Source organism: Amblyomma maculatum, chromosome 1, assembly GCF_055883805.1.
Source record: "Amblyomma maculatum isolate TAMU_Amacu chromosome 1, ASM5588380v1, whole genome shotgun sequence".
Classification (NCBI taxonomy): Eukaryota; Metazoa; Arthropoda; class Arachnida; order Ixodida; family Ixodidae; genus Amblyomma; species Amblyomma maculatum.
In genome coordinates this window covers 159,912,016-159,984,104 of record NC_139344.1, presented here as the reverse complement: position 1 = coordinate 159,984,104, position 72,089 = coordinate 159,912,016, and the positions used below count along the sequence as shown (strand labels likewise).

The window sequence follows — 72,089 nt, the reverse complement described above, 5'->3', positions numbered from 1 at the left end:
CTATCTGCCACTAACTACCACTAACTAGCGGCGGCAGTCTCCATGGCAATCGCGTTAGCATGACGTTAGACAAGGAGAACTAAGATACGTTTCGCATGTGCCCGGCGTGGCTAAGTCAGGATGATTGAACGCTATAGTGTGACCGAACGAATGACGACTGTATGAGCCATTAAAGGCTTTCTCCTTAAAAAAACGAAGCCTCGTGCTTAAAGATAATAGCCTTCGTCAAGGCCACTTGGTCTAAAGACACTGCTCTGCTCAGTGAGTGAGTGATTGAGTCTAAATAACTTGAGCAGAAATTAGTGGGTCAAAATCACTCAGTGAGTCCGGATTAGTCGTGATCCTAAATAAGTGCGAATGAGCCCAAGTGACTCATGAGCTGAGATGGGCCATGAGTCGAAGTGAGTCGTCAGTGGCATTGAGTGGCTGATTCTGGATGAGTCATAAGCGGAAGTGATTCAGAATGAGTTGTGAGCCTGTATGAGCTTGAGTTTATGAGTTCGGTCAGACCGGACATGCGTTAGGCATGAGTTTGAGTTCGCCTTCGGGTAGCACTCGTAAGTTTGTTGATGTTTGCTGGCAGCAGCAGCCTGTATGGAACACCCGAAAGTGACCCTAGGAATTCCAGCAGAGTAGGCACTCGATGCCACAGCCGCAACACAACTCTTGTGTTTTTCCGGCTCATGCCTGTACCAAGGGTGTCATAAGTGACGTTGTGCATTACTGACGTTTGGTCCGCCAGGATCTGACACTCGACTGTTGATGCCAGCTTATCCGTATTTGAAGCTGAGGATCACGCTGCATAGAAGTAAGGTCAGCACACACTGGTATTTCCTCACGTGGCCGTCTGAAGTCTGCGCCAGAAAGCCTGGTCGCTTTTGGGAAGAGATTTATACAGTCATGACCCCTTTTCTTCTCTCTATTATAAACCGTGGCGAAACCTCGCCTCACTGCCATATGCCCAACCCTGTGGCGACGTGGACACAAGGGTGGGCTTCCAGGAACTAAAAATACGCACTGAAGACCGAAAACTGTCGAAAGATGGGGCGCGTCTTTGAAAGTGACGCCACCAGCAAGACTCGGGGAAATATTTCTGCTCAACTTCCCCATCCTTTTCGAGACACTCCGGTGCTCCACTGTGATGGAGGCCACTTTTTCGCATGCACGAAATGATCCAGATATGTAAAATTAAATTATGGATGTTTGGCGGCCAAAGAAGCTGAATCTTGATTTTTTTTTTGCGAAGTTTATTGCCTCAGGGCATAAAAGGAATGTTATCATGGATGAAGGGTGTGGTCAAATAAATGAAAAAAGGTTGGCTGATGCAATGAAATCGAGGAGTGAACGATGATGCGGTCCCAGTGTCCAAACAGCATATGACTGCGGATTATGGGAGGAGAGGCCAGCTGCCCCCAGGTGCCGGATCCGCGTTGGCTTCAACGCTGGACAATCCCACAGTAGGTGATGGATGTCAGCTTCTATATTTCTAGACTTGCAGATGGGGCACCCAGGGTGTGGATATAAATACCGAAATTGTGGCCACTTTCGGATCACTGCTGGTGTTAGGGCCACCCCAACTCTAATCCTCCGAAGCGCCACCTCCTCTGCACGGGTTAGACCGCGGGGGAGGCTTACCGTACACGGAGGTATAAGAGCACGTGTACGGCGCCGGAGGTGCTCCTTTCTTGTTAAAAGCAGGATGGCATTGTCAAATTTTATGAGGTTTGGCGATGTCGAGGTTGAGTTTGAAAGGCGGGTCGCAGCATCCACTTGGCTTTGAGCACTTAAAAGGTCACACGGGGTCCATTCAATACGAATTGGATTTGGTATGCGAGATCTACACCCAAGCGAACATAACTAAAAGAAAACCTGTTCGATTCATTTATAGTTCTTATAGGTGAAAAACATCACCGAGCGTTATTTTAGGCAGAACGAACCTAGAAACACTGCATCAGAAATGTCCTGAAATATTAAACTCATCATCATCATCATCAGCCTGATTATACCCACTGCAGGGCGAAGGCCTCTCCCATATTTCTCCACTTAACCCGGTTCTGTGCTAGCTGCATCCACTTGACCCCTGCGAACTTCTTAATCTGCGAACTTCTTCTTAAGCTGCTAGTCATAATCTGCGAGTGCTTACCAAATGCGTTCCATCCCAATCGTATTCTTCTTGTTATTTCCTTTTCGTGGCCCGGATCTGCGGTTACTACCTGTCCTAAGTAGACATATTCGCCTACTACTTCCAGTATTTCGCTACCTAATGTAAACTGCTGTTCCTTCCCGAGGCTGTTAAACATTACCTTAGTCTTCTGCATATTGATTTTCAAGCCTACCTTTCTACTTTTCCTGTCTAGGTCATCAATCATTATTTGCAGTTCATCCCCCGAGTTGCTTAGTAGGGCAATGTCATCAGCAAATCGCAGATTACTGAGGTATTCTCCATCTACCAATATTAAACTACATGTACCTAATCTCACACCTTGAGCTGAAACTAAACATATATACCTCCATAAAAACGTCTGTAGACTCCCGACGCGATCGCATCATTATAAAAAAAAACTAAAATACTTTATTTGTAAGACTGATGGTTTTAATAAATTCTTTCTTCACAAACCGTTCGAGAATGGAATGGCCTGATCCGCGATGCTATGGAGTGTCTAATACTAGAATCTTTTATGAAGATGCTCCAAGACTATTTTAGTTACAAATGTGGTTCTTATTGATCTGTGCATTTTAATTTATTTTCGCTTTTAGACTCGTGCTATCTACAATTATTTACCTTGTGTTGGCAATCCAACTGATTTCTGCATTTACTTCTTGCGCACACGACCGCATTAATGGTTCTTGGAATATCGCTCCACATGGTGACACTAGCTATTCATCAATACACTCCTTTCCGTGCTGTGTTGTATGATTGCAATGTCATTATTAATGTGCACTTCGGCGTGTCTGACTCTGTAATACGCGCCACACACTTTGTATTGTTGCTCGCAGATTTTTTGCTTCACGCGGTGCTATTTGTAGGCGTCATGTTATTGATTTTCCTTCTATATTATTGCCTTGTAAGTTTTTCTATTCAACGTGCATTTTATGTAATACCCACTCCTGCCAAGGACTGGCAGTATTACTGAAATAAATAAATAAATAAATAAATAAATAAATAAATAAATAAATAAATAAATAAATAAATAAATAAATAAATAAATAAATAAATAAATAAATAAATAAATAAATAAATAAATAAATAAATAAATAAATAAATAAATAAATAAATAAATAAATAAATAAATAAATAAATAAATAAATAAATAAAATTTTATTGTTAGGAGGAGGTCTGATTCGGCTTTTCGTGCAACTTTGTAGCTAACATCATTTTACATGTTCAGTTCTTTAACGTTTTCAACTACAAACATGTCAGAGCCAAGAACGCATTTTTACTTCGGCGGACTTCGAACATATACAACTTCCTTGGGTTTACGGTTGCAGCTCAAGGCAATACGGGTCTCCAGTGCGCTTGCACTGCAGAATTAGTGTTCTGAATACTTATTTGTGCCGTTCCGCGTCCACACAGCCAAATGTTTAAGCATCATGCAATGACGTTGAAGCTATAGAACGTAACATCATTTCCTGCCGGAGGTGCCTTCTCTAAAGAAGAAATTATTTAGAAATGCCTCTCTCTCTCGATGAGGATTTATTTTTACAATTCCCGTCCTCGTCTGCTTTGGTGCTACCGTCAAAGGGCATGCTCTAACGCCAGTGTGTGAGTTCCATTACATACATAATATAACAATTGAAAGATTTTCTTATTAGTGTTTTATTGCTTTGTGTATATTTTCATATTTTGTTTACCTGTTATTATTATTCTTCTCACCATTGTTATTTCCTAAAACATTTTCCGCTGACATTAATAAAAATGTAAATATAAATTGGTTTACTGGAAACGGCAAGCGCACTTTCTGTCACTTCTCGGCGGACACCTGAACTGCGTGGTAAGGGAAGAGATAAATGTGGAAGTAAAAGAAGAGTAAGAGAAAGAGACGTCTTACTGGAGGGCTACGGAATAACTTCGGCCTCCTGAGGATTTTGATTTTGCACTCACATCGCACAGCACAAGGAAGCCTTTACGTTTCACCTCCATCGCAACGCGGCCGCCGCGGTCGGCTTGGAACCCGGACACTTCGGTTCAGAAAGCCGATCGCATCAACGACTGAGCTAAAGCTTTGACGAGAGAAACTGATTCCAAATTCACAATTTATGTAAGGTACAGCATAAACAGGGGTGAATAATTCGATGTTTGCATCTCCATAAAACCCTGGCTAATCCTCCACCGTGGCTATGTGTTACGTCATCAGTGAGCAAGGAGAAGAGGAACAGGAGGAAGAAGCAGAGGAAAAAGAGGAACAAGAAGGAGAAGCGCAAGAAGAAAAGGAAAGAAAGAGCGGCAGTTTTTTAGATGAATAGCCGAAGAAACCAGCTAGCGAAAAAAAAAAAAAAAGGGACGAAGGCAGCATTCCTCGCGGTCGTGTTTCTGATATTTCCGCTTAAATGAATATTCAACTCTAGAGACACTGTTGCGGTGTCTTTATGCCGCTAGCATTTACCGTGCTGTTCTTCTACGTCTGCCTGTCGATAAATCGGCCTAAAGCCGAGGTGCTGCTGCGGCGTCTGCATGCTGCCAGTAAGTACTCTTCACTCTTATCTGTCTGCTGGAAAACTGGTTTAAAGCTCCGTTTTTCTGCGTGCAGACCTTGCTGGCCGACCCTAACCTGCCCAGTGCTTCGATCTAAATGACACCAGCTTCATACTTCCCATGGTTGGACAGAAACACGCAAGCCAATGTTAGAAAAATGTAAGCTTGTGTGCGCCAGAGTTATGTACGAGAAACCATTACTGCCTTGTCACTGACCCTGAACCGAGACCTGTCAACCTTAATATTATGTGGCTCTCAGAATAGATGCCAGTAGAACACAGCGGCAGTGAAGACATCCTTGATGTGCTTGCCTGCGCTGTGCGTTGGTAGATTTAAGGAGAGAGTGGTGGTGCGGCGACTGCTCGGAGCTCGAGTGCCATAGAGACATCTAGTTGCCAATCTGACATATCACTCTATGACGACAACTGTGGTGTGGACATGCGACTCCAAGTATGGCCTCGGAGCATGGCGAATCGCCGAGCTCAAAAGAAGTCAAAGAGAAAGAAATCTCGGCGCTCCAGATCATGGAGAAAGCGTGCCACCTCTAGGTGGTGTCACTTTATATACTGGCACCAGACATTGTGTGTGTTTGAGATTAGGACATGGTGATGACCATGGAGAACGTCCATGAGCTGATCGCCGCAGCATTTAATGCATGAAGTATCCGGTCTAGGCAGAAACATATGCTGCGGTTGCGTCAATGGTTTAGAGCCTTCGGCTAACATTGTTGCTATTCAGGAGGCTAAGACAGAAAGTGAACAAAACACAGATGTAGCCTTGCACGTCGACTTTAACAGAGTACAATGTCTGAGTGTCGCACACAGATGGGCGTTTTGACGGGTTGAGTTTTTGACTTTATGCGCCAGGCTGACGCAGAAGGGAGCCGTTTATGTTTTGAAATTCTGCTGCATGGTGATTCTTGGACGTTCATCAGCATGTTATGCACCCAATATTTGGTTTATGAAAATGTTTTTTTTTCTATAGTGCGATCGGTATGTGGTTTCATGGGTGACTAATTGCGTATGTGCGCCACACAACCGTATGGGGCCTAGCCGAAATGCTGATAAGAGCCCTGGCATTTTATCAGATATGACTGAGAATGCAGGTTTACTTACAACTGCTGAGTGTCATCCACCTTCAAGTATATTAGAGGAGTCTCACAGTCCCCTCGTGATCGAATATACATGTCTCCAGATCTCCTTAAGCGGTACATTTTAAGCACTGTAAACCCTTTTTCTTTCTCTGGCCCTTCTATCCCCCTCAGGCGAGAAAAGAAATGTTTGCAATACAAAATGTATCTGAGGGCCATATTCAGTTCTCCACGCTTCAAATGACGTGTCCTGAAGAAACTGCAAGAAAAATTGTATTTTTTCATTGCCTTTTGCAATGTCCCCATTCGGGGACAGTGCGCCTCAATACAGAAAAAGTAATGAATGTTACTAGCACAAAGTGCGATAATGTCCTTAGCAAGATATCAGGCACATGTTGGTTAAGAGATTATTGCTTGATTTCTTAATTAAATGAATCACTTTAGAGTATACTTATTGTGGAAAAGGTAAAAGCAATTGCTCTAAGCAGGCATGCACAAAAAGGTGTGACACTTTTGGCAGCGAATCCCACACTTCACTGTGCATCCTCCACGGCGGCCGCGCTGTGAGTTCAGTGTATTGACATGCTCCGGCCACTGGTTCTAGCCGTCATACCTAATGGTAGCTGTCAGTCGTAAATGCGGTATAGCCTCGATCGCAACAGTCTCTGGGTGCTCCCGATGTGGCCGACCGCGCTATTTTGAGGTGTTCTGCTGCACGCGAATAGGCTGTTTGCAACGTCAGTTGGGAAGGCCGTCCTGTGCAAAATACTTTTCTGTGCAAGCTTCTCAGCGCTTGCGCGTCACAGGTACTCTATTTAGTTGTCACATGGCGCAAAAGGAAGAAAGTGCGAAATTACCCTCCCCGACCACTTTCTGATTTTGAGCTAAGAGGGTGCAGCGGCATAAGGAAGTCGTGTTTGTCGACTTGTCGAGTTTTGCGTGTTTTGAACCATCCAAAACAGCGCTTTTATTGCCTTCTTTGCACAGCAGGTTACACAAAGTAAGAAAGTGACGCCGAACACTCAGAAAAGGAGTGTGCCTGCCGAGGCGGCTTTTAAGCGCCCTGCCTCCGAACAGAGACGCTAACATACGGACTTGGATGCAAGCCTGCATACGCTCGTAACAATGATGATAACCATTATTTCACACTTACGGGGCCCTCCTCCGGTATATAAATGCTGATATTTTGGTCAGCGCGGATTCTTAATTGTTAAAAATTACAAAAACAAGAAGCAATTACTGTTAGCTCTGTAGAATGTAGCCGTGTCCATTTTTGCCGCGCTTTTCACGCAGGATTTCTTTTACTTCGCGTAAGATGGTTCCAGTTTTCCAATACAGTCGCTGAGGGCGCGAGTTTTGAAACAATCAAAACGGCGCTGTCATTGCATTTTTGCCCAGCAGGCCGTATAAAGTTCGCGTCCCCATACAGGGAAACGGAGGTCGAAAGGGCTACGGTCTTAGTGTAAATTGCAGAATGTTCTTGTTCCAAGTTTCCGTCGCAGCGAGTGGTATGGAAACCTAATGCTACGCTGGAAAGCGAGGAGGAATTCAAGCAGAGAGTGAAGAGAGCTCTGGCATCTTGCTTCCCCTTGAGTGTCTCATTGTTTGCAGCTTGGGGATATTTTAACGCAAGAGGTTCTTCGCATACGTCTTAGACAGGTTCCACAATGTTTTGCCTTAAACGTGGCGAGGAAAAGCAATTAATTAACTGTCTATATGATTGTTAGGAGCTTGAATGCGAGGTAACAGGTTTGTACTCCGAAAGAATCTCTGGCGTAAAGGGTCATGTTAAAAAGTTTGATGCTGAACGCTATTGAAAAGGTTGATGCAGAACACAGCAATCGTGTTATGCACTCTGGGGAGCCAACTCGCCACTCCTTGCTTGATGAGGGCCCCTACAGGGCTGACAAGAGATTCTCCGGGCTCTACTGTAGTGTCCTGATTAAGGGTGTAGATGCAAAAATTACTGAGTTTACAAAGCTCTACACTTCCATTTTTGTCGCAACTCCAAGCACTGCTCATGCTGCCAATGACGTGCGTTTGTTAACATTCTGAAGATGAGTGCACGGCATGAAGTTGCTCAGGAGAATCGGGCACATGTCATAATCACGGAATACAAGTGGCCTCGTCCGTCTTCTGAACCAAGGAGCGGGGGGAGGGGTCGTGGAAGCTAATCATTAATGGATCTTACCAGTGATGCATGTCTGGCCACCCCTGCAGAAAAACAGCCTCCTTAGGTTACAACAATTTCCACAAAGTAGACTGGCCAAAACTTTGGTTCAGTGACGTCGCGAACTGTGATGTTATAATAGAATGTAATCGGGGTATTCCGTTGTGAACCCAGGGTTCGCAAGGAATGTGCGCTCAAGTATATCGCATTAAAATAATTTTCAAATAAAGCCGCTGCAACCCCCCCCCCCCCCATTTCTCCCCTCCAGATCTGTGCCATAAATCCGCCCCTGACTTAGCAATACCTGATTTTAGATGGGGTACAGCACTAATAGGAATCAGCGACAACTGCATAGCCTTCCTATCCAAAGAGCACATGGGCATTTTAATTCTGGCATGTCCAAAAGCTGGAGAACAGTAATCGCTGCAACCATTTCAAATTGAACATACAACTCCCGGCCAGTATAGAGCCTCCGGCCAGAAAGAGTTGCCAGGTTGTAGAAAACCCAAATATCTAACTATATATGTTAAATCAGCAAAGAGTTGTAGTTTGACATTTAGAGGCCAGACTCATTATTGACTAAATAACTCTATATTGCATGGACTACGCGAGGTCAATCAGTTAGTTTCGCCATTGTATACGTTAGAGAAAATAAAGATTACAAATAGAATTACTCTAATTCAAGTGTAATTGATTACAACGGTCAATCACAGCCTCCGAAAAGTACTGATAATTGCTGAACAGTAATCATTTATACCTGCGTCACTTTTCTTCGAACTTTATTGCCATAACACGAACTCTTTCAAACTGCAATAAACTTGTTCTGCTTGCTAGAACACTTTTTACACGCACTTAATTTTCAACAAGACCAGTTTTTCAAAGTTGTCGTCACTGCTTTTCAACGTTTCCTAGTGATGAGATCATCCGAGTACACTGAACACTCTTTGCATGCAAGCCCTGGAGGGTAGGACAGTGTCATATTGTAAGAACGCATTGGTCACCCACTAGTCGTTGCACAATACTAAAATGTCAGTCTGTACATCCTCTACGACCCACTGCGGTGGATCAGTGGTTAGAGCTCTCGACTGCTGAACCCAGGGAGAAAGAATCGAATCCCGGTTGATGCGGCAGCTATTCGCAGAAGGCAGAAAGCAAAGGCCCCGTGTACTGTGCGGCGGCAGAGCCCTTAAAAGAACCTCAGACAGTGGAAATTTCTGGAGCTCTCAACTACGACGTCTCTCGTAATCTGAGTCTCTATGAGACGTTAAACTCTACGAACCAACCAAACATCCTCTACGAAGCGTAGCTCAGGTGTGAACACGGTGTAGACAAGGTCGCTAAAGAGCTGAAAAAGTGGTGTCGGCTTTTCTTTGTAACATCAGAGGTGGCTTCTCATGTGGAAACGTAGCAAAGTCGGATGAATTCTCCGGCGAAAAGCTACTTTAGCATTCCTGACATTTTCCTTCACTAGACACCGATTTGACCTTAAACCGATGAATTGCAGCAGATGCCAGCAGAAGGCACACCGAAAACGCAGATCGCGGAGACCACACGATTGCCATGCAGCCCTGCGCACCTTCATGCGACCGAACAGCCTGATCATCACAGACGCTTCGCCCCAGCAGTGTAGCCTTTTCCCCACAGAATTAATTGGTAACTCGTAATGAGTCACGGAAAAATGATTTACTCGCGACGTTACTATTTTGGTAAAAGCAGCCAATTGATTACAAAATTACTCAGAAAAATTATTTTAAGTGAAAATAACGTAAACCTATATGGTTAGTTTGCACCCTTTGAACTAACTGGCACTTATTCGAATGGCGATACGGTGCTGTTTACATCTCCTCTTTGGTGCGAACGTTTCCAAAACGAATTTATGCTATCTGTTTTGTTTTTCATTTTTCCTTTGCTGTCGTTTAACTGACTCGTCTCCAGTGTGCTTGCGGCCCCGTAGTCACCGCATATGCGGCGTAGAGTGGCCAAAATTTCGGCCAATGAAGAAACTTACTAGCTCAAGATGGAAGAGTTTTGGCAGGTTCACTGCAACAAAATTTTTCTGTTTCACGACTGGTTTGGTACCTTTTAATTGCTTAATTTCAATTTCGGCTAGTGAATAAGATCCAATCTTTCATATTCACATTATATCACATTGTGTCATAATACATGGGCCGGCCTAAGCTCTGTCACTCGTGCCACTCGTTTTCCCTCGCCAGTCAAGTTGGCCTGATTCAGAAAACTCAGGAAACCATGACATTGGGTTTCCTGATGTCGGCCTCTTATTGCGGCGCCAAAAGAGCGACGAAGCGCACATGGTGCATGGATATATCGGTAAATAGGAAAAGCTGTTCTACACACTGAAGCGTCACCGTGAACCCACATTTTTGCCTACAATACCTAGTTTTTATTTCTATTTTTTTCATGCAGTGCAAGCTTGTCTTCTTCTCTGTACGTTGCTTCCTTCACCAGTCGCAAAGGATATTGAGAAGGCCGCGGCCATGCAGCTTGAAAGAAATTATGGCCGGAAATCCAGCTCCCGCGTGTCCTACCGCTACCATCTGGGCTAAAAAAAAATAATAAAAAATGAAAGGCTCAAATATTATGGCACAGGAATAAAAATAGCCCTCTACAAGGATTCTATGTGTCTTATGCAATTCGAAATGGTCTGAAGTTTGGTTTCCTACGATTGCGCCTAAGCTAACTCATCTTCTCATTCCTATAGGGAGCTTGCATGAAGCGGTGCAAGCTGGGTAATCTGCCGGGATGTTGTCGCTGGAAGCAGACGGCGGGCAACGCAGCCAGGCTGAATTGAGCAAGTGCCTTGTCGTTCTCTACGATCCACCGAGCAAACAAATGGCTGTTCATGCGCTGCCATTATTTTCCTGCAATTGTCGGCAGATTCCTGAGGAACGTACACGTCGACGCTCTGCCTGAAAAATCGGGCCCGCATGAAGAAATGCAAAACAGTGCGACGCGGACCTGTTCAAGCTACGCGCAGACGAGCAACGTTGCAGACGACTAACTGCACTTTTCGTCTGGACCTCTGGCCATTCGTCGACATCGCCGACATTCATGATTTCTAGTTCTGGCGAGTAGTTTGATACTTGCCCGAATTGACGTCGATCTCGCGTGTGTTGGCCCGTGCGAACCATTCGCGTCGGCGTCGCTAGATGAACGCTTTGCCTTCTCGCCCTCGTGCAGACGTAAGTTTGTTTTTGGAACCGTGAAGAACCAGCAGTCGGCCTGTCCGATCGCGCCAGCATCGTCTGCGCGCACTACACGACCATGTAGACCAGGCTGTGTGGCCGTGCCGGCTGCGTCGTTGCTGTCAGCGACATCATAATGGCGGATTACCCAGCATGCATCGCTTCATGCAAGCTCCCTATAGCGGCCGCCACTAACGTCCGCTACTGTTGATTTTCGGCATGTGCAATGTAAACCTTGATGCCATCGACGCGTTCGGAGGAATGCCTCGCGAAGAAACGGGGTTTCGCAATCGTCTAAGAGTTCGAAAGACCGTCACTCGCGGTGCAGGCAACAAGAGATGATAGCATTCAAAGAAGCTCTTTAGTCTAAGTGAGTAACCTTTAATGGAAGGAAACCTTAGGTCATCTTCAGTTTTTTCACAAAGTCACCATGCTCTGTGACTGCCCGTCGCTTGCGACTGGGAAGTCCGGATGTCGCGGTGGCGTTGACGAATGGAGAAGTCACTTGACCTGGCATAGCATCGGAGAGGCCTTGCCCTTCACGGGTTACTCCAAGGTTGGCGGCCGCTCCCGTCACAAAAGGGGCAGGCACCATATTGATGCCCACTTGTGAAGCGTTTACAGATGATGTTGAGGATGCGGGTCCCTGGTCTGTGAGCGCACCGGCCGGGTACCGCCGGTCAGACGTTGTCGCCTGCCACTCATGCCGCTCATGCCGCTCATGCCACTCATGCCACCTTTGCATGATGTTGTCTATTGTTGGTTCAATTGAACGGTACAAAACTGGGTCCATACCAGTGACGAAGTCATACCATGACGACAGGAATCCGTATTCCTCGCACGTATCGCAATTGGGCCAGTCTCTCCCAGTAGCCATTGTGACTAGCAGTGGCTGGGACAGCTCTCGATTTCGATTTTGATTTGGATCTGAGGTTTTCTTCTTTTTCTTCGACGGGAGAACAAGTCCGGAATCCTTTTTTACGTTGATTATTAGGTTACGTTACCTAGCCAAACTTCAAGGGTATTTAGTTAAGGATGCAATAAATTTTATATTGAATCATTTTAGATGCAAAAAGAAGGCAATGTGATATGGATGTGCACGGCTCTCCCATTTCAGTGGGAAGCTCATCTGTGGCGTTGTTATTCAAATTATTTGGCGCTGGAAGCTTCATTCTTTAATTCAGCGTAATTCTGTGTCATTGCGGAGGCACGCGACAGACCTTGCTGTCTAGAAATCGAATGCCTCATGATTCCACTGGCCCTGGCTCGGTGCGGTTACTTTCCGCATGGCAAGAAAAAAAAAACGCTTTTTGTGGCGAAGTTAGTCGGTAGCAAACTTTTATTGCGCTAGCAATATTCCGCCAGGTTTCGAGCCGTCGGGTGGCGGGGCCACGCTTGACCTTAAACAGCCACGGATGAGGAGCAGAAGAAGAATAAGAAGAAGAAGAAGACTGGTAACTAACGCTCTCGCGTCATATTCTTAAAGGGTGGGCTTTAGTGTCCCCAATAATGTAGCACCTTACACTGATAGGGCGTGATAGGGGAATTATGTAGCAGGCAAAAAAAGCTTCAGCCGTTGCTATCGCAATTCAACAAGGTTTAACCAGAGTTAAACCACAACTAATTTTTTTTTCCCTGGGTGTCTTTGCGCATGACATGGCCTGCCTCAGCAGTGTTGTTCCGCCGCCGTGAACAGCTTCTGGACGTCCTGCGTCCTCATATCGAGCTATTTCTTGCGCTTCGGTGGGATCGTATAGCTGCAACATCTGCAACAACTTCCTCATCCGTGAGATGCTCAATTTTCAATAACGAAAGGGCTGCACGCCAAATGCTTGTTATAAACTGAATGATAGCACCGTGTACCGTGATTCACCAAGACAATAATGACATCACACGACCAGAAAACCACCAGTCCAGAGAGATGCAGCCCCGCAACTGGAAGGTCGTCCTGCATGATCGCTGCCCACACTATACCTGAAACGAAACGTAACCTACGTAACGGCGCCAGCAACAGGGAACAAGTATATGAGAAACTTTCTTCGTAATCGTTCGCCCGCATCGACATCTGCGGCGGAACGGCGGATGTATACCTACACGCAAGACAATTAGCATGAAAGTATCATGCTGAATCCCATTTTGTCGACTAGAAGGCCTAAGAAGTGGTCGGTTCAGCAGCCGATTGGCTTAACCAGAGAGCTACAGCGGCGGGCGACAGACATTGATTCCAAATTCGTATTTTATGGAATGTACGACATACACCAGAGTGAATAATTCAATGTTTGCATCTATACCAAACACTCGCCAATCCTCCACTGTGGATATGTGCTGCGTCATCAGTAAGCAAGAAGAAGTGGAGCAGAATGAAGAGGCGCAAGAAGGAGATGCGTAAGAAGACAAAAAAAAAAAAAGGCGAACGGCAGCTATAGTAGTCGAAGAAACCAGGTGAAGAAAAAAAGAAAAAAGGACGAAGACACCATTTTAAGCGGCCGTGTTTTTAAAAGTTCCGCGGAAATAGGTATTCAACTCTAGGCCCAGGCACAGTTTTGGCGTCTGTAAGCCGCCAGTATTTAGTTACCGCGCGGTCTTCCACGTCTGCTGGCATATGAAGCGGTTTAAGCCGAGCTACTGTTACGGCTTCTGCACGCTGCCAGGATACAGCACTCTTATTTGCTATCTGTCTGCTTGGCAAACTGGTTTCAAAATCCGTTTTCCTGCATGTTGACATTATTGGCCGTCCATATTGTGGCCAATGCTTCGATCTAAATGAGTTTCACACGCCTCATGTGTGAATAGTATAACACACAAGACAATGCCAGCAAAATCTAAGCTTGTGTGCGCCAGAGAGTTATATACGAGTAACCACCGCTGTCGTGTCACTGACCCGGAACCGAAGACTGTCAAGCTTTAGATTATTGAGCACTCAGAACAAATTGCAGTAGTTGCAGTGAAGACAGCTTTGATGCAGCACATGCCTGCGCCTTGCTTGTATCGATGGTAGAGTGCTGGTGCGGCAGCCACACCAGGAGCGTGTGCCATAGAGGCATTTAGACGCCAATCTGACAGATCGCTCTCTGACGACAATTTTGGGGTGTATATGCCGACTCCAAGTGTGGAAGTCAAAGAGCAGGAAATATCGGCGCTCCAGATCAAGGTAGAGTGTGCTACCTCCAGGGCAGTGTTACTGTATATACTGGCAGCAGATATCGTGTGTGTTTGACATTAGGGCATGGTTGTCACAATGGAGAATGTCCATCAGCTTATCGCTGCAGCATTCAGTGTATGCAGTCTCCGGTCGAGGCTGAAACATGTCTACAGTTCGTCAATGGTGCCGAGCCTTCGGATAAATTTGTTGCTGGTCAGGAGGCTGAGACAGAAAGTCAAAAATTAAAGAGCACTGCAGAATCTGCATTGGAGTAATGCGAAAGCACGGATGCTGCTGATGGTTGCTTCTGGTTACTTCTATTTGTTTAATTCACTTCTTGTTTACCCATTTTAGTCCTTGGTACTTTTAAATTACGCGCCAATCCCTACATATGCCCTTTTTCGCCTCTATTTCCGTTTGCGTGCGTCACATTCTTGACGTCACATAAAACACTTTTTGTTTACTCATTTTAGTCTTCGGTACTTTCAAATTGCGCGCCAATTCCTTCCTACGCCCTTTTTTGGTTCGACTTCAGGTTGCCGACGTCACATCCTTGACGTTACCTAAATTGACTGATTTAATTACCTGTTTTATGATTTAAAAAATTCAAATGCGGCGCAAGCCATTGGCTAATGAGACCATTTTCGCATTTTCTTTTACATTTTGTGCCTCTAAATAATTACCTAATAATTTATTGGCCTAAATATTTTTTGGACACAACATTACGTCACCCTCTATCGATTGACACCACCCATTAACCTTTAACGCTTCTCAATTACAACTGCTACGGACACGAATTTGCTTACGCGGTCTGCGCAGGCGGCCCGCGGCTTGGGGATGCGGCCTGCGGACGTGGCCTGCGGACAAAAATCTGTGAACATAGCGAAGTAATGCTTTCGCATTAAAAAGACACAGATCTAGCCCTGCAGACCTTCATTAACTGAGTACAATGTCTGTGTGTCTGACACAGCTAAGCCTTTTTGCGGGTTCCTTTTTGTTCGTTAAGAAGGGGCTCATTTCCGAGTTTATGTACCAGGCTGACGCAGATCATCATCATCATCATCATCATCATCATCATCATCATCATCAGCCTGATTATACCCACTGCAGGGCGAAGGCCTCTCCCATATCTCTCCACTTAACCCGGTTCTGTGCTAGCTGCATCCACTTGACCCCTGCGAACTTCTTAATCTCATCCGCCCACCTAACTTTCTGTCGCCCCCTGCTACGCTTTCCTTCCCTTGGAATCCAGTTTGTTACCCTCAGCGACCATCGGTTATCCTCTCTTCGCACTACATGTCCTGCCCATGTCCATTTCTTCTTCTTAATTTCCACTAGAATGTCGTTAACTTGAGTTATTTCTCTGACCCACTCTGCACGCTTTCTATCTCTTAATGTTACCCCTACCATTTTTCGTTCCATAGCCCTCTGGGTTGTCCTCAACTTAAGTAGAACTCTCTTGGTTAGCCTCCACGTTTCAGCCCCATAGGTGAGTGCAGGCAAGATGCAACTGTTGTATACTTTCCTCTTGAGCGATACCGGTAAGCTGCTAGTCATAATCTGCGAGTGCTTGCCAAATGCGCTCCATCCCAATCTTATTCTTCTTGTTATTTCCTTTTCATGGTCCGGATCTGCGGTTACTACCTGTCCTAAGTAGATATATTCGCCTACTACTTCCAGTATTTCGCTACCTAATGTAAACTCCTGTTCCTTCCCGAGGCTGTTGAACATTACCTTAGTCTTCTGCATATTGATTTTCAAGCCTACCTTTCTACTTTTCCTGTCTAGGTCATCAATCATTATTTGCAGTTCATCTCCCGAGTTGCTTAGCAAGGCAATGTCATCAGCAAATCGCAGATTACTGAGGTATTCTCCATCTAGCCTTATCCCTAACTGCTCCCATTCCAAGTCTCTGAACACTTCCTCTAAACAAGCTGTGAATAGTACTGGGGAGATTGTGTCTCCTTGCCTAACACCTTTCTTTATTGGAATTTTGTTACTTTATTTATGCAGAACTATGGTTGCTGGGCAGCCACTATATATATCTTCCAGCACTTTCACGTACGGCTCGTCTACCCCCTGATTTCGCAATGCGTGCATCACCGCCGAGGTTTCAACTGAGTCAAATGCTTTTTCGTAATCAATGAATGCTATGTATAAGGGCTGGTTATATTCCGCGCATTTTTCTATGACCTGATTGATGGTATGGATATGATCGATAGTAGAGTACCGTTTCCGAAACCCTGCTTGATCCTTTGCTTGATTGCAGTCTAAGGTTGTCCTGATTCTATTAGTGATTACCTTAGTAAATACCTTATACGTAACAGACAGTAAGCTGATTGGTCTGTAATTTTTAAGGTCCTTAGAGTCCCCTTTCTTGTGAATGAGGATAATGTTTGCATTCTTCCATGCTTCCGGTACCGTCGATGACACCAGGCACTGCGTATACAGGGTGGCCAGTTTTTCTAGCACGATATCCCCCCCGTCCTTCAGCAAATCTGTAGTTATCTGATCCTCTCCAGCTGATTTCCCCCTTTTCATAGTTTCTAGTGCTTTCTTGACCTCGTCCTTCGTCACTGGTGGAACGTCTGACTGTTTTTCCCTACCGCCAATCTCATTACGGTCCTGACTACTTTGGCTACTGTAGAGATCTGTATAGAACTCCTCGGCTACTTTGACTATCTTGTCCATATTAGTGATGACGTTGCCCGCCTTGTCCCTTATCGCATACATCTGGTTTTTGCCTATGCCCAATTTCTTCTTTACCGCTTTACCGCTGACGCAGATAGGAGCCTTAAATGTTTTGAAACTCTACTGCATGGTGATTCGTGGACATTCATAAGCGTGTAATGCATGCAATAGTTGGTTAATGAAATGATTTTTTCTATAATGTGATCGAGAAGGGGTATTCACGAGTGAGAAAGAACCACACATGTCTAGCTAAAACGCTGATAAGAGGTTTGCTATTTTATCAGAGCTGAAAAGGGCAGGTTTATTTATAACACCGAACTGTCACCCGCCTTAAGTATATTAGCAGAATCTTGCATTAATGTCTTGATCGGATTTATATGTCTGCAGAATGCTCCTTAAGCAACGCATATTAAGCTCTGTTAAACCTTTTTCTTCCCCCAGCCATCCTGTTCATAGTGAGGATTGGAGAATGCTCCGATTCCAAGTTTCTGTCGCAGTAAGTGCTATGGAGCCCTAATGCTTCGCTGGCAAGCAAGGAGGACTTGAAGGAGAGAGGGAATATAGTTCTGGCACCTTGCTTCACCATGAGCGTCCCATTATTTGCTGCTTGCCCCAAAGGCACATGGCGACCACCAGCTCCCGTGATATTGACATTGACAGTGGTGACGGGCTACTCGGTGTCCCAAAGTCACATGGCGACCATCAGGCTTAACACAGAAGTTTCTCCTCTAAATCTCCCTCAAGTTTTTCATGAAAAGCGTGCATAACCGACGGTTCGAACTGCCTGGCGTAGTGAATCTTTCGCTTCAAATGCCACATATTTTATTACAGAGCGTACCAACTGGGCTGTTCCGTTGTGAACCCAGAGTCCGCAGCAAATGTGCGCTCTACCGTATAGCGTTAATATATTTTATAAATGAAGTCGCTGCACCTCTCCGGCCCCTCCAGACACGCGCCATAAATCCGCCTTTGACGTAGCAATACTTGATTTTAGACGGGGACAGCATTAAGGGGAAGAAGCGACAACTGCATAGCCTTCCTATCAAATCGGTACATGCGTCTTTTAGCACTTGCATGTTCAAAAGCTGCAGAACTAGAATCGATGCAAGCATTTCAATGTGAACAAATTTTGCTACCTCCTAGTAGAGGCTCCCGGCCAGAAAGAACTCCTGGGCAGTAGAAAACCTTAATATTGCCGCGAAACCTTCAAAACAGTATTTGTTGTTTTTTAACAGCCGCCGGCATACAGGCTTATCACTCTGATTCTGGACCGCGTATCAGTTCCGTAATCTTTGTTAATGCTCGATGTCGCGAGTCACACCTTTATCAGTTTTATTGTAGCGCAAGATGCACCGAGATCTGTTTCGAAGGTTCCGGCCACTCGGGTGTCTTTCCACAATGTTCCAGCCCGTGCTGGTAGCTGTTTGCGACGTTATCTAGATTGTTCTGTGCAGCCTTTAAATTGAGCGTTGACGAGTGTGACGAGCATTCTTCGTTCGACGATCGACGAGCACGTTTGTTTCTATCGCCGCCGCCGAGTTGCTTAGTTATTTTGCGGGCGCAAGTCAGCCCAAATAAAGAGTTTCTTTAGTGCAATCATCGACCCCTTCATTTGTGTCGTCGACCTTGTCACCACTACGTGACATCTGGTGGAGGTGCTGCCTTTGATCCTTCAAGCGAAGACCCAAGCTGTGTTCCTGTCGCCCTGGAAGACCAGCCTACAGGTCACAGAGCCAGCCGCCGACTTCAAGGCCTACAAACCGAACACGGTCCGCTGCCTGACCCCATTCGATCTCGGAAGGCATCGACGCTGACAATGGCCCAGCCTACTACAGCACCGGTTGTCTTCGTCCAACCCCGTGAGCCCCCCTGCTTCCACGGACGACCGGATGAAGATGCCGGAGACTGGATGGACCTTTTCGACCGTGTGGCAGAATTCAACGGCTGAAACGACGCTGCGAAACTCAGGCAGGTCTACTTTGCTCTTCAAGCAATTACAGCCCCAGGAAGGTAACTGGTAATTACTAAACAGTAATCATTTACAATTACCTTGCTTTTCTTCGAACTTCATTATCATAACACTAACTCGCTCGAACAGCATTAAATAGTGAGGCTTGCTTCAATTTTCGTTTAGATGCAGTTAATTTTCAACGCGACCAGTTTTTCAAAGTTGTCACTGCGTTTCTACGTAAATCGAGGAGACATCAGCCGAGTACACTGAACCCACTTTGCATGCAAGCCCTAGACTGTAGGACGGTGTTATACGGTACGAACTCATTTCTCACCCGCTAGCAGTTGTACAATACTAAAATGGCAGTTTCGACATACTCTATGATCAAATGCAGGGGCTCAGTGGTTAGAGGACTGGACCACTGAACCCAAGGACACGGTATCGAATCCCGTCCGCTGCGGCAGCTATTCGACGGAGGCAAACAGCAAGAGTCCCGCGTACTGTGCGATGGCAGTGCTAATTAAAGAACTGAAGAGGTTCGAAATTTACAGAGCCTACTACTGCGGCGTCTCTCGTCATCTGGTTCGCCGTATCGCTCCATTAGGAAGCGCCGCGCAGGTACGTAGACGTAGCAGCCAAGGTCGCTAAATAGCTGAGAAATTTGTGTCGTTTTCTTTGGAACTTCATAGGTGGCTTCTCACCTGAAAGCATAGCAAAAAAGAGGTGTATTCTGTCAAAAGCAAGTGGTGGTCCTGACGTCGTCTTTTTCTATGCACACATTCGGCCTTAAACCGAGGAATTGCAACATATGCAGGCGGCAGGTACACCAAGCACGCAGATCGCGGAGCACACAATAGCCATGCGCACCGTCACGCGATCAAACAATCTGACGCAATTCCATCGTCACAGGCGATTCGCCCATGTACCCTATAAGCACAGAAGTAATACATTACTGGTTCAATTACCGAAAAAAATGATTGAATTATTGGCGACGTTACTGTTTGGAAAAATCAATCGATTACAAAATTATTAAAAAATGTAATGAAATACAAGTGGTCTATTACGTTGAACTATAGTTAGTTTCCACCATTTCAACTAGCTGGCACTTAACTGTAGAGCGGTACGGTGTGGTTTATATTGCAGATTTGGTGCCAACTTTTCTAAAGAGTTTTAGTAATAGTCTATTTTGTAGTTATTTTTCTTTTGCTGTCGCTTAACAGAGACGTCTTGAAAGTGCTTGCGGCCTCGTAGCTGCCGCATCTGCTGGGCAGACTAGCCATAATTTCGGCATCTGAGGTAACTTTTGTGCTCAACGAGGAACAGCTTTGACAGATTCACTGCAACCAAATTCTATCGTTTCACATTTTATTTCACCGCTTTAAGCTGTATAATTGCAAAATTTTTGTGGCGCGCAGTGAGTCAGAATCTTCCAACTGAAGATCGTATCGCGTTGTGTAAGAAATGTGGCGGCCTAAGCTGCGGTACTCGTGGCACTCGCCACAAGGTGAGGCCTCTTATCGTTTTCCCTCTCCAGTCGGGCTAGCCTCGTCTATATAACTGAGTACGAAATAAAGGTTGATGTATTGGCCTTCCAGATGTATAGGGCCGTCGTTACGACGCCAAAAAGCGCCACATTGCGCACATAACGCGTGGATATACCGGTAACTAGGAAAAGTTGTTCTATACACTGAAGCGTCCCCATAAACCCACGTTTTTACCTGAAATGCCGAGTTTTTATTCTTATTCTTTCGTGCAGCATAAACTTGTTCTCTTAACCACGTTGCTTCCTTCACGAGTCTCAAAGCATATTGAGAAGGCTGCGGCTTTGCAGCTTTAAATAGAGCATGGAGGTAACTGCACCTCCCGCGCGCCCTACCGCCCTCATCACAGCTAAAAAATATAGGCTCAAAGTATACGGCGTAGGAATAGAAAGGAGACCACTAAAAGGATGCTATGGGTCTTATGCAGTTGGAAGGAGTCTCAAGTTTGATTTCCTACCTGTACGCATAAAGTAACTCCTCTCCACGTACTTACCGAGAATCGCACCGCGGCTTCCACTAACGCCTACTACTGTTAGGTTTCGGCATGTGCAATGCAATCTTTGCACTCGCCGCGTTCAGAGGAAGACGACGCGAAGAAATATGCCTTCTATTTTCTAAGAGTCCGCGAGACCTTCACTCACGGTGCAGACTTGAGAAATAAAAAACGATATTTCAAGCAAGTGGAAACCTTTAATGGAGTTCGGTCGGCGGCAGAAACCTAAGGTCTTTATGAACGTTTTCACATAGTCACCGCGATCAGTGGTCGGTGGGCTCTTGCGACTGGAGAGTCCGGTTGTCGCTGCAGCGATCAGAAACCAGAAATTTCTAGCCATGGCATGACCTTCGGGACGCCCTGTCTCTCTGGGAAGGAGCCTATGGCTTCCGCCAGTGATGCCGGCAGCTTCCGTCACGAAGCTCGTCGCCCCCATAATCTCGCCCTTCAGCGGAGCGCCGACAGGGGTGCTGGAGGAAGTATTTTTGTTCGAACGCCGGCGCAACAGAGGGGTACCAGAGGGGGTATGTTGCAGTCAGGTAAGCATGCAACTCGTACAAAAGCTTGTCGACTGTCGGCGCAGTCGGCTGATACAACAGGAAATATGTAGAAGTGAGGTAGTCGCACCATTCCTGCAGAAGTCACGAGCGAATCAGCTCAGTGCGTACTCTCACACGTACTCGATGGGTCGCCTGTCCATCGCGACGCGCAGTTTCTGGAACTACTCTCGTTGTAAACTTGGATTTCAATCAAAGCCTTTCAGCCTTTTTTGTTTTTTCTTGTTCTTCTTGTTCTTGTTCTTCCTCTTCTTCTTCTAGAAAACGTCACATACCTGCAGCAGGGTATTGATCAGGGTTTGTTGCTAGTGCAGATACAAGCACTGATTTATTCTTCCTGACTTAGGTTGTACGAATATTAATTATGAATTTCGAATTAATGTCGATGGAGAATGCTTCGACAAAAAAAATTGAGGCTATAGGGATATTATGGGTGGATAATTTTAGGTAAAACAAAAGAAAATCTTCCAGTTGACATATTATACCTATGAAGCAACTCCCACACTGGCGTTAAAGCATGCTCTTTAACGGTTGCACCAAAGATGAAGAGGAGAGAAATTGTAAAATGGAACCGTAATCGAGCAAGTGAATTTCGAAATAGTTTCTAGATCTCTGAAGTGCATAAGTGCAACAGGAAAGTGTAATGCTGTATATTTTCCCTACGCACACAGAAATGTAGCTCTGCTGCACTTCTTTAATAGAGTTCAATATGTCAGTGTGTCAGACACAGGTGGAATTTTTGACGCGTTCCTTTCTGTTCCTTCAGAGTCTCGTAGTTTCTGATTTGTGTACCGCTCTGATGCAAAGGGAAGCCTTATATGTTTTTAAATTCTGCTGCATGATGGTTCTTTGCCGTTCACAAGCGTGTTGTGGATCCAATATTTGGTTATTGAAAATGTTTTTTATTGTATCATGGGTATGTGGTATTCGTGAGCGACTTTAACTATGTGTATGGCCAATACAGTCGTACAGGGCCTAGCCAGAACGCTAAGAGCCCTGGTGTTTTATCAGATATGACTGAGAATTCAGGTTTAATTATAACATCAGACTGTCATTCACCCTCACGTATATCAGAAGAGTCTAACATTGAAGTCTTGATTAAATTTGCATGTCTGCAGAGATCCTTAAGCGACACATTTTAAGGCGAAATTCTTTTTAGGCTCATGGAACGAAATTCACTGCGCGAGAGTTGCGCGCGAAATCTTTCAACGCCTCCTATTAGGAGGTGATGGATCGGTGCGCGAGATTCTTCGAGATGTGTTCTCCTGTCTAGCGTTTATGCTATCTGCAATCACACACCTGAAGACGCGCTAAGGAACGTAACGCGACAGGAGAGATGGTGTACTGTCCAAACTCACACTTGCCGAAGAAAGTGCGACAGATACTTCGCCTTTATGTTATTGTAAACCTATTATAATAGGTGCGGCTGTAGTAGGCCAGCAGGAGGAGAAGTCGACCGTTTGCGGCGCTGGAATGGCAGACAAGAGCGACGTATTTTGCCATGCTTGAGGCGAGGCCAGGCCAGAAGAAACGGGTTTTCACGCGGTGGTAAGTTTTATGAAAGCCTGAGTGACCGGCTGTAGCATCATCGTGGAAAGTCGCCAGGATACGGGTACGAAGCTCTCTCGGAATAACGGGGACCCAACGGTATGTGCCTTCAGAGCAATAAATATAACGAGAGAGCACGCCGTTGTCAACTCTGAACTTTTGGAGTTGCCTGCGCATTCTAGCGGTAGGAGGGTGAGAAGCACCGGTGAGAAGGTCGATTAGGAAAAGACAGTAGGGATATGCTCGCTGGTGTGAAATAATGGCGTAGCGATCTGGAGCAGCGGCAGGAGTAGCACAGGTGATGTTTGGAGCTCTGGACGACATTGGGATGTCAAGGGTGCACGCAGGAAGGCGCGAAGAAGCACTAGGTGGTGATTCTGGGAGCGCGCAACGGGAAAGAGCATCGACATCTCGATATTTGCGACCCGATTTGTATGTGACATCGAAGCGGTATTCCGGCAAGCGCAGAATCCAACGGCCCAGGTGTCCAGTCAAATTTTTGAGGGTTGATATCCAACACAGAGCGTGGTGATCGGTAGCGATCGTGAAGTGGCGGCCGTAGAGGTAGGGGCGGAATTTCTGAACTACCCAAACGACGGCGAGGCATGCTCTGTATTATTTGCAAGTGCAATAAATAGCATTGGAGTATTAACGATGTGTCTTCCCCATCCTTTGTCCCTTTGTTCATCCCGCGGGCCGCTAGCGAGAATGCTGCATCCGCGGAGTGGCGGCGGGACTGCCCACAATGGCGCCTCAACGTGGTTCTCTCGTGCAAAAGCACTTGAGCTACTTGCCCCTCCATAGAGACAAAGGACGATAGTCAGTTCGCGGCGTGGAGTGCCTGCCTGGACTTTACCATTAGGCCTGACCCGACATCGCTATGCTAGCAAGGCTAATATGCTTTCCTGACGGCGAGATGAGAGGAGTTGCAGCGAGAACAAATGGTCTTGCTTATGCGTGTGTTTATATGGAGAATTTTTACTTTTGTGTGTGTGGGCGTGTGTGTGTGCCGAGACCTTTGAGAGGTGCAGCCTAGAGGTCCGCACATGAAGCGCGAGACCAAGCGGTCCACGGAGAACAGCAAGCCGGAAGCGAGTGAGTGCCTCAGCCGGTGGCCCTAGTTTTCTTGTATATAGTTGTAAATATTTTCCTCCTCTGTCTCTTTGGCTCTGGGTGCCAGGTGCCGCAATCGGCTGACTGGTATTGCAGCCATGATTGCCGGACGCGGTGGGCGCCGTTCGCTCAGAAGTTTCTTTTGGATGGCAGCGAGCGATTAGGGCCACCCTGGGTTCCTTGGCGGAGATGCACATCCTCGCGGCGTTGTGTTCTAGCTATTGTCCTTAACGCTAGAGCGAGTAGGCTAAGGTCTTTTTGAAAGCTGCCTGTCACACTCGGAGGACAGGCTAACCTTGGCATACAGGATGAGCAAATGTGTTTTGCTTGTTTCTTTTATTGACCTCGCTGTAGCCGAACATCTCGTCCAACTAGAGAAAGCTAACGTCGTTCAAATGAACTTGGTATGCTTGCGCTGAGAAGGCGAATTGGAATTTTCGCGGAACCAGATTTTATGCAGGCAAACGAACCGCGGCCGCCCGTGCTTCGTTCGGATAAAGAGAACGCAGTGCGGTGCCGGATAAAATTGTTTGGCACTCGCATTGGCCCGCATTTTACCACATGGTCATTTTGCGGAATTTATTCAACCTTTTTGGAGATTCGGAGGGTTGTGCAGAGATCAGGTGAAGCCGCCTGGGCCTGCTGCCATTGTCTATGTTCCTGCCCTCTGCCCAGTCCGGCTTAACGGGAGAGGAGGCCAACCCTCGCCTCCCAACAAAGGCGCGCCAGCGGGAACACCGTCCCTCCCGTCACACTGGCTACTTGGGCCTGCCGATGGACATTGGGGGCCCGTTCACCCTACTGCTCGTCGGATGGCACCAACGTTGGAATCACAATGGCGCCTAGCCTGTGCGAGCTGCCCTGCGGGCGTCATTGCAAGCCTGGTGTGTACCTCGCGGATGGTGTCCAAGGAGGAGCTCTCGACAACCATAGGTGAATATTTAAGGAGGGAGGGATGTGGAAAACCAGTTGCCTCCCCCTTCGCCTCGACCGATCAACTCCACCCCAACGAGCTTCGTGGCAGCGCCGGCTGGGAGATGAGGTAAATACCTCCCCTTGAGGGAAGTAGACGAGTGATGGGTGCGCCACCAAGACGTCTAAGCGGGTTCCCGCGAGAAGACGAGAGGGAGCTTCTGGATCCAGCCGGCAACGAGAGCGGTCGTCTCTCGCCGCCTCTCCCGGCAAATGCCGGGGGATAGCGGGCTCGCAGTACGCTACGTCGTGCCGTAATGCTTATTTTCAACAGCACAAGAGGCGCCTGTACACATGGACTTCACCGGACGGTCTGTACAGGAATCAGATTGATTATATTTTTTGCCGGCAGAGGTGGAGAAGTGCTATACAAGCAGTAAAAGCAAGGCTTGGGGCTGATTGGGGCACCGATCGTTAGCTTCTTGTTGCCAAATTTAAGCTTCGATTGAGGAAAACGCAGAAAACTAGAAGGCCTTTCAGGTATGATCTGTATCAAATTACATCAGAATATGCTGTGGAAGTGGAAGTGAGGAACGATTTCAAGAATTAGATCTAGAAGACAGAGAGCCTGAAGAGATGTGGACTGATATTCGTGATATAACACAAGAAGTTGCTACTAAGATAGTTCCAAAGCAAACGAAATACAAGAAAGCAAACTGGTTATCTGAAGGGGCTTTGCAAATGGCTGAGGAAAGGAGGATGGCAAAAGTTATGGGGGAAAGAGAAAGATACAAGGTTCTCAATGCGGATTTTCAGAAAATAGCAAGGAGAAATAAGAATGCCTTCCTGAACATACAGTGTCAAGCAGTTGTGGAAAACAGCCAATTAAGGAACACAAGAGCTCTGTATAAGACAATAAAAGGAAGCTTCTGTGCTAAGCTGGGCGTGATAAAGGACAAACGAGGCAAGGACTTCACTGAAGCCTCAGAGATGAAGAAGAGGTGGCAGGAATACACAGAACTGTACAAGAAGAACCCGGATGTGCAAACCCAACATAAGACGGTTGTGATTACTGATCTCTAGCCGGACATCCTGAAGATTGAAGTTGAATGGGCCTGAGCCAGCCTTGCTAAGAACAAAGCTAGCGGAATTGATGGCATTCCAGCTGAGTTGCTTCAAAACCTCAACCATGACGCTGTTAACATTCTGTATAGATTATCTCAGAAGATTTGGACAACCCTGCAGTGGCCACAGGATTGGAGGAGGTCAGTTTACATCCCCGTTCTAAAGAAAGGCAGTGCCAAAGATTGTTCCAACTACCGTACGATCGCGCTTATTTCGCATGCTAGCAAGGTGATGTTGAAAATCCTCCAAGGTAGGCTGCAGCAGTATTTGGATCGGAAGCTTCCGGACGTGCAAGCTGGGTTTCGCAAGGACAAAGGAACTAGAGAGCAGATTGCCAACATTCGCTGGATCATGGAAAAAGCAAGATAGTTCCAGAAACCCATCTACTTCTGCTTTATTGATTATGCGAAAGCTTTTGACTGCGTAGATCACAGAAGATTGTGGCAAGCTCTCCAAGCGATGAGAGTTCCAATTCACCTCATCTGTTTCCTCAGGTACCTGTATGAAGGGCAAAAGGCCACAGTCAGATCTGGGCATGGTCTTACTGATTGGTCTCCGATTGAGAAAGGAGTGAGATAAGGCTGCATACTGTCGCCCTGCCTATTTAACCTATATGCTGAGTGCATCATGAGGAAGGCCGGTCTGGACGAGTCTTCAGCTGGAGTGAAGATTGCTGGAAAACATATCAACAACCTTAGATATGCGGATGATATCACTTTAATGGCAGAAAGTGAAGTGGAACTCAAGAAACTTCTGATGCGCGTACAAGAAGAGAGTGAGAAGTTTAGGCTTAAACTGCCGCTAGTTATTGTAAGAGAAACGGAGGGTGCGAGAATGGCCACGATGTTAGGTCAAGACTGGCTTTCAAAAATTAAGCGAACTGGCACGAGATCACTGTGCAGGCAGCGGAGGGTGACAAGTCCCTCACAAAAAAATATCGCAATGTGTTTGAATCGGGGTATTGTTGTTATCATTGGTTTCAAATCTTGCATTGTCTTGAAAGAAAATGCGTGCCCTGTGTTTGCTAAAGCAAGACCAGTTCCGTACGCTTTACGCGAGCAAGTGGAGTATGAATTGGCGAATTTAGAGAAAGCTGGTGCCGTCTATTGGGTCAGGCATAGTAGTTAGGCACGTCCTTGCATAGTTCCTTAAAAAGAACAGCAAAGAGCTGCGTGTTTGCGGTGATTACCGGGTCACAGTAAACCTGGTAATTGAGGTTGAGCATTATTCCTTACCGCTACCCGAAAACATTTTTGCAACCTTGCAAGGCGCAACAGTGTTTTCCGTTCTTGACCTGTGGAAGGCGTGTCTGCAGCTCGATTTAGAGGCGCAAGCTCAAGAACTGCTGACTATTAACACGCACGTGGGCCTTTTTAGGTTTCTTCGCTTGCCGTATGACATATCTTGTGCACCGGCAGAGTTCCAAGCTGTCATGGACCAAATACTTCATGGCATACCGCGTATGGCTTGCTACTTGGATGACGTAGTCATCACAGGCGAGAACTACAGGCAGGCTTACGAAAGAGTGGAACGGATCCTACAGCGTCTGAGCGAACACGGTGTAGTACGTGTGAATGAGAAAGAGTGTGCTTTGTTTCAGCAGCGCATACCGTCCTTGGGACATGAAATTGATAAGGGTGGCCTGTATCCGACGCCGGAAAAGGTGGTGGCCATAAAAAAAGCACCCCTGCCGACCAACGTGATCCAGTTGAAGGCTTCTTTGGGCATGATAAACATTTATGCCAAAATTGGCAGTTGTCCTCGAACCCACTTCACGACTTGCTCCGCAAAGAAAGCAAATGGCACTGGTCGCGTCAGTGTGACGAGGATTTCACATTAGCCAAATACATCATCATCATCACCAGCCTGACTATACCTACTGCAGGGCGAAGGCCTCTCCCATATTTCTCCACTTAACCCGGTTCTGTGCTAGCTGCATCCACTTGACTCCTGCGAACGTCTTTACCTCATCCGCCCACCTACCTTTCTGCCGCCCCCTGCTACGCTTTCCTTCCCTTGGAATCCAGTTTGTTACCCTAAGCGACCATCGGTTATCCTTTCTTCGCACTACATGTCCTGCCCATGCCCATTTCGTCTTCTTAATTTCCACTAGAATGTCGGTAACCTGAGTTATTTCTCTGACCCACTCTGCACGATTCCTATCTCTTAATGTTACCCCTACCATTTTTCGTTCCATAGCCCTCTGGGTTGTCCTCAACTTAAGTAGAACTCTCTTGGTTAGCCTCCACGTTTCAGCCCCATAGGTGAGTACAGGTAAGATGCAACTGTTATATACTTTCCTCTTGAGTGATACCGGCAAGCTGCTAATCCTAATGCGCGAGTGCCTTCGAAATGTTCTTTATCCTGATCTTATTCCCCTAGGTATTTCTCGTTCGTGGTCGGATCTGCGGATACTACCTGTCCTAAGAAAATATATTTGCCTACCACTTCCAGTACTTCGCTACCTAATGTAAACTGCTGTTCCTTTCCGAGGCTGTTGAACATTACCTTAGTCTTCTGCATATTGATTTTCAAGCCTACCTTTCTACTTTTCCTGTCTAGGTCACCAATCATTATTTTTAGTTCATCCCCCGAGTTACTTAGCAAGGCAATGTCATCAGCAAATCGCAGATTACTGAGGTATTCTCCATCTACCCTTATCCCTAACTGCTCCCATTCCAAGTCTCTGAATACTTCCTCAAGCAAGCTGTGAATAGTACTGGGGAGATTGTGTCTCCTTGCCTAACACCTTTCTTTATGGGAATTTTGTTACTTTCTTTATGCAGAACTATGGTTGCTTTGCAGCCACTATATATATCTTCCAGCACTTTCACGTACGGCTCGTCTACCCCCTGATTTTGCAATGACTGCATCACCGCCGAGGTTTCAACTGAGTCGAATGCTTTTTCGTAATCAATGAATGCTATGTATAAGGGCTGGTGATATTCCGAGCATTTTTCTATCACCTGATTGATGGTAAGGATATGATCGATAGTAGAGTACCGTTTCCGAAAACCTGCTTGATCTTTTGCTTGATTGCAGTCTAAGGTTGTCCTGATTCTATTAGCGGCTACCTTAGTAAATACCTTATGCGTAACAGACAGTAAGCTGATTGGTCTGTAATTTTTAAGGTTCTTAGAGTCCCCTTTCTTAAGAATGAGGATAGTGTTTGCATTCTCCCATGGTTCCGGTACCGTCGATGACACCGGGCACTGCGTATACAGGGTGGCCAGCTTTTCAAACACGATATTCCCCCCGTCCTTCAGCAAATCTGTAGTTATCTGATCCTCTCCAGCTGATTTCCCCCTTTTCATAGTTTCTAATGCTTTCTTGACCTCGTTCTTCGTAACTGGTGGAACGTCTGACTTTTTCCCTACCGCCAATCTTCTTACGGTCCCGACTACTTTGGATATTGTAGAGATTTGTATAGAACTCCTGGGCTACTTTGACTATCTTGTCCATATTCGTGATTACGTTGCCCTCCTTGTCTCTTATCGCATACATCTGGTTTTTGCCTATGCCCAACTTCTTCTTTACCGCTTTAAGGCTTCCCTCGTTCTTTACAGCATGCTCAATTTTCTCCATGTTATACTTCCTTATATCGGCCACGTTGCGCTTATTGATTAGCTTTGATATCTCGGCCAATTCAATCTGGTCTGTTGGATTGGAAGCTTTCATGCTCTGGCACTTCTTAATCAAATTTTTCGTCTTCTTAGACAGCTTACCGGTATCCTCTCTATCTTACCGCCTACTTCTAACGCACATTTAGTAATGATATCTAATGTCGCCATCCTCGTTTAGAGCTGAATATCTATTCTGTAGCGAGATCCTGAACTCTTCTGCCCTCCCACTCACCGCTAATTCGTTGATGGGTTTCTTTCTTACTAATTTGTTGCGTTCCTTCTTCAGATGTAGGCAAATTCGGGACCTCACCATCTTGTGGTCACTGCATCGCACTTTCCCGATTACCGCTACATCTTGCATAATGGCGGGGGTTGAACACATTATGAAGTCAATTTCATTTTTAGTCTCCTCGTTAGGCCTTTTCTATGTCCATTTCCGGTTCTTCCGTTTGCTGAAGAAGGTATTCATGATTCTTAAGTTATTGCGCTCTGCAAACTCAACTAGTAACTCTCCCCTGCTGTTCCTAGAACCAATGCCATAGTCACCTACTGCCTGGTCTCCTGCCTGCTTTTTCCCTACCTTGGCACTGAAGTCGCCAATTAGTACAGTATACTGCGTCTTTACTTTTCGCATTGCCGATTCTACATCTTCGTGGAAGCTTTCAACTGCCTGGTCATCATAACTATATGTAGGTGCATAGGCCTGTACAACCTTCAGTTTATATCGCTTATTAAGCCTAATAACGATGCCTGCCACCCTCTCATTAATAATATAGAATTCATCTATATTGCCCGCTATATACTTATTGACAAGGAAACCTACTCCTAGTCGTCGCCTCTCTGGTAAACCTCGATAACACAGTACATGCCCATTCTTCAGTACAGTATATGCCTCATTCGGCCTCCTAACCTCACTAAGCGCTATCATATGCCATTTCATACCCTCTAGTTCCTCTAACAGCACTGCTAAACTAGCTTCACTAGCTAGGGTTCTAGCGTTAAACGTTGCCAGGGTCAGTTTCCAATGGCGGCCTGTCCAGCGGAGCCAGGTATTCTTAGCACCCCCTGCTGCGTTACAGGTCTGACCGCCGCCGTGGTCAGTTCCGCAGCCGCTGGTGACTGAGGGCCGGGGTTTTATGGAGGTTATCATAGGAGGTTGTGGCCAATTACTGCACCAGGGTGGCCAACTCCTGTTCTGGTGAGGGAGTGCGTTGCCGGAGGTGTTCACCGGCATCAGGTCACGCCCCAAACCTGTTTATGCAATTCCATCGACACGCGGATTTTTTTTTTCTTTTTTCTGTTTTTTAAATCCAGTGGAGAACTGTGTGGCACCGGAATTTGAGCCCCGGTCCTGTTGCATGCGAGGCGGATGTTCTACCGCTACGCCATCGCTGCACCAAATACATACAAATACATGTTGTCTAATAAAAGTGTCTTGGCGCTTTATAATGTAAAAACAAAATTCAGATCACATGTGATGCCTCCGAGTACGGACTCGGCGCAGTATTGTCGCACGTCGAAAACGGCAATGAAAAACCCATAGCCTTTGTATCTCGGACATTATCATCCGAAAGGAGCTACGGACAAATAGAAAAAGAAGCCCTGAGCATTGTGATTGCTGTGAAAAAATGTCACAAGTAGTTGTACGGACGAGTGTTTAACATTGTGACTGACCATCAGCCACTCATTATTCTGTATGACCCGAAAAGGCAGGGCAGCGCGGTAGCACTGCAAAAGTGCATCGGTGGCTCGCATCTTTGGCTAACTATCGTTACCAGATAAAGCATAAGCCGGGATCTGCTATCAGTCATGTGGATGCATTGTCTCGCTTGCCACTACCCTACTCGAGGGACCAGTGTGAGGAAATCTTTTATTTTTCGTCTCTGAATGAGTTGCGTGTGACAGCAAAGGATGTGGAACGCGAAACTGGGCAAGATAAACTGCTGACCGCGGTTCGGGACAGGATATGGCATTGCTGGCCGAGAACTGTGTCCGATCAGTTAAAAGCATTTTTCATTCGGCGTTTTGAGCTCAGTATAGACAATTGATGCCTGGTATGGACAAACAGAGTGGTCATTACTGATGCGGCTGGGGTTTGGGGGCCTAGGCTTCACTGCAGTCGAACCATGAGGAGCCGGGATGTAGGAGCAGGAGCAGTCAGGGACGAGAGGCAAAGAAGAGCGTTTTATACAACTTTTTACATGGCGGGATATTTACAGGTCATGGGAGGAAAACGGAGCTCTCTGTGGAGACAATTTCCATCGCTTAAATACAGTCTGTTGTCCCCACTTCCCTAGCTGGGGAAACAAGGTTCAGTCGAAGTCCAATTACTGGGGAACAAGAGATCACTGGAGGTGTCGCCCACTGTCGAGGGTGGTGCTCGAACCTCCTCTCACATAATTTGGTGGCGAGGGCAAACTTCTCCGACGTCGATGAAGATCTTGTGCTGGTGGTGGATATTCTGCACCAAGCCAAAAACATCCCGCGAAGTCGCCCACTCGCGGCGGTCATTTCCCCCGCGTAATTCCAAGGAGGTCACCCGCTTACCTCGAGAATTCGGCGAGTGGGGCGACGCACCTCTGCTGGGCGACGCGCCTCTTGCCCATTCAGCACAAGGATAGGTTTCCTGTTGTCGCCGCCGTGGCGCCAAGGGGATTAAGGCCCGAAAGGCAACTTGTATCTGTCCCGAGGGAGGAGAGGCGGGAAGGGTTGGCCGCCGCAGCCGGAAACAGAGCGTCACTCCGCTGGCGTCGCCACGGCTTCGCACCTTTGGTGGCGGTCGCTCGCCGGCGTCCGCTAGGTACGCCTCTGTTTCCAGCTGCTGGAGTCTGCGCATACCTCGGCCGGAACCCCGGTCACAACATTACTGAGTAGCTCCGGAATCAGGTGCTGGATGTATTGCAGGAACAACATCTAGGCATAACCAGGATGAAAGCTGTAGCAAGATCCATGGTGTGGTGGCCTGGCATTGATCATGCCCTCGAGCAATGTGGGCGGAATTGTGAGATATGCCAGTCTGTTCTTCCCTTCGCACAGCCTGTACCTTTGGCCCCCTGTGCAACTGTGCCAAAACTCATGGCAGCGTTTATTGTGGAAGAAAAAGGAAAATTGTTCCATGTCGCGATTGATGCATACTGCAAATGGTTTGTAATCAAATCTATGACAGTGACAACCGCTGCCAAAATGGTTGAATGTGTTCATTCTTGGTTTGCTTCATATGGGTTGCTGGTAGAAGTAGTAATCGATAACGGTCCGCAGTTTCGAGCAGCTGAATTTCAAGAATTTTTTAAAGCAGACGGAGTTGAGCATATGGTCACTCCACCCTACCACCCACAATCTATTGGAGTGTAAGAGAGTGCATTGCACAATCAAGAAGGCATTACTTAAGCAGCTGCTCGAAGATGAAGGAAGAGGCACTTCTAGGTCGCTGCAGCACAGAATTGACAACTTCGTCTTCTCTTATAGAACTACACCGCATACTTTCACGGCAAGCACAGCCGCCGAATTATTTCTGCGAAGGAAACTGCGGACTCGCTTGTCGTTACTAAAACCGAGCACTATAGATAAAATGAGTACGAAGGCTGACAAAGTAGAAACGTCTGCTGATAAACGCAGAGGTGTGCAGAGGTTGTTTACTATTGGTGATCGTGTGTGGGTTCGCTCGGTGCGTTATGACGTGTGTGCAATGGTGGCCTAGACAAATTACGCGTGTGAAATCGTCGACAACCTATTTGGTGTGTGTGAGAAACAAGTGCGGTTTGTGCACGCTGACCACCTGCGACGATCCTGCATCACGTCGAGTGCAGGATCAGTTACTGAGGTGGAACTGCTTCATACATCAGACGTATGGCTTCCTTCACCGGCCATAGGAAAATCCGCTGAATCAACCTCGTCACAGTTGCCAGCTCAGCAAACAAGCAGCGACCAACCGGTGCCACTGCGAATGAGCACCAGACAGCGACGGCCGCCGGATCGTTTAGAAATGCAAAAGGAAGGAGTGTTATAGGGTCGTGTTGTATCTCGAGAAGGACGCTCGCTATGTCATGGTTTATCGCGTTCGTCACGTCTGTCTGCTCATGCGCCGGCAGCTGACAGCGCGCATTCTCCATGTACGGTGGTTGTTGGTTTGAGGCTGCGAGCATGCACCTCGTAATAAAGCTTCCTGTTCCTTTACCTGGCATCCGGATATAACAGTCATCATCACAAGTCATCCTGGCCCGGAGCATCGGTGCCCTGTGTCCTGCGCCGTCGGTCGCGGGTTTCTGGGGCAACGTGGGGCCTGACGGTTCCCCAGACTGCTGGGGCCAGACGTGACATCGCCGTTCTCCGTCCCCTGCCAAGTCCACCGCCTTGACCAAAGAAAGACACAAAGAAAGACAAGTGGCCCGACGTTAAGACCCCACCGACACGAATCGGCACGAGAACGAGAGGACACAGAACAAGACAGCGCATGAAAGACCTGACCAAAGGATCTGACCGACCCGTAACGCCGACCAGACGAACCCACGACCCCATACAACACTACACGTGAAGACATCGCCCCCACCTGTGTCGTTTGATGCGTGCCTGGGACCCAGCCGTCAAATCCTGGCGACCGGTGCAGCGAATGTGTCCTGGGCCAGGCTTCATCGGTCATCATCGTGACAAGCCGTTGCCTTCTTTCTCTTCTGTCTTCACCGATCCGCACAAGATCATCGTCATGTCATAAACAAATCGCGGCGATCGCTCGGTGATCCTGTGTAGTGTTACGGGCGAGAAAGAAGCGGACACTGCCGTGGGCAGGTGCGCTCGCGCTAGGTCCGCCATCTTTCATTAAACATCATCTACAATCACCATAGGCCATGTTCTGTCTACTTTCTTCATCGGCTTGCTGGCTCGTAATGTTTTCCGGCTTGTACCAATATTACAAAGTTATTCAAAATGTTAATCGCTACAAGAAATCAGCTTTGAAAACTGTGATTAGTTTCCACTCTTTGAACTAGCTGGCACTTATTATAGCTGGCTTACATGTCAGCTTTGGTGCCGACGTTTCTTAAACGGTTTTGTGCTATCTGCTTTTTTTATTTACTTTAATTTTCCTGTCGCATAACAGTCGTTTTGAATGAGCTTGCGGCCCCGTATCCGCCGCATCTGCTGCGTTGACTAGACAAAATTTCGGCATCCTGACAAACTTGATTGCTCAACTTAGAACAGATTTGGCAGATTCACTGGAACAAAATTCCAGCGTTTGACGGCTGGATTGACAGCTTAAAGCTTTGAATTGCATAGTTTAAATTCTGGCTGGAAAATATCCACATTGTATCGCATTGTGCCATACGACATGGGCCGGCCTAAGCAGCGTAGCTCGTGGCACTCTCCACAAGGCGATCCCTCTTATCGTTTTCCCTCTCCAGACGGGCTACCCTGGTTGATATAACTGAGCACGAAATAAAGACTGATGCACTCGCCTCCGTGATATTGGCTTGTTATTACGGCGCGCGCCAAATGAGTGACGATACAAGCATAGTGAGTGGATATATCAGTAACAAGGCAAAACTGTTCTATACACCGAAGCGCCACCATGGACCCATATTTTTTTTTGCCTGAAATGCCTAGTTATTTTATTTTTTCGTGCAGCGTAAACTTGTTTTCTTCCCCAACCACGGTGGTGCAGTGCTAAGACGCCCGACTACTGTACCGGAGTACCCGGGTTCGATCCCGACTACCGGCGGCTGCGTTTCGATGGAGGCGTAACGAAGTGGTGTCCGTGTGCTGTGCGATGTTAGTGCGCGTTAAATGTCCCCAGGTGATCGAAATTACTCCGGAGTCCTCCACTACGGCACCCCTTTCTCTCTTTGTGCTTTCATTCCCACCTTCCTTCCCTTACGGCGTGGTCCATGTGTTCACACAAGTGACAGATATTGTGCCTTTTCTTCCCTCTGAACCAATTACAATGATTATCCCCGTGTTCCTTCCTACACCGCTACGGCTATGCGGCTTCAAATAAATTTTGGTAGTAACTGCGCCTCCCGCGCGCCCTTCAGCCCTCTTCATAACCCAAAAGAGAAAACATAAGGCTAAAGGTTCACGGCATATGAATACAAAGGAGAGCTCTACAAGGACGTTATGCGTCTTATGCGCTTGGAAGCAGTCGCAAGCTTGATTTTCCACCAGTGCGCATAAAGTAACTCGTCTTCACGTTCCTACCCGGTACCGCCATCACGGCTGCCATAACGCCCGCTACTGTTAATTCTAGGCATGTGAAATGTAATCCTTGCTTTCGGCGCGGTTCAGAGAAGACCGCGCGAAGAAATGTGCCTTCTATTTTCTAATAGTCAGAGAGGTTTTCACTCACGGGGAAGCGAACCAGACATATTGCAATCAAGGAAGCTATTTAGTGCAAGGGAAGGAGTTTTATTGGTTCGAACGGTGACGAAAGTTCAGGTTTTTTTTAACTTCTTTGCAGACGTACAGCCCTCAGTGACCGCCGGCGGCCTCTTGCGCCTCGAGACTACAGTTGCAACTGCGGCGTTGAAGCCCCCGGGAAATCCTTGTCCTGACATGCCATCGGGTAGGCATTGTTCTGCTGGCATGGATCCAAGGATGCCCTCAGCTTGCGGGACGGCGGAAGTAGTAGCCGCCATGCTGTCGCGCACCTGTGCAGCACCGACAGGCGTGCTCGTCCAGTCGGCATGCTCCAATGTCTGCGCACCCGTTGGGTACCAGACGGGCTCGGTCGCAGTCAGGTAGGCGTGCCACAGGTACACCAGCTCGTCATTTGTAGGCGCTCGCGATTGGTACAAAACGGGGTAGTTTAAATAAAGGTAGTTGCACCATTCGTGAAGTAGCTCCGGATGCATCATCTGTGTACAGTAGTCACATAAATTCTCTCTGTCCATCGTACCGCAGATTCTCGAACTTTTCTCGGCTTGGATTTGGATTTTTATCACAGGCTTTCTTCTTCTTCTTTTTCCGGAAAACATGCCACATACCTGCAATAGGGTATTCACAAGGGTTCAGTGCTGGCGCCGTCAAAGCAACGTTCTTTGATAAGAGACAGTTGAAAAACTGCGCGTCAGGAAGTGAGCCCAAACAATCGCCGGTCTGGCACCCCCGAATCCCAAAACGACCGCAGCGCCCCTCCCGTCCATTGCGGTGGATGGAAGGCAAAAATTTTAAATACTACTAATGCTCTTCTTTCAGCAATGCAACGAAAAATAAAATAGCCTTTGCGTTTTTTTTAATACACATTTGTACGCGCAAACATTCACCACGTTTGCAGACTTATCTCAATCAGGCGACATGCTTGAGCTGCTTTAGCCGCGTCTGCAGCCTCATTGCCTGAGACGCGTAACTAGATGCGGTGGTTTTTATATGCGCACAAATGTCTGTTTAAAAAAACGTTAACGCAGTTAATTTCAATGTTGCGTTGCTGAAAGAAGAGGGTTAGTAGCATTTAAAATTTCCGCATTACCCATCCACCGCAGCGAGATGTGTTGGGAGGAGGTGCGCTGCGGCCGTTTAATGATGCACGGTCGCCCGGCCAGGAATTGTTTGGGGCCACTCCGTAGTTAGTAGCTTTTAAAATTTCCGTCTTACAGAGAGGATAGAGCGCGACGAAGAGGTCGTGCTCAATCTCCTTGGTTGGCTGCACACATGTTAGCCCACATGTTAGCGCCATTATGGCACTCGTTATGTTTGCTTTACTCGTGCAGAAAACTCTGAAAAGTATATCTATAAAGTATCGAAGTTCATAAAAAACGGTTTGTACATTTTATTTTTGTGTAACCGTAAAATTTAAGTGCTATAAAGGCAAATTAAAACGTCCTTGAGATTGTTTCGTATCGTTTCGTCTTCTGTACCTAGAACTAGAGGGCGCTGGCTTCACCCTCGCAAGGTTGCGGACAACCAGACAGGCTGCTCCAGTGGTGGCTACTGACAAAACACCGACGGTGATTTGTGTAATGATCAGCAGAGATGGGCAGATGCGAATGTCGCTAACAATACCCTTTCAAGGGTGCGGACAACCTAAAGACAGACGGCTCCAGGGGTGGCGACTGACAAAGCGCTGACGGTGATGGTTCTGTGGTCAGGAGTGATGGACTGATGAGAACGTACCGCAACTCTGGACAGCGCCTATTTTCTTTTCTTTATGATTGTCCATTTTCTATTTCGTTTTTGTCGTATTTTTATCTAACCGGCTAGGATATGTAGGCCGTATCCGCCCGTTATAGAGGGAATAGCCCCAACTCGTCATCAACTCATCATCATGTAGTATGCGAGATGCACCATCATGGCTGCGAACACGATTAGCAAATGAATGCAGAGGGTGTACATGGGAGGGCAGCAGTGGCTTTCGTTTTAGTCTTAGTCTCTATTAGCCTTACCCATCGACTGCAGGGGGGTGGGGCGCTGCGGTAGTTTAGGAATGCGCGGGCGCCAGACCAGCGACTTTTGGGCCCACTGCGCAACGCTGCGCGGCAGCGCTGTTTCTCAACTGTCTCCAAGAACGCTGAGACACAAGCATTGATTTATTCTTCCTGACTTAGGTTGCACCACACATAAATTATGAATTTGGAATCGCTGCGGTGAAAATGCTTCGACAAAAATTTTGAGGTTGTAGGGATATTAAGGAGGGAGAACATCTACTTAATAAATATGGAAGCATATGCAAAAAAGTGAAGCGCTAACAAAAGAAAATCTTCCGGTTGCAATAAGCAACTCACACATTGGCGTTAGAGCATCCTCTTTGACGGTTGCCACAAAGTTGAAGAGGACAGTTATTTTAAAAGGGAACCGTAATCTAGAGAGATTAATTTCGGAATGATTTATTCTCTGGGGTCCATAACTCCAACAGGTGAGTGTAATGCTGTATAGTTTCCCCACACAGACAGAGACGTAGTCCTGCAGCAGGTATTTAACAGTCTGTGTGTCGTACAGAGCTCGGCCTTTAGAAGTGTTCCTTTCTGTTCCTTAAGAAGAGTCTTGTAGTTTCTTATTTTTTGTACCAGGCTGACACAGAAGGGAGCCTTATGCGTTTTGAAATTCTACTGCATGGTGAATCGTCGACGTTCATCAGCGTGTCATGCCTCCAATATTTGGAAAATGAAAATGTTTTTATAGGCTCCCAAAGCATCGCTGGGCGGCGCTGCGGCTCCTGATGGGCAACGCCATCTGTGGCAGGAAAACATACGCTGGGACGCCGCCGGCTTGGCTCGCTGCCTTCGCGACGTGCGCCGCGCGCTTTCTCTCGAACGAGCACGCGCCCTGACGCACCCCCGCAGGCGCGTCGCGACATGCCGCCTGCATTCCGTCTTGATCATTGAACGACCTGCCGCGTATTTTCATGGAGGAAGCTTAATTATAGGCGAGAAAATTTTTATTCACGTCTGCACTGTAGAGCAGACGACAGACGGCGATGAGTAAATATTGATTGTGAATGCGTTTCCCACGTTAGCGAAAACGTAGGAAGTTTATCTTGAGGCGAGTCAGCTATGTAACTATATTGTCGTATATTGTGACGTAGCCGTTTAGGCCCGTAACCAGAAGGTTGGTTTTTAATAGGGGGGTGATCTAGCAGGCACAGAAGAGCAGGTCCAGAGTACCGAGTGACAGCAGCCGACTTCAGCTTTTTCTCATCGAACGCCACGGGGCCACTTCTTCGAGTCCGCGCACGAGACTCTCGATGAGCAGCCGCCTATTGGCTGCTGTTGCACACGCTACATTATATTATGTTTAAAAACTACGGAAGTATTATCAGTACTCTGAAATAAAGCTGCTCGCTTGTTTATCATCGTTTTGGCCTGTAGCATGAGATCTATATACGGTTTTGTTTTTATTATTACGACGTTACTAAAGGAAATCTTGCAGTAGAAGAATATGCTATAGTCCGAAGGAGATTTTTCTTCAAATCACCAAATCACCGATCACCAAACGTACCCATGCCGAACAAAGGTACACCGCAGGGTTCTATAATCTCTCCAGTGCTATTTAACATAGCAATGATAAATTTAGCAAAAAAAACTGTTGAGCCGCACTGATATTGGCTTCACTTTATACGCGGACGACATCACCATCTGGGCTACTCAGGGATCCTTGGCGCAAAAAGAAGAAGCTCTGCAAGCCGCTATAGACCTAGTCGAGGAATTTGCCGGGGAGAGCGGTCTTCAATGCTCCCCAGAAAAATCCGAACTTATCAGGCTACACAGAAGAAATTACAAGTCCCCAGTAAAAATTCAGCTCTCTCTGGGAGACCAGATAATTCAAGAGAAGGACAAGATCAGAGTTTTGGGGCTGTGGTTGCAAAGCAATTTGAGAGTGGATTATACAATCAAAACACTCAAAACCACAGTCAACCAAATTTCCAGAATGATTAGAAGGGTGACCTGGCACCGGAAAGGGATGAGGGAGGAGGACACCCTCCGCCTTGTACAAGCCCTAGTCGTTAGCAGGATTACCTACGGGCTCCCATATCACGAAATTAGATTCACTGATAAAAGAGCCATTGACACTATCATAAGAGGAGCCTATAAAACGGCCCTAAACCTCCCGCCAATAACATCAACGGAACGTCTTTGGGCATTCGGAGTGCACAACAACTTCGAGGAGCTCAAGGAGGCGGTTCTAGAGAGTCAGAAACAACGCCTAACAACAACGCAGGCGGGTAGGGAAATCCTGTCAAAACTAGGGCTATGGCAGGCACTAAGAACTTTTGAGATCAAATCACAAATTCCGACATCCACAAGAAACAACATCTATGTGAACCCGATACCCAAGCACATGCACCATGAGTTACAGAAGGGTCGAAGGAAAGCCAGAGTCAAATCATTGGAAAAACAATTGTCTAAAGACGCGGAAGTTGTCTACGTGGACATAGGGGCTTACGGCGAACCTGGCAAGTTCACAATAGCTGCAGTTGACCACAAGAAGAGGCCAATTATTCAGGCTTCGATCTATGCCAAGGAACCTGCGGAAGCGGAATCACTGGCAATAGCCGTCACCATAAAAACACAAGACAACCAAAAGAAGTCATCACACGTAGTAACGGACTCCCAACCAGCCTGCAGGGACTACCTGGCCGGAAAACCTCACAAAAGAGCGTGTGCAATATTACGTTCCATCTCCCAGACGCACACAATTACATGGACACCTGGACACGAAGGCCTAGAAGGAAATGAGGTAGCGAATGATCTAGCCCGAGCTTTCACAAACCGGGCGGATCCCCATCCCTACCTCACCCCTCTCCTAGGACCCTACGGCGACAGGCTGGAACACCTACGGTTAGAAAGAAGAATTTTCTCACCACCACACAAACAACTTCCTTCCTCGGACGCTATAGACTGGAGAAAAATACAAACAAACACATTCCCTAATCTTCAAATTTTAAATAAGATAAGCCCAACAAAATACACTAGTTACTGTCCTTGGTGCGGTGCAAGCCCCACACTCTATCACATCTCTTGGGAATGCCAGGACAAACCTGACTCAACGTTAATAGTGCCATGCCCGACACACGAGCAGTGGGAGGCGGCCCTGACCAGCGACAACCTGGACCAGCAAGCCTGGATTATCCAGCTAGTCCACAAGTCAGCTGCTGCCAGCGGAGCCCTGGACTAGGGGCACCGACACCCCAGCTCCTGAGAATTTTTACTGATTATTATGCTCATTAAAAGTTTTCTCTCTCTCTCTCTCTCTTCAAAGGCACGAACGCTAGCAGTCTCAAAAGCACATGCTCAAAAGCGCTGCACGCGACATAACCGGCTCGCTGGCTCGGAAGGAAGGTGAAATCCAAGCTTGTACTACAATCGTGCTTTATTTCGGTTCTTACTAAATGGTTGTGCTTCATTTATGTTTGGTTTGCATTTACGAAACCTGTGACGCGAATAGGGTGCTCCGTGCGAGTAGTGTCAATCGAGCCATAACTAGGATCGCTTTTGTATTGCACTTCCAACATATTTTTGTTATGAATAATAATAATGTTGGTTCATTTATTGGTCAATTTGCGGAAATCTGTAAAAGCGGCTCAACCAAACATGTCCCCCCCCCCCCCCCCCACACACACACACAAAAAGGCCTCGTTCCTAGATATTTTCTTGGTCGTAGGGCACATTCCCACATCATTGTCGATCGCGGACGTCGCACGCTGGATATCTGTTGATTTGGTTGCTTTCAGAGCTTTCAGAGCACTCGAAAAGCAGGGAGAGAGCACAGAAAATCGGCAAAGCAAGACACGCGCGGAGCGAAGAGCAGGATAATCCTCCACCCCCTTCACTTCGTATACATGGTGTTATACCACTGTACTCTTTTAATGCTTCTGTAAGACGTCTTTGTCGACTGTCGAACATTCCTGAGTTTATGGAGAAGGGGAAAATTGGCCCTTTTTGTTTCCACAGAACGCGAGACTTCTCAGAATGCTGTCATGCGGTTGGAAAACAGGTCTTGTGGAAACGCTTCCAATAAAATCTGCAAAGTTCCACGCGTGAGCCTCGTCTTTCGGCGCTTCGCCTACTATTGTGGCTACCTATGACACAATGCTACTTAGTACCTCCGTTTCGCACCAGCGGAAGCGTTTTTGTATCGCCAAATAACCGCCAGGCGCAACTCGACCGCCGCACGTGCACAGGAAGCTAGCGGAGCGTCTGCTCCGGCGACGTCCCATCGTTTCACATTTCGCCACCATACCAGGAATGCGCGCTGCCATCGCGCGGCGAAACTTGAGCTTGGGTTCCATAAAGCGTGATCGGTATGTGATATCCACAGGTGACTAACTGCGTGTGTGACCCAAACAACCGTACAGGGCCTAGCCAATATGGGCGTAAGAGCCCTGGTATTTTATCACATATGACTGAGAATTCAGGTTTAATTTTAACCCCGGACTGTCGTTCACATTCACGTATATTAGAAGAGCCTGAAATTCATGTCTTCATCGAATTTACATGTCTGCAGATAACCTTGAGCGATACATTTTAAGCGCTGTCAACAATTTTTATTTTTCTGGCCATTATATATGGTCGCAGGGCGGATTGGAGAATGATCCTGTTCCAAGTTTCCGTCGTAGAGCTTGCTATGGAACCCTAATGCTTCGCTGGCAAGCGAAGAGGTCTTCAAGCAGCGAGCGAAGACAGCTCTGGCATCTTGCTTCCCCGTAAGTGTCCTATTTTTGCGGCTTGGGGAAATGTTAATGCAAGAGGACCGTGGCATAGGTTTAAAATGAGTTCCACGATGCCTTGCCTTAAACGTGGCCAGGAAAAGCAAGTAATTTAGAGTGTTTAGAGTTAATAGGGGCTTGAATGCGAAGTAACAGGTTTGTACTCCAAAGAAATCGGTGGCGTAAAGTGTCATGTTCGAAAGTATGATGCACAACGCTATTCAAAAGTGCGATGCAGGATGCTGTCTCCGGTTGAGTCCCGCGTTCGATTCCACATCAGTCGTGTTACGCACTCTGAGGAGACAACTCGACACCCCTTGCTTGACGAGCGCCGCTACGTGGCTCGCAAGTGAGCCTCTGAGCTCTACTGTGGTGGTGTCCTGGTTACCGGTGCAGATGCAATAATTACCGAGTGTACAAACCAGTACACACTTCTGTTTATGCCGTAACTTCAAGCACTGCTGATGCTGCTAATAACGTGCGTTTGTGTAACATTCTGAAGAGTAGTGCACGGGAGGAAGTTGCTCAGGGGAATCTTTCAACACTAGTAAATATATGTTATTCTCGATCTCCGTCCTTTGTCCTGCTCCAGATTTATTTAGGTGAGTATTGATGTGACATTTTTTTCGCAGTCATGTACGAAAAGTCACTTTATCTTATAATATCGGAAAATGGTGACAAGGAAAACCTCATATTTATACAAGGCCACTTTCCTATTAGGCCTTTTAATATACCGCAGTTAAAGTCCAATGAAACCGTCTCCAGATTGCAATGTCTACTTTGGACCGCATCAAACTTGTGGCGAGAGTGGTGGGTCTTTGCGGTGTGACATAAATTAGGCGCAGACGGGTCTGCAGTACTACACTAATGCGCAGGAGCCATTAGCAATGATGCAAATTGATCTAGCAACTAAATATTTCATCAAGTGATTCCTTTTTTTTATGCTCATTAAAGCCTTGTATATTTTGGCTCAGTTGTCTCTTCTGGGCCACGCCTTTGGTATACAAAGGCTCTTTCACACACTTGTATGTAAATCACTGCCTCTCATAAGCAGTTCCCATTTAGTCCTCTGTGAAACAAGGTTTTCCATTTTACCAGCTCTGACTTGCTCTATACTCGGAGCCGCTTTTTTATAAAAGCTATGAATAGCACAGTCTTCAACCGCTTTCTTATTATGGACAAAGAAACAGGGTATTAGCTTATGCAGGTGAACAGTGAACGTTCGTATTTCTGTGCTGACAAGCGAAGTACTGATGAGATTATCCGTTTAACTGCGGGATTCGGTCAAGTTCAGGAACTTGCATCAGTCATTATAAGAAATATCTTCTCTGGTTTGGTATGTGGTTACCGCCACTTGATGTGACATGGACATGTAGGCCATCCAAGCACCTTGGAGTCCCGTTAAGTTCGTCTAAGCGTAGTTCACATCAATAGAAAGCACGCGTGCAAACCCCTAAGAGCTCGGCTAAGACTTTTCTGTGCCATAATCTCTTTATATTTCGTAGGGGAACCGTCTGCAATCTGTTTTTTAACACTAAAATCTATTATTTATGATGAAGTATAATTATTGTATCAGAAAATCTGACGGTTATGTAATGAATGATGATGAAATGATTAAATCGACGGAAAGAGTTTTGCTGATTTTGTGAAGTCCAGGAATGAGGGATGATGTGATCCCTGCGTCCAGAAAATATAGGCACCAGGATTCCGTGGAGAATAACCTGCTACCGTCAGGCGTCTGATTGTTGTAGGTCTCAGTGCTGGCCAGTCCCACAACAATGGAGGGATGTCGGATTTAGTGTTTTCACATGCGCATATTGGACACCCTCGGCGGGGATATAAATGACGGAAATTAGGCCATGCCTGAGTGACTGCAGGAGTGATGGCAACCCCGACCTGTACCCTCTGAAGTACAATCTCCTCTGCACGGGTGAGACAGCGGTATAGGGTTAAGACACCCGGAAAGTGAAGAGCGCGTGTACGGCGCCGGAGGCGCTCCTTTCTTGATGCAAAAGAGTAATGTCGCAATTAAGGAGCCGAGGCAATGATGACCTTGGGGTCAAAAGGCGGGTCGCTAAATCTGCATGCGTTTTAGAAGGCAGTAGGTCCTGTGCAACCCACTCAATACCTATAGACTGCGGGATACGAGTCGCGAGCGAGTGGATCTCCTAACATATTGCAAATTATTCATTGCACAAGGTTTCATATCTGACGCTTCCTGAGCATGTTTGCTACTTTTGTGTGGGATTCGTCTTTTAAGGCGAAAGTCTTTAATATCTCATACTCGCGGCGTCCGTCCGTCCGTGCCTTGGAACGGTGCCAGCTGTGGCTTCTCCCCCGCACATCGGCGCACTCGACCTCTCTCTCTTGCAACCACCACCTGGGCTGATGGGGGGCGCAGCTGTGCATGGCAACCATGACGTCACGTGTACGTGTGAGTGTGTGAGTGTGTGTGTGTGTTGGGGGGGGGGGGGGGGGGGCGTGCGTCGGCGTCGGCAACAGGGCGACGCTCCTTCGACAGATGTCTGGGTGCAATTGAGTGAGACGCATAGCGCCGAAGCGGCTTAGTGACTGTGCGGCAAGCGGTGCGGAGAAGCTTCGATGGACACCTGATTCCCCCAACACGAATCGTGAGAAGAATGAACGAATGCGTGTACGCCGGTTGAACATGTCACCGGATGCAAAAGCACGCGAGGCCTAACGCAAGCGGCAACAGCGGCTGCTTAGATCACCGGACGCGAAAGTACGAGTGGCACAGAGAAAACGGGAACAGCGCCTGACAACATACCCGGCCACCAAAGCCAGAGAAGCCGAGCGCAAGGGTCTTCGGCGATCATTGTGGCCATTGCACTGGGGTGTCCATGCATAAGAAACGCCATGGACATATGCAGTGATGTGGCCACAAGGCTTTCGCCAAGCACACTTTAGAGTTTCCAAAGTGTTCAAATAAATTTTTGAATGCTAGTGGTATCTTAACTTTGTTCGGCCAGTTCGCGCCGGCGGCTTTGGTTTAATACACTTTATGTCTGACAGGTTGTTTCACCGTTTCACCATACATGTTTTTTCCGTGGCATTTCACACACGCTAGTACATTTTTCCAAGTCAATTTAATTAATGCATTGCCAGCCATAATTGTGTCTTTTCATGTTCTCGATAATCTGTGTTTATGAGTCTCATCAATGATGTGTATTTTGCTTTTATTTTCCCACATTTTTTTTCTCCCATAAGATCCTGTTTTCAGTTTCGAGGGAACGATTGATCAAGGATTTAATTTCTGGGGTTTTCTCTTCGCCGACGTTTTGCTCTGTGTATTTTGGTTTTCCTAGACACGACGCACAGGAGTACTCAAATGTCTCTGCCGACTTAAACAAACCTTTTTTCTCTAAGCTTCACACTTGTACATTGCCCGTGAAAACACTAAATCAAAGAGCATTTTTGTTTCTAAGGCAAATAGCCGCTCTTGTAATGTTCCAGAAATTATTGAACATTACATCATTAATTGCAACGATGCAAAATTGTGGCCGGATATCTGGCAACGACCATTAAAAATGCTGAATTTGGCACCGCATTTTATACGATATGTTACTTAATGGTCAGTGTTTGATTTTCCGTTAGACATGTTCTTGCTTAGCGAATTACACAGCCTCTGGAAAACGCGCATCATAGACCGGCTTTGCGGAGCTGTTGTTTCTGGTAAAGACCAAATTGGTAGAATCACCGTTCATTTAAAAGAAATGTACACCCACTCTTCAAACACGACTTACACTCCCTCTTACCGATATGATCAGCACATGCCTATGTTCTAATGGGCTGTTGTTCAACTGTACCGCATTCTCTATAGAGTTGATCTGGCGTGATTATGCTAATAATTTGTTCAATGTTCATGTATAGACCAACACCGCATTTACACACAAAGGCGGCGCTCGCGGCGTCGCAGCCGACTGAGGGTGAAAAATAGGGTCAGCCTCCATAGGAATACATGGAATTGAAATATTCCAAAGCAGTTTTCTCATTTCACGGGGCACCTGTGAGGTCGTTATTCGATACAAAGCAACTATGAACATCCTAGAACAGATCGTCAAAATATGAAATCTCATTACCGAGACGAAGTATTTTTAAAACATCGCGAAACATGTTGGGGTGTGAGTTGGGAGGGCGGCCCGTAGAAATACATGTAAACACAACTTACCGGAACATTTTTCTCATTTCGCAGAGCATCAGAAGTGGTGGCCGGTCGTCAAACGTTGACTAGCACTTTGAAGAAATGTGTGATAAAGTATGGTGCGTCATTACGGAGGCAGTCTACTTTTAAAACTCCCCGAATAACCTGTGTTATGAATCCAGACACCGCCAAAAGGCAAGCTGGGTGTAGCGAATCGTGCAGTTTTGCTTAGTCTGATATGCTGCCGCATAGGGTAAGTAAGCTTGATAATACTGTCGCTCCAGTGATACGTGCTAGACAGAATTACATTTAAAAAAGCAGTTGTCAAACGCCATACGACAATATGAACAGAACGAGATTCGCGCATTGCAGCAGACGACAGCGTAGCTGGCGATACCCACCGCGGCCGCCTCCAGCTCCGGAGGAGCGTCTGCTAGCGACAACGGGTGGTGCATGGTCGTCTGCAACTATGCGCGGTCAGTTTATCTTGCTGTGAGCAGTCCCACAAGTCGTCAGACTTGCATTACTTGCAACAGAATGTAGTATGTCATGCAAAATGACGCCGGAGCATCGTACAAGACGTTCACCAAAAAATGAGAAGGGTTCAACGCTGCTAAATGTTGCGGTAAGTTGTGTTTACATGTATTTCTATGGGTCGCGCTCTCAACTCGCACCCCGATACGTTTCACAGTGTTTTAAAAATACTTCGCCTTGGTAATGAGATTTCACACTTACACGATCTATTCCAGGGCGTTCATGGTTGCTCTGTACCGAATAACGATATCACAGATAACCCGTGAAATTAGAAAACTGCTTTGGAATATTTCGCTTCCATCTATTCCTATGGGCGCTAAGCCTATTTTTCACCCCCAGTCGGACCACGCTGGCGATAGAAGCGCCACCGCATCGTGCTTACGTCACAGATCGGTGTTGGTCTCCGATCTGTGACGTAAGCACGAAGCGGTGGCGAAAAGAAAATCATGAGTGTGGAAGTTGATGACACTTTGATGAGGCCAGACGCGTTAATGACTGAATAACGCACGTATTTCATGGACTACTTGAGGATTCAGGTAGAACGAAAGGAAGCAGATGGTTTGCACGGTATGAAAAAGAAGTGAACAAGGGTAAATGGGGTACGCCTCAGTTCGCAGATGAACCAACGTTTCGACAAGTGGGGTTATCAGTTATCATCGCTCTTGTGCACGTACAAAATTAATTATTATGATCAGATTACTCTATTTCAAGTGTAACTGATCACAACGATCAATTAGAGCCCTATAGAAAAGCGACTGATATTTGCAGAACAGTAATCATTTACAGTTGCCTTGCTTTTCTTCGAACTTAACTGCTATGACACAAACTCGCTAAAACTACAATAAACTATTGGGGCTTGCTTGTCACTGCTTGTCAACGTTTCCTCGGGAAGACATCCCACGGGTAGACTGAACACTCATTGAATGCAAGGCCTGAGTGTAGCACGATGTTTTTCTGTGCGACCATCTTGCTCACGCGCTAGTAGTTGCTGAATGCTTCAATGGCAGTTTCCACATCCTATATGAATCACCGCGTGAGGTCAGTGGTTAGAGCTCTCGACTGCTGAACCCAGAGATGCGGGATCGAATCCCGTCTGCCGCGCTAACTATCAGAAGAAGGCAGAAAGCAAGGGCCTCGTGTACTGTGCGACGGCAGTGCTAATTAAAAAAACCCAGATGGTCGAAATTTACTGAGCGCTCTTTTACGGTACAGTGAACAAGAAGTATTGGGTAGTGGAAGGAGCGGCGGCTTGGTTGCGAACACATTGTGCAGAAGCTCACTAGATGGCGGGCGCGCTCATTTCCCGAGCACCGTCTGCGGCAGGAAGCAGCAAGCGAGGGCGGCGGCACAGCATTTAAGAATGTTGTGTACGTTTTTCTTCATGCCTCATACGTTATTATGGTCTCATGCAAACAACTCTAATTTGTTTTAGCACCGCAGCTAAGCGATTCGCCCTACCATCCTCGTGCTACTGCACAGCGATGGGAAGGCGAAGCACTTGCTGCAATGGTTCTTTTCGCGATGCACGCAGCTCGTACTGCGGCGGCAGATTACACTTTTAACGTGAATATTTCACGTTTTTTTTTACCCAGTTGTACCAGTCACCAGTCATGTTCGAGACTTAGAAAAGGTCTTCATGCATGCATACTGCTGCGTTCTTCTTTCAATATGATTATAGTACGCGATGAACGTGCGGATTTTAGAAGCACGAGTCTCCTGCAGACAGTTTATTTCAGTCCCATTGCCAGTAGGTAGGAGATGCAGTTTCAAGAAAAATACTACAAGGGAAGAGTTTGATGGCAAAGAGCACACGACCCAATTTGCGCATACTTATGTACAGCGGCTCAACTTATCGTGACGTTTCCTGGCTCTTATTTTTGGAACGGTTCAGGGACTTACCGAAAAAGTGCAGCCGTGTGGTAACACAAAAAGCTACAACCTTTACTGTCAATGATTCGGCGTGGCTATCGCCGCCTATCCTGTCTTGGCGGTTTCTCTTAAGTAGAGCAATGACATCCATCACACTCTCATGATGCAGCTCATGTGTAGTGAAGGTGGCTGTGAAAAGGTTTCCTAACCTTCGAATAAACCTGAAAAGCCATCCGGCTGGGAATATTAGACTACCATTATCTCGCAGCCTGTTGAACTGAGCTGCATCTAAGACAATCAACATCCTCCTTCTTCGTGAGAAACAATTTGTGGCATTTGACCATCACAATCCAATTTTAACAGAAACTTCCTGGCAACATAACCACAAATGTAAAAAATGAGTCTATCATCACTTCTTGTCGAAACACATGACGCATGGTCTGGTACAGGGCCCTTCTCTTGATGTGTTGCAGTGGGGACGTCATAATCACTAAGAAGACATTGGATCACGTCAGTTTTGACAGACGTTGGACCTTTCATCAAGTCTGGCTCTAGGAGGGCTGTAAGAACACCAGGCTCCGTATTCCCATTAGCAACAGATCTGGCAAGTCTATTAAAACTTAGGAAAAACACAGTTATGAGAAACTGTTGGGGTGTCGGACGTGTATTGCAGCCGCCTAACTGCAGTACTATACTGAAGATATTTTCGACCAGGTTTTGACTCAACTTTGAGGCCAATAAGTACTTGTAGTTGACGTTTTCGTCAGGTAGGTAAGCAATAACAAAACACTTGCAATCGTGACTCTCAGGCCAACAGCAGTAGACGCAGACAGAAAGCCACCTCTACTGCTTGCATGCAGCTCCCATTCGGTCAGGTACGTCAAAAAAGAAAGCAGCTTATCCACAGAAGCGGAGTCTGGCGGCAAGGCTTCGCTTGGAAATCTGGATGTCATTATTTCAATAACGTCTCGGATCATCCTGCGACGAAAAATGCGACAATTATTTTTTTCTAATATTCGTTTTAGGGGCAAAATAGGCCATTTATTACAGTGTAAGGTGTATCTACAGTGTATCTTAGAAAAAGGTATCGTGCGTAGACTTACCCAAAGAAGATAAGCATTGGTTGAATCCTTCCACGGTTGCTTTTCAGCTCTGTCTCATACAACCGAAGACCATTGAGCACAATGTCACTGAACAGTTGGAATGCATAAGAAACTGTCATTTTCTCGAAATTGTTCGGGTTGTTGTGACTTGTTATTCCTGGCATTTCTTGAAGGGTGACATTCGAGCCGTCAAGCTCCAGTGCCTTGCGATATGGACGAAGGGAGACCTGCGGCATATACAAACGAAAAGATAAGCCCGTTCTACCTTACACTAAATTATTCAACCTGACATATATAAACAAGACCGGCTTGCAACAGGTGAAAGGCAATGAAAACAATTTAAGCTATGTTATTACCTCGCCTGCTTGCGTGTTGAAGCTGCTCTTAGGAGCCCATTCCGGAGGCACTAATTAGGGTGCGGAAAGTCAGACACAAAGTGAAGTGAGCGGCTTGCATCAACTAAATGCTGCACCTTGCACTTCGTAAGTGAAGGGGTCGCTGCAATTCCCATCAATGACCACATTTTCCTGTTCCATGTTGCTCCATCATCAGTGATGAAGTCAACAAATAGCCCCACATTTTCCGCCCAGATAACTGCCTCCATCATAATCTTTCGTTAGCAGGTTTCCTTTTGCGTTTCCATGAGGGGCGAATACGGCAAGTCCACTTTCCGACGAACGGCACGAAACAAGTGACCATCCCGTGGTCACACACAGCGTGTTTGTCCGCTTTAGGTGCGAATGAGCCCAAATCAACGAATCCTTCGATGAATGTACCAGATGTAACCGCAAGGTTTTTATAAAGTTTCATTTCATCGACGACCAGTCCGCCATGCCCTTTGAAACGATCTATCGTGCTTGTTTTTTCCTTAAGCACTCTCAAACGTTTGGTATTAACGCCAAATTAGGTCCTATAAGAGTTCAGGTAATTGCTCAGTGTTGATTTTCCTGGCAGCGCAAGAATATTGTGCTTACGTATGTGCTCATACAATTTAGGTCCTTTAATTTTCATAATTATACACCACAGGCTCCAGCTCTTTGTGTAGGTCATTCCTTGCATGCCTTTACGTTTGGATACTGCAAACATATCAATAGCAGCCTCTTTTTGTTTTGGTGATAACATTTCAAATTTACTCTTGAAGGCTTCTTCAGTGATCTTTAAATTATTACTTTTCATCTTGCAAATCATCTGGTGCAGTGTGCTGACACGTGAGGCCAGGCGCTTTGTCCTTTGCCGAGCCAGCTTGAGGTGCTTAGAAATGTTCCTCTTCAGAGGTTTTGTCTTGAGCCGGCACTTTAGACTCTTCCTCAGATAGCGGCAAGCTACACAGACAGCACATAAAACAAACAAAAAAAAAACGAATAGGGCTGGTCAATCTTGCCTTTTACGGCAACGTTTATGCAAAGCCTGTTACAATATGTACAAAAATAAAAGGACACAACAAGCAAGAGCACAGGCCAAATTTCTTACTTTGCTTATGGGATTCCAACAATATATCTTCACAACCGAAACACCTATTTCAGACTTTCCTGAGTTCTAGTAACACGTTACATAGGGTGAATCCAAATGGATAGTTTTTTGTAGGTGCTGTAAACAGCGAATGATAGCATTCTCTAATGACGCGTAAAGCTTGTACCTGAATAGACAGGATGGTTTTATGATATGGTATTCATGGCGATTGCTGGCAATTGTTAATTGTCTGGCAGATGTCTCAAATTTGAAGCTACATTATGTCACGTGCAAGCCAGTCTACAAGCGAAGATGATATTGACACATGCCATTCATAGACGACGAAGATTTGAACGGGCGATTCGGAAAAGACGACGAAGCAATACGGTGCTGCGCTTTTGTGCTGCCTTGACTATTGCCTTCTTTTGCCTTTGCCTTTTTTTTTTGCCTTTTTTGCCTTTTTTTTCTATGTCTCAAAGGATACTTTATCCAATATGCAAAAATAAAAAAAAAGGTCCAATCTCCCACTGTCGCAGGACAAGTGCTTACTCCTCAACTAATGCTTACCTTCCTTGCTTACTATTCCTGAGCAGGATCTGCTGAGAACAGTGCCATGTGCAAGGTCAATGGAGTGCTTGAGGTTCGATATCATATCCTTGCTGTAGTTTTTGTCAAACTCTGCTTGGTTCATGGCACCCTTGCCGAGAATAGCTGTGTCTGCCTATTTAATAACTTCTTCCTCTTTCATCAACTGCAAGAGAAATTGCTTGCTCTCTTTTCCGCGAAAGTATAGGCGGGCAGTAACAGTGCTCGCGGAGTCAGTCGTTAACCTCAACACTCTTTCGTGAAAAAGAGCAAATTGATTTTTGCCCACACTTGTCGGGGCAAACACGACTCCATCGAAGTCTTCGGTGTCCAGTCTTGGCCACCTGTTCGGGACGCTCACACTCTTTGCGATCGTTTGAACGTCAGGTTTGGGTGCTGTCACATCCAGGCTGTCGTTGCCATCCTCACTCACATCTGGTGATGAATCACGAAGGCCGCAACGTGACAACCGCGCCTTTTTCGCGCGTGCAGCCGGACACACTGCAACGCGTTTTCTCTCTGGTCTTTTCTGACGCATTCTTTTTTTTTTATAGGTAGGACGTCAAATCGAGCAGGAGCGTGGGCACCGCGTCGTCGATCAGCGTCGGCTTACCTTTAGGAATCCTTACTTCCTGACCGATGTTGACATGAACATAGTCGCGCAAAATAAAATGCGCTTCAAAGTGCCTCTCACACACGGCTGACGTTTCAGAGAGAGGCTTATCTTTGCGATGAAGATTCCTTTCCAATTGTTTCCGCCGGTCATTGTCTTTAGGGGCTCCAAAAAGCGACAACGTGCGCCCATTCACTTCCCGAAAACCGGGATACCCGCTTTTGCATCCGGGCGCATAATAATGCGTATCGCTATTCTTATTCTTCTTCTTTTCCATGATCCAAAACGTGAAAACAGGGCAGAATCGACCAGAGAAATGGTCACAATCGGCATTTTAGCACGGTGTCTCGTGGCAGCAAGAACAACGTGGTAAAGCGCGCGCAACCACGGTGGAGGCTCGCAACTACACGGGCGCGTCACGCCGGCACGGTCTCCCCGAGGAGAGCACACCAACACCCCTAGTGGGAGTCTTCGCACTTGGCTTCACGCTGCCTGTGCGCATAGCCCGCCGCTCTTTCCACTACCCAATACTTCTAGTTCACTGTAATTACGGCGTCTTTCGTAATCTGAGTCGCTATGGGATGCTAAACCCTACAAACCGAACCAAACATCCATTATGAAGCACCGCGCAGGTATGACGACGGTGCAGCCAAGGTCGCTAAAATTTTAGCTGAAAAGGTTTAATCATTGATTTCTTTTGAACGTCAGAGGCGACTTCTCGTGCGGAAGCGTAGCAAAAACAGCTGAACTCTGTGAAAAGCCAGTGCCGGTCCTGACGTCGTCCTTTACTAGACACACATTCGGTCTGAAACGCAAGCGGAAGGTGCACCAAGCACGCAGATCACGGAGAACGTACAGCTGCAATGGAAAAAGAATGACACAAGTTAATCATGACCGGAGCGAAAAAATCGCGACACGCGGCGCTACTGTTGCCGAGTGTGCCGATAGCGAGAGTACCAGGAACATTCCATTTCTCAAAGCGGGGGTGGCCGGCAGAAGACGGCTCATCCTGACATTCGCACATCAGAAATGCAAAATCTTAAACGAACGCATGTTGATTTCTTATCGGCCAAACCATACGCCAAGGTGGCTAGATACCGTTGCTTTGCGAGCAACGGTATCCTTATCACTTTTCCCTTTAAAATTTGCTGGGAATGCACTATCAAAAGTAATGTGTGGCAGTGCCTACGTCACACGACAGAGAAAGTTTAAAAGCAGGTGTAGTTCCCATAAACTTTACCACAACATAAGGATGCCGCGAATCGACGAGGCGACAAGAGTGCAAATATTAACCCTTGTTCAAGCAGGTCGGACAAGGAGTGTTGCTGCGGAGGTTGGGTGCTCGCTTGGCAGCGTTACGCGCATTGTTTGGGCTTTTCGGCAAGAGGCAAGGCTTGGAGACGCTGCTCGAGATGGGCGGCCAAGACGGACCACTGAAGAAGACAGGCTGATCGTGGCCACCGCCTGCTGTGACACTTTTATAACAGCCGAACGAACTTAGCCTTCAGATATCCCTTACTACCATAACAGAACGTCTTCGTTCAGTAGGGCTCCGCAGTAGGATGTCTTGCCAGAGGCCACTTTTGACTCACAAAAACAAGGCGCTCAGGTAGGAGATTGCCACTAGACAACTTTCGTGGACGACCGAAGAGTGGATGAATGTAGTATTCACCGAGGAATCTAGCTTTAGCAGCAAGTGGGATCCAAAGCGCCGTGTTTGAAGGCCAGATTGCACCTGGTAGGTCTTGTGCTTCTGTTTTTAAGAGGGCTGGAAAGCAGCACTTTTCTAAGTGTTTCTTTTCGAATATGTGCGGAAAATAATCGTCGCGTGTTTATGACAGCTGCTGCGGTGGTCTTTTCATTTTATTTCATTTCTATACGCCCGGTAAATTCTAAAACCTCTAGCTAAGAAGTTTACTTTTCCTTTGAATCCTACTACGCGAATGTCCGAAAAGAAGTGTTGAGCTGCGCCGTAACAAGGAAAACGTTCACATTTTGTTACAGGTTTGAACCCGAGTATACGTAACAAGTTGCCGCTAGCGGCCGGCGGTCTGTCAATGTGTGGGGTGTTATAACACACGAAGGGCCGCTCGTTCGGATAGACGGAGTCCTGACATCATCAACCTATGCGGATATACTTGAAAGAAACTTAATTTCTTTCATCTCGGATGGCCCGTTTCCTGATGGATGTTTCATTTTTCAGCATGACAGGACCACACAAGCAGGTATAATTACTTTCAACGTATATGCGCGCAAAAGAGCTAAAGGTTTTTTCTGACAGTTTGTAAATGGATAACTTATTTCAGTGCACTGAAATGGAAGACTAAACGTCTTTTTTTTTTAAATAGTATCCTGCGGTGAGGTTTGAATCTGTTGGCGGGCTACCGATACTTTACGGGGCTTAACTTGTGATTGTTGTCACTTAACTTTCGTTTTCTACTTTCACCCACTTACAACGTTTGTATCTTGCTGATCATTAAAAAATATGCTACTATCATTTTTTGTTCAGTTATTAAATTTCATTATCCAAGGCTGTTATTTTTGCCGAACGATTGCTTTCGTTCGATATGCTTACAAATAATAGCATTAGCTTTCATTTATTGCATCCCCATAATTCACTCCTGTTCTTTTGTTCGCGCTACCCGAAAAGGATTCCGAGCTTCATGATTTGAAAACTTTTTTTTTAAGGATAGTGCCGCAGAAACTTGAAGAGCTCTGCATTCAAGAGCTTCCATGACCTCCAAAAGGAGCGGACTTTAATATTATTGAAAATGTGTGAGGCCTCATGAAGCAGCAGCTGGCAAGACAGCAACTACACGGAGCGTCACCAGATCTGCTTTGGGAGGCTGTGCAAGAGGAATGGACGCGACTAAAACGCATGCCTGGTTTCGCAGCAGCCTCTATGCCTCACTACCCACACGAACACGCTATGTCGTGGAGGCTAGTGGAGCGTTCGCCAGTCACTAATCTAGCTTTAGAAAAACTTCTAATTTGTTGCCAGTTATCAACTAATTTTAGACTTCTCTTTCTTTCACGTGCTGTGGTAATATTTAAAGAAATTTGTCAATAAAGAGAAAATTGTGGGTTCAAACTGCTGCATTCATTTGTTGCCAAAAAGTAAACTCATTTCTGGAATGCGGAGGTTCATGAATGATGCCATTGATCTTCGCTAGCGCTGACAGCCATTGACAGTATATCGTCCAACAAACGGCGGGCTTTGAGGAAAAACGTCATTAAAGAAAATGTCGCTGCTCAAAACTTCAGCTAAAAAAATTAAAGAAATGGAGTCATGCTCACAAATGTTGGCGCGTGATTATACCGATAAGCAGCGCACAAGCTATTATTTAAAATGCAAGCTTTGAGATGTGCTGCTTTCTGTCGGCCACCCCCACTTTGGAAAGTGGAATATTCCTGGCACTCTCGCTATCTACGCATACGGCTACAATAGCGCCGCGTCTTGCAATTTTTCCGCTCCGGTCATGAGTCACTTGTGTCATTCTTTTTTTGTTGCAGCTGTACAATCTATGCAGCCATGCGTATCTTCATGCGACCGAACCGTCTGACGCAACCACATCGTCATAGACGCTTCGCCCCTGCAGTGTAGACTTTTCTGCGGAGAATTAAGTGATAATTCGTTATGAGTTACGGAGAAATAATTGAATTACTCCCGACGTTACTGTTTGGGAAAAGTAGTCAATTTATTATAAAATTACTCGAAAATGTAATTATTTTTAAATGAGCAATTACGTAGAACTAAAGTTAGTTTGCATCCTTTGAACTAGCTGGCACTAATCGGAGGGCGGTACGGTGCGGTTTACATTTATTTATTTATTTATTTATTACAGAGTCCTGCAGCGCCCGAAGGCATTATTGCATGGAGGGAGATGACAAATAACATTGCTAGAAAGGATAAAAATACAAAAAAAAATAGAGAAAATAACACGACGCAAGTGATAATGCAGAATGAAAAACATGCTTCGAAAGGGGGCAACTGCGCGATGAATAATGCGATGGAAACACTCAACGAAAAAGTGATGCAGAAAACACGCGCAAGAGATCTGCGCGCCATGTGTTGATAAAAAGCCCGAAATAAATTTTTCGTGGTGCACTCGCCAATGCTAGTTGGCAGTCTGTTCCACTCATTGATCGTCAGTGGAAAGAACTTGGTTTTATATACATCTGTCCGGCATTTTATTTTTCGGATCTTCCATTGATGATCAAGTAGTCTAGATAAAAAGTGGGGTTGAAGCAGGTACCGGTCTTTGTCAATGCTGAGCTTTCCAAAATAAATGCGATACAAGATCTGCAATCTGAGGAGGAGGAATCAACATTTATTGTGCCCGAAATAATTCGGTGGTGCATGCTTGCACCAGACGGAGTGGTTCCCTGGTTGCGGTACCCATATGTTCCCAGCAGCTCCTGGCCCCTGTCCGTCAGTGCGAGCTGGATGGATATGGCGGGGCTGGATAACAAGGTCTCCCGTCGCTCAAGGGGTTGGGGATTGGGGGTATTGGCGAGAAGGGGAGGAGGGGGGGGGTCTTAAGTTTTTTGCATTCTGCCATAACGTGCGGCAGGGTGCCTTTTTCTTTTTTGCAAAAAGGACAGAGTATATTGTGTTCCGCAGGGTACATGCGGTTCATCAGTACGGGATGCGCAAGCGATCCCTCCTGTGCTCGACGCAGGATCGTCTGTTGTTGCCTGGTGAGTTTGAGGTGCGGTTCTGGCAGTCTGCACCTTTCCTCTCGGTACATACGGGTTATCTCCCGAAAGCTGGTAACCGGATACGGTAGCTCTTCCGGCTCGTGCTCGCCCCGGATTGACATTTCTCGGGCATGGTAGTCTGCGATGGTGTTGCCTGCTACCTGCGAGTGAGCCGGGACCCATACGAGCTCTATGGCTCTTCTCGGAAGCTTGCACTTGGATAGAATGGCTCGGGTCGCGGAGTGGATTACCCCCCTGCGGAAGCTTCTGTAGGCTGTCTTTGAGTCGGTGACCACGGTGTCCACGCTCGGCTGTGCGAGTGCGAGGGCCACGGCCGCTTCTTCGGCAACTGCGGGGTCTGTTGTCTTTACGGAAGCGCTGACGATTAGCCTGTCTTTTGACGCAACCACCACCGCTCCACGGTCACTGCGTTTTCGGAGCGAGGCGTCCGCGTAGAGGACCCTGGGGTTCTCTTCCAGAAATGTTTTTCTGCGATGAGCTAAAGATTCCCAACCAAGATGGTGTTTAATAGACGTGACACTAGATGAGAAGTTGTAATTGCTAGACACAAATCTGGCAGCATTATTTTGGACGCGTTCGAGCCTGTCAGATAAGGAAATAAATTGGGGATCCCATACAGGGCATGCATATTCAAGAATTGGCCTTATGTAAGTGAAATACAGGAGCTGCTTGACATTTGACTGTGCTTTGTTGAAATTACGCTTTAAAAAAATTCAGCATTCTGCAGGTTTTCGATGTAATATGCTCAACTTGTCTCGTCCAAGTAAGGTTAGATGTGAAATATACGCCGAGATACTTATATTCAGAAACTTTTTGAAGGGGAATATTATTTAATGAGTAACAGGTCTGTAGAGGGGAACGCTTTCGAGTGAACGAGACAAGTTTGCATTTTGAAATGTTCAAAGACATTTGCCATTTTGACCACCAGTACTGGATAGACTCTAAGTCTCGCTGAAGTTTTAATGCGCCAGAGGAACTTTCCACAACATGGCAAAGAACACAATCGTCAGCATATAGCCGAACTTGGCTGGTGAGGTCAAGAACTATATTATTACTAATAATGAGGAAAAGAAGGAGTCCAAGGACCAACCCCTGGGGCACACCTGAGGAGAAGTTTACGGAATCGAAGTGACCCATTAATTACAACACGCTGCATGCGGTCCTGGAGATATGAATGAAGCTAGTCGATGATATTGAGATGCAGATCAAGACAACGTAACTTATGTAATCATAGCACAAGAGGTACAGAACCAAGTAGCCTTTTTTTTTTAGTCCAGAAATACACAATCAATCACCTTGGTAAGTAAAAACCAATTCAGACATGGTTTCGGTAACAGATTCACGAGTGTTCGGAAGTTCTCCGATGTACGCTGGCGCAAAGGCAGGCTGAAAATATGCATTAAAGCGGCAAGCTTTATCACCATCAGTAGTACCAAGGTCGCCATCGACGTCTGAGTTTGGGATTCCGACTGGTTCGCGTCCATTGTGTTTCAGAAACGTCCACAATTTCTTTGGGTTGCTACGTCTTTTGAACCCAGATTATTAAAGAAGTTATCCTTAAGAGCTTTAATTTCAGTTTTTAGTGTACCGCCAAGGGCCCGAATTGACTGCAGTACAGCAGGGCATCGATTCTTTTTATACGATTGTAGAAGGCGATGTTTTTTCCCGACAAGCCATTTGATTTGTCGCGTCATCCACGGTTTGTCGCGGCGCCGCTTACCCGAAAGAAGTTTTGTTGAAATGTATAGATCAATTAGGCTGTCCAATTTATTTTTGAATACTGCCCAGAGTGAACTGCAGTCTAAACTCTGGCTTAGATTAATAAAATTGGGAAAGAAGGAAGCAAGTTCGTTATTCATTGATGTATAATCGCCCCTGATAAAAGATAAAACTTTTTAGGACGACCTCTTGGAACTAAATAAGAAAAATGCCGAACATTAGCAACAACACAACTCTGATCGCTTATTCCTGGTATGATAATAGTGCCGCGCACTACCGATGGCCGGTTACAGAAGAGTAAATCTAATACTGAAGATGAGTGCTGAGTTTCCCGAGTAGGCTCAGTGACGTACTGATATAGATCATTAGCAGCAATTAATTCACAAAAAGCCATAGCCAATGAAGATTATTTCGTACGAAGAGGTTGGTGGTCAACCCATTTAAAATCAGGCAAGTTGAAATCCCCGCCATACAGAAAGTCATTTTTTAAGCTAAGCAAGAATTCAGACAGTGACCTGAAAACGTCAGGGTTGGTAGCGGAAAGGGGATGGTAGACGGAACCAATAGTGAGGTCTCTTCCAATGCTTAGGCGAAGGTTGCACCGCACTGATTCGCAGCCAACTAGGGGCGCTGTTATTACTGAAGAACGAAAGCATTCCTCATCAACTAGAAATACCCCTCCACCATGCAAGTGTCGGTCGCTACGATACACGTCATAACCAGTTGGGAAAACTTCTGGACTCAGAACAGAATCATCCAGCCACGATTCAGTGCCACTTATAACATGAGGCTTTACGGAGGTAACATGGGCAGCAAATTCATCAGTTTAATTTTTTATACTTCTCCATTTCACGATGAGAATTATCAATTCAAAATTTGATGATGCCGAAGGCGTAGAATGAAAATCAGCCCATGCTGCTGAGCGGACAGTTGCCTCCCTTTTTGCTATTCCTTAAGCCCAACAACTCGGTCATGTTCACAATCGCAGACAAAGCACTTTTTATTTACGAGAAGCTTATCGAATCGTAACTTCGAAAGAAAGGCCTGATCACGAGCCTTTCTAACCGCAGGCGTGAAGTCTTCGCGCATGGCAAACATAGTATCTTTGAGCCTAGTACCACATAAGATATTGTCCTTGACCTTAAAACTGCAAAATTTAACGACAATAGGTCGGGTTTTGCCTTCAACAAAGCGACCTATTGGGTGAGCCCTTTCGATACTTTCAGATGAAACATCTTGGTGAAGAAAAGAAAGCGCGAACATTTTTTTTTTTTCAGATTCAGAATAACTCTCTTTTGCGGAATCTTTTAGACCTAGAATAAGCACGTTATTTCTGCGGGAGCTATTGGATACATCTTCAAAACAGGCCTTTGGCGCCAACAATTCTAGAACAATTTTGTGCTATCTGATTTTTTTTCTATTTTAACTTTCCTGTCGCATAGTAAAGTCGTCTTGAATGTTATTGCGGTGCCGTAGCCGCCGTATCTGCTGCGCAGACTGGTCATAATTTCGGCATCTGAGGTAACTTTCGCGCTCAGCGTGAAACAGCTTTGACAGATCCACTGCAACAAAATTCTTCCGTTTCACGGCTGGTTTGATAGCTTGAAGCTTTTAATTGCATGATTTCAATTTCGGCCAGTGAATAAGATTCAGCCTTACATGTTCACATTGTATCGCGTTGTGTCATAAGACATGGGCCGGCCTAAGCTCCATCACTCGTGCCACTCGCTAATAAAAGCGCGACCTCTTATTGTTTTCCCTCGTCAGTCAGGCTGGCCTGGCTCATTAAACCCAACATTGAATAAAGATCGCGGCATTCGGCTTCCTGATGTTGGCCTGTTATTACGGCGCCAAAAGAGCAACGAAGCCCACATGGTGCATGGATATATCGGCAAATAGGAAAAGCTGTTCTACACACTTAAGCGTCACCATGAACCCACTTTTTTTACCTGAAATGCCTAGTTTATATATTTTTTTCTTTCGTGCACTGTGCACTTGTTTTCTTCTCCACGTTACTTCCTTCACCAGTCGCAAAGCATATTGAGATGGCAGCGGTTATGCAGCTTCAAAAAACGTTTGGCGGAAACTGCACTTTCCGCCCGCCCTAACACCCAATCTGAGCTAAAAAAAAATTTAAAACTATGGCTCGAAGTTCACGGCATATGAATACAAAGGAGACCTCTGCAATGTCGTTATGCATCTGATGCGGTTGGAAGGAGTCGCAAGTTTGATTTCCCACCAGTGCGCATAAAGTAACTCGTTTTCACGTTCCTACCCCCGGAATCGCCACCACGGTTGCCATCACGGCTGCCATAACGCCCGCTACTGTTAATTTTGGGCATGTGCAATCTAATCCTTGCTGTCGGCGCGTTCACAGGAAGACCACGCGAAAACAATGTGCCTTCTATTTTCTAACAGTCCGAGAGACTTTCACTCGCGGTGCAGCGAACCAGACATCGTGCAATCAAAAAAGCACTTTAGTGCCAGTGAACAACTTTTAATGGGCTTCGGTCGGCGACAGAAAATTCAGGCCCTCTTGAACTTCTTCACAAAGTTGCAATGCTCAGTGGCCGCCGGTCTCTTGTGAGTCGGGACTCCGGCTGTAGCCGCGACGTTGAAGAACCCGGACAATTCTTGCCCTGACATGGCTGCGAGGAGACCTTGCTCTGCTTGGATGGAGCCCAGGGTGGCCGGCAGCCCCCGTGACGAAGCTGGTAGCTGCAATACTGTTGCTCATCAGTGAAACGCCGTCAGGCGTGCTCAATGAAGCAGCTTGTTGGACTGTCGGCGCATCGGTCAAGTGCCAGAGGGGGTACGTTGTAGTCAGGTAGGCATGTCACTGACGCTGAAGCTGGTCAATTGTCGGAGCGCTTGACTGGTACAGCCGGAGGTGCGTTTTTCATGCAGAATCCCCTAGCTAATTAGCTCCTTGCAGTAATCGCACGCCTACTCTACGGGCCCCTTATCCTTCGCGACACACAGTTCCTGGAACTGCTCTCGATTTGGATTTCTTATTGCTGTTTACCAAATAACAAAAGACACATACCCACTCAGGTGATCGGCCAAGAATTGGGCAACAGAGAAATTTTTGCTGTATATACTTTTCTGTCTAAAAAGAAAATGATGCAGGAGTAGATTAAAGGAATCTAAAAGAAGAAGCATAAAAGCACTTGCTGCTGAGCTAGTTGGTTTCAGTTCATAATTCAATAGTTTTAAGGTGCAAAAAACAGACAAGACACAAAGGTAGGTGACGGGACGAAGCGCCCGCCGTATGGCGCTTCATCCCGTCACCTACCTTTGTGTCTTGTCTGTTTTAGTAAATGAAATAAAAAATATTAAAACGTCATAAAGCACATGGGAGACTGACACTGGGATTTCTAGAACAAGTGATATTAGAAACATTTATCAAGGCAAACAATTTGATTCCCGTAAAAAAATTTGCATGGCGGTAAAGGCGGATCTGTGACTGTGACCAATGATAGCAAGCCAAATGATAATAATATAGGGCTACTTAATCTGAGGCCAAGCTTTTGCAATGGCTTTCCAGCAACCGTCTTCTTATCTTGGTGAAGTGGTGGCAAAAAACAAAAAAAAAAATCCAAAAAACAAAAACAGCGACAATCTATTTATTTCTGTTCACTGCGCAGGCTTGAGAAGGTGCCAGAAAGACCTGTGAAGACCGAAATTTGTGGGTGGGATACTGCAGCGCAGTCTTGTTAGAGTGATCTCAAGTCGCCTGATTGGCATGGTGTCCTACTCCAAGAGTATTTGAGATGCAGGTAATCATCAGGTCTCAAAAGATGTCCAGTCTGCATGTTTAATGAAACGCTTCTCCGAAGCACCGGTGCTTTGATGTGCTGACTCGCCGGGATAGAGGTAAGAGAGGGCCATTAAGGGGCACTTTTGACAAGTGTTGTGGACGGAGACGCCACACTTATTCGGCCCACGGACGAAAGCCGCTCAGACCCTCTCCGGGGTTCCGCCTTCAACACTACGGGGGCTCTGCTCGGCTTCGGCGCCGCTCTTGAGTATCGGCCGCTCCGGTCTTGGACATCAGGGGAGCGGGCGGGTTGAAAGGGACCGAGTGGACTGTGCCGCCGCCGAAACCACCCTTTTGGGCAGTGTGTGCTTGTACGCCGTTGAAGCGAAGGGAATATAAATGTATTCCATTTTTTTTCTTTCTTTTTTTGACGACTGTGTAGACTACACAAGTTATAAGAAAATTCATTTATGTCCCATTGTTGTGACCTGGTACCCAAACTATGTGTACAATAATGTCGAGGGATCAGTGACAGGAAGGATTTTACGATTTCAGAATTCATTGACGAAGAGAGGCACGAACACGGGGATAGAGGGTCGGTAATGACAGCCAGGGCAGAAAAAGAGGAATCTAGTTTTCGTAGAGCAAGTATTACCGCCAGAAACTCCATTTGAAAAATCGGGGCGAAGTCCGGAAAACGCGTAGAAATAGACCAGTCTAGATGAAGACAGATTATTCGTTTCCGGGTTTAATGTTTTTTCAAAATCGGGGGATTAAAATCGGGCCTTATTTTTCGACTTGATAACAGAGGAGAAATTGGTTTTTTCGTTAAAACACTCCGAAATTTGGGTTTTATCGGGTTAGATTTATAAACTAATAATTTATTCGATTTCTCCTAATTGGTGGGTAAAGATTAGGGTTATGTTTTGGGTTGCTTTCGATAAAGTGCTTCATAACTCGGGGTGTCTCTCGTAATTATTACTCTCAGTGATGTGCAACGGTCAGTTTTCGGACAAAAAGCATTTTATTCACGTGAGCTGGTCATTGTTAACACACATAATCATGTGCGTACGCAACATTTCGGCTTCCATCCGAGATGGTCTCTGGAGGTATCTTAGCTGAGAGGACGTTCGCTTAATGTCACAGCTGCCATTATCTAGACACAACAATGCCAACGCTGCATTTGCTAGCCTGGGGTAGAGCACAGTTGCGTCGTTGCAATAGTCCATCAGTTTATGGCTTTCATTTACGGGGCTTGCTTCCAGCAAGTACTGGTTAAACTCCTCGCGAAGCCAGCTACATACATCGCCCGTCACGGAAATTAAGTCGGTAGTCATTAAACGACTTACTCAACAGCCGCTTCTGGAATGGATTGAGTAATGCACCCAGTTTCTACATGTTTCCTTCTTTGTCTGAGACATTCGGTTTCACAGTGCAGCCCCATTTTGTGGAGATGCTTCACAACAAGTTTTTACTAATGTGTCACTGCTCTGAGGTAACATAGAAAAAACAATTTTTGCTCGATCGCTTTTACCGATCATCGTGGAAAACTCTTTTACAGTCTGCTGTAGCTTGACGTTCCCAAGGTGATCGAAGATTGGCATTGGAAGTTTTTCGCTTTCAAGCGTTTTCTGGACATCTAAAAGTGGCTCGAGTGCATCTCTCTTTAAGACTGCCTTTGCATAAAGAACCTCTTTTTCAGAAAGTATCGCTTGAATACCTTCTGCTTTGGCTCTTTCATACAAGCTTTCAACAAGTATCGTGGGCACAGTTTCCTCCAGAAACCGAGGAAATTCGGGTTCTACCCGATTTTATTAGGAACATGTTCGGGGCATAAAAACCTGGTGAAATCGGATTTTACCCGAAAACGAACAACTGTAAATATATACCCACACCTACCTTTTCATTAAACTGACATGCGCCGGTTGTTACTGCTAAACTAGCAGGAAGGCTTCTTAAACGATCTTCTAATAATCCGTCTAGAATGCAGGATGACAAATATTTAGCAATACTGTTGAAGACCCGCTGGTTAGATAGGGAAGAATACTAGGAAGGCTATCACATAAAGTATTTCACAAATTTTGTAACAGAATTACCCGGAGAGATCGGAAATGTAGGCCAATGGACACCGAAAAAAAGAGGTCGGTTGGCAATAAAAAAAAAAGGCATAGATCGATGACAATCTGGTTCATATATTTAGGTACACCAGAAGAGTTGGACTTATAGTCTACAAAAAAAGCTGGAATTAGGGCTTCAATGTAAAGCACCTTGTTGGTCATGAATTTGCGAAGCAGAAGGCAAACGAAGCGCTTCGTTCTCCAAGAGATCAAGCAGACGGATTTTATTCGCTGGCGAACCAGAAAACAACACTGACCCGAACTGTAAAATCGGTCGGAGATACATAACATAAACCATTAAAAGCGCATCTCTCCGCATTCCAGACCGGGTACGACTTATGCGGCACAACATGCCCACAGCACGAGACCCTTTTGTGGCGACATGGTTAATGTGAGACTGCTATGTAAGATTATCGTCATTAATGACCCCTACATATTTTAAGAACCTGAGAAACTATTCGTTGCTAATACATTAAAGACAGACTCCCGGTGTCTTCCACATTGAAAACAAGGACGACGCTTTTGTTCACATTTAACGGGATTCGCAAGTCGCAATTTTCAATAGAATTCCGGAACGCTTGCAAGTGGACATAGAGGGATTGAATATCTGAGGAAGCTGCAAGAACCGCGTTATCACCTGCATATACGTAAGTGCGGACTTCATGGATAATTGCAATTGAGCTGAGTAGTATATTGTAAAACGCATCTGGGCGGGAGGACTGCCTCTCGAGGAAATCCCCTGGCTTGCTTGTATCAGACAGAATGCAGACCATTTAATGCAAAGAAAAACTTTTTGAAAGAATGCAGATATCCACGCGACTAAATAATGTGGAAACTGAAGAGTAAGTAAGTTTTGCAATAATATGCTGTGTTCTACATTGTCATAAGCTCTGGCTATAACTAATGTTAACAAGGCAACGTGCATGAGTGGATATAAAAGTTGTGAGAGAGGGATAGTTGAAGGTAATATAGTCACATAACAGACACGCCACATCACATCACGTTACAGTCATGTCATAGCACACTCCCCCAGTGCAGGGTAGCAAACAGGTTGCTTTTACTGGTTAACCTCCCTGCCTTTCGTCCTCATCTTCCTCCTCCTCCTCCAACTTGCATGGTTTGGCACCGCGGTACAAGGAGAACACGACTTTCGAGGACGGCGCATGCGCATTTCAGATGAAACGCTTTGGACGGAAAGCAATGTGGCAAGGTCTGAGGATATGTACTTGGTTCATGAAGTCCGAAATACGTATAAGTAATGACCCTTTGAATTAATTTTACATTGTTTGATGTTAATGAAAGTAGTCTAATATTATCCATAGAGTAGGCGCCATCTTTGCTTTTAAGTAGAGGAATCTCTTTGGCACGTTTCTATTCTATAGGCATCCAATCATGTTAGAGGGGATACTTTACCAGCTCAATGAGTCAGGGGACTCCTGAAAAAGGATCTTTATAATTTCCGAAGTTACGCTATCAGGTCCAGGAGGCAGTAGATGGAAATCTCATCACTTAAGAAAAAGCTCAGAAAGGATATTTTTAGGATCATTCTTAACTGACTACATCGGAACTGCGGACATTCAGCGTCCGCAGTAACGCTTATCCTGTCCTTTTGCAATTGTTTCAATTGTGTCTGTTGCTTCATGAGGAGTAAAACAAGAAAAGGTAGATTTTATGATGCCGGAATATTTTTCCGCGACCGTAAACACTCGAAAAGAGCGCTTCGATTGCCAGATTTAGAAAGAAAATTGAAATGTTTAGCGTCATGCTCATCTTTCGCTTTTGCATTTGTACGTATAAAAGTAGCTGCGAAAGTACGGGCATAACTATGCCCGTTTTTCGGGCGCTGATTGTGGAGGAACAATCAGAATTCCATCAAACACCCGTAGTATTAACTTTTGAACTGCGCACTAAAACTAAAACTTCTTACGGCAATGTTCAATCACCGAGCATTAGCGTTTTGATTTTTTTTCTTCATCCGTGTTAGTCACTGACTCAAGAATAAACCGCAAGGCCAACTGAAAATTGTTATAGTCGATAAATGACTACGACTGGGAAGTCGCAAGAGTTAACGAAAAATTAACATAAACACCGATGAGTATGTGGTCACTAGAGGTGCTACAGTAAATTGTCGACTAATTATGGACAGAAAATCTGGGAGTGGTAAAAGTTAACTCTAACACAAATTGAGTGTGTGTTCGTATGAAAGTGGCCCAACCGGAGTATATACAGGAAAAGTTATTATATGTCATCCAATTCGCTTGTTCAAATATAATTTCTTTGCCTACCCGTGTTACCGATACCAGTGCCACACTTCTAGACATCTGCATCACCAATGTACCTTGTGACCAGTGCTTATCAGGTGTGCTTTCCCTTGATATCAGTGACCACCTCTCGATTTTTACATGTTTGCCGACAGTGATCGTCAAGCAGAAAGTCACTTTTAGCTCTACTTATCGGGACATTAGCTCTGCTTCGCTCGAGAAATTTTACACTGAAATAGAAAATATTCAGTGGGAAGGTGTCTACGCCAAATGCGATCCTAGTCAAGCATACAGTCTTTTCCTGGGTATATTCAAGGCCTGCTATGAGAAACATTTTCCCTGGGTGCACAAATCTAACTGAAGAAAAAAAAATACGCAAGCTTTGGATTACGACCACCCTGCAAAAGAGAATAAAAGTAATTAAAAACAAAATGTACCATTCTTTTCTCCGATCACGTGACACTATCCTACTAAAACAATACAAGACATTCCGTAATAAATTAAACGCTGATTTAAGGACTGCAAAAACGTACTACTATCAGTGTCTGTTTGCTGAGATATACAACAACCCAAGAAAGCTATGGCAGGAAGTCAGTAATTTGACCAATAACCTTAAAGCAAAGTGTCCTCTTAATATTGCAGCTTTTGCTGGTGGGAAGACTGATATAGAGGCGTTGGACACAATGAATGAGTTTTTTGCTAATGTTGGCGAATACGTTTCCCCAAACAGAGACTGTACTAATTAGTTTTCGAGACTTCGCCCAAGGCTTGAGAATTCAGTTATGCTCTCCCCAGTTACTTTCCAAGAAGTCATCAGCTTCATGGCCAGAATTCGAAAGAATGTCGCGGCTGGACTAGATGGCCTGAGCAGTGTCCCTATTAAACATGTAGCACCTATTATAGCCAAACCACTCGCATTTATAATCAATCAAATGATTGAAACTGGTATATTTCCTTCTGACCTTAAACAAGCGCGTATAACCCCGGTCCACAAAGGTGAAAGTGTTAGTGATATATCAAACTATCGCCCAATATCCGTTTTGCCCATATTTTCTAAGGTTTTTGAGAATGTTATTAATGCTCAACTTACAAATTTTCTTACTAAATACCATGCTATCAGTGAATCGCAGTACGGCTTCCAGAAAGGAAAATCAGTTGAAATGGCCTTATTACAAATCAAAGATGAAATACTTAAAAATATGGATAGCAAAAAATTCACTGTAGGTTTATTCATTGACCTCAGAAAAGCATTTGACTGTGTAAACCATAATATATTACTCTCAAAGTTGCAAGATTATGGCATACGTGGTGTTGCTCTTGATCTTATCACAAGTTACCTCTCAGACAGAAAACAGTGTGTAAAAGTTAATGACCTGACTTCTTCGATTACAACAGTAAGACATGGTGTACCTCAGGGATCGATCCTGGGACCTTTGTTGTTCATTTTGTATATTAATGATATGTGCAATTTGCCTCTTTCACCGAAACTGGTCATGTACGCTGATGACACAAATATTTTTTTCTCCGCACAAACCGTAACCTAATTGAACACTGTCATAAATAGTTATTTGATCAAACTTGAAGAGTGGTTGCATAAAAACAGATTAACCTTGAATGTTAAAAAGACTAAATATATTATTTTCAAGCCTTATAACAAAGCCTGTGACACTGAGCTAGTCCTAAACTTTCAAGGTACAGCGTTGCAGCGTGCAAATTCAGAAAAAGTTTAGGCGTCTGGTTTGAAGAAACCATGTCGTGGAACACACATGTTAGCAAGCTGGCGATAGAATTAAGCAAAACAGTTGTCTGTCTCTATAAGCTGAGAGAATTACTTCCAGTGAGGCTCAAAAAAGCAATATATTTTGCTAATTTCTACTCTCGTCTTTCATATTTCATTTTAGTTTGGGGAGTTACAACCATCCATAATTATAATAAACTCGAGCGGCTACAAAAAAAGGTGCTACGAATTCTTGAAAACTTTTCTGGAAACCCTAGCCAGCTATCTACTGATCCCTTGTTTACTAAACATAGTATGCTTAAAGCAACTAAATTATATGATTACAAACTGTCTCTCTATATGCATAAACGTAACCTTCCCAATGATACCCACCGCCCCTTGCATGCTTACAGCTTACGCAGGGAACTAACACCAGTGCCACATACACGAACAAATTATGGCCGGGCCACTCTTGACTACCGCATACCATCACTTTATAATAAACTTAAAGCCCACATTGACTTTACTGCCCCGCTTAACACATTTAGACACGAATTAACAAATTTTATGATGAGGCAATGTATAAATACTGCGATGTTCATATTCATTTCTGATATCTGATGTGTGTATAATTCTTTTGATTTTGATCTCATGTACATATCCATTTTTTGACTTGTGAAATCCTCTGCGAGATGCTGCCTGTAGGCCCCCAGGGCCCAGTCAAGCTGTCTGTGACAGCTTTTTCCCTGGGGGCCCCCAACTTGTAGGTTGGAAATAAAGTGGATTTGGATTTGGATTTGGAAAGACGCTTGCCGGCGATATCTGTCTTGTAGCCCCACGGCACATGGTGCCAATTAAAGTCACCAGCCAGCAAAACCGAGTTCCGACAATTAACTAATAGAAGATGTAGAGGTATAGTATCTCGTACACCACAAGGGAAGTAAATATTTACTAATAAAAACGGACAGCAACCTGCCATTTTACTCTGGAGCCGACAACCCATAATCTGGGCAAGATTACTGGAAAGAAATCATAGCCCTGTGACAAAATTTCGAAGAGAAGATTATAATTAAACCCTCTACTTTTCAATTACGATCTCGTCGGAATGAGCGATAATTTTATAAATGGAAATGCTTATCAGCTGTTAGTCACTCTTCCTGCAAAATAATTATGTCTGGATTACGCTGTGAAGAAATGTAAACTAAATCTTTCAAGCTGATAGAATGAATCCACAGTTCCACTGGATAACGTTTAGCACCGCTATGGTTGCGAAATCCGGGCTGCTGCAACTGCCTGTCTCAAAACATTATCCTTTGGCCTAGAGGCCAAGCTGATGCTTCTTTGATTTTGGTAGGAACCGCGGAGGAGAAGGGTTTGACATAGGAGACCCTCTCCATTTTAGAATACGTGCATCTGACTCCACCATCTCTACATCATTAATGATTTCACTATCAATTGAAGGAGTAGTCCTGTGAGAAGAAGGAGCAGTGGCTTTTTCCTGAGGCTGAGACATTTCAGAAGGCATGTTTAATACGACAGGGGCAGTTCCTGTTTGCAAGGACTGCGCAAGCTGAACTGCCAGAACATTAGTAAAGCACTCTGAGAGAGTCGTAACTATTCCGTCCACCATTTTAAACATAGAGTCTTCCACAGCGGTCATTATTGCTTTTGAGAATGAGGCATGTTATGCCACACCTTATCGGGCTGACACACCTGCATAGCCGTGCAATCTCTCTCTAACTTCTGGCATAGCTTCACTTCGTGAACAGTACGTGTTTTCGGTCTAATACTTCTAGTATTTGTAATTCCTGAGTTCGAGATGAACATTCAAAGGAATTTGCAGCATGGGCTCCATCGTAATGGCAGCATTTGTCATTTTGTACCGCACATGAAGACGAAGGATGACCATCACAGCATTTGCAACCCCGCAATGCGAACTTCAAATCACCGGCACTATGACAATATCGCCAGCAATTTGGTGTGCTGCAGTCGCATAGATGGAAGAGGATAAACACGATAGATCAAAGATCTTGCTTTCACTTCTGACGGGCATGAAGATCCCGCGAAAGTGGCAATGACTGACTCTGTTGGCACCCGTATATTGTTAACCTCTCGGGTGCAGCGATACACCGCAACAACACCAACCGCAGAGAGAAAGTCGAGTATCTTAGATAGAGTTAAACACGAGTTCACTCCTCGGATCATTCTTTTTGAGCAACCAAGGTTAAAGGAGAGAGTGTTGTTCGCCTGAAAGTGATACAAATAAATAGCATTTAAGAAGTTCCTTAGCGCAATCAAGGCCTGGTGATTGGCACAGGATTCCACCACGTCCAAAATGCCTCAGGCTGCCCAGAGAGCAGCCCGAGCGGTCACAGACAGGGTTAATCATTTTGATGGCGCCACCATCATTAGGCACAACCGCTACAGGAATGCTTCGAACGCCGGAGCGATGGAAAGCTTTCAATGGCAGGTCCTGAGGCAGAACGGAAGCCGACCAGGG

The 72,089-nt window shown here is 45.8% G+C and overlaps 2 pseudogenes; both read right to left on the bottom strand.

Annotated features, from left to right (window-relative positions):
- Positions 1 to 34,052: 34,052 nt before the first annotated feature.
- Positions 34,053 to 50,810, bottom strand: LOC146204745 (uncharacterized; annotated as a pseudogene).
- A 242-nt stretch (positions 50,811 to 51,052) lies between these two features.
- LOC146204744 (uncharacterized) lies at positions 51,053 to 51,696 on the bottom strand (annotated as a pseudogene).
- Positions 51,697 to 72,089: the final 20,393 nt, after the last annotated feature.